Source organism: Miscanthus floridulus, chromosome 10 (genome assembly GCF_019320115.1).
Source record: "Miscanthus floridulus cultivar M001 chromosome 10, ASM1932011v1, whole genome shotgun sequence".
Classification (NCBI taxonomy): domain Eukaryota; kingdom Viridiplantae; phylum Streptophyta; class Magnoliopsida; order Poales; family Poaceae; genus Miscanthus; species Miscanthus floridulus.
The window spans coordinates 24,059,367-24,131,455 of NC_089589.1; the positions used below are offsets into that span (position 1 = coordinate 24,059,367).

The 72,089-nt window shown below is 45.0% G+C and overlaps 1 protein-coding gene and 2 pseudogenes across 1 annotated transcript in view; all 3 read left to right on the forward strand.

Moving 5' to 3' along the window:
- The first annotated feature begins 7,248 nt into the window (after positions 1-7,248).
- LOC136488221 (wall-associated receptor kinase 2-like) lies at positions 7,249-32,941 on the forward strand (annotated as a pseudogene).
- Positions 32,942-66,770: 33,829 nt separating this feature from the next.
- On the forward strand, positions 66,771-67,590 carry LOC136488223 (citrate-binding protein-like; annotated as a pseudogene).
- A 2,084-nt stretch (positions 67,591-69,674) lies between these two features.
- The window catches only part of LOC136488224 (classical arabinogalactan protein 9-like), a 2,459-nt gene continuing 44 nt past the window's right edge, over positions 69,675-72,089 (forward strand). The window contains exons 1-2 of the mRNA XM_066485226.1: positions 69,675-69,739; positions 71,458-72,089. The exon at positions 71,458-72,089 is cut by the window's right edge and continues 44 nt beyond it. Coding sequence (XP_066341323.1) covers positions 69,675-69,739; positions 71,458-72,089 — 697 coding nt within the window. The remainder of the gene's footprint in view (positions 69,740-71,457) is intronic.

Below are 72,089 nucleotides of genomic sequence, written 5' to 3' on the forward strand. Positions count from 1 at the left end.
GGGCTCGGATCGTGGAGAGGTCGGGGACAGCGGTCGAGTCGATTGTGCCATCGGCAATCCACATGCGGCCATGCTTCTTCCCTCCTCCCAACCTCATGACGACCTCCGTATCAATCTCCTGCGTGCACGGGTCGAAGTCTGGCCCATGGACTGACCTTGCCACCGACGTGTACTCGCTGATGCGGGTGTGGACGCTCGGGTTCGTGTACTCCTGGAGCCCGTCCTCCAAGCTGAAGGAGACGTCGGACGTCGCCTTTCCCTTGTGGGACATGCACCATGCCTGGAAGTCCGAGCACTCCTGGCCTTGATGTGCCGCCCTCTACGAGAAAGACATCAAGAAGATTAGAAATCAGTCATAATTGAGCATCAGAATAGATAAATGAATTCGTGTACCCATGCGTCTCTGTATCCGGCGAGGTTGCGGCTGCCTTGATGGTGTGCTGGTCCTTGCATCTCCAAACGCTGTTCCCTTGCAGCGTTGTGTGTCGAGGCATACCCCTCCGTAAACCAGTTGTCCACGATCTTCTCCCACGCCTTGGGATACGATCCGCACCACCAGGGAATCATCTGCATGTCATCCGGTAATTGACATATAAGATGATCGAATTAAACCTACTTATTCTCAAAACGAATCAATCTGGATGTTCTCATGTACCTCAATGTACTGCTCCCGGGTCAGGTCCATGGTTCTGGCGTCGGCCTTTTTGACGCTCTGTCCAAGCTTCGACCCGTAGTAGGTGACAACGGCCTAGATCTTCGCCTCGTGAATCATGTCGATGATGAGCTTTTTGCAGGCTTTGGTCGCCACCTGATCCTTCCTGCCCTCAAATCCCTCCTCGCATTTGAAATAAGCCTGCAGACAAACACGATATTTGTATGGATATTTTTTAAAGAAAAAGTTCAATGAAAGAAGCAATGCTATGCGAGGAAACTTACCCAGAACTCCCCAATGACCCGTGCTGCCTAGTTGGGGTACGGCTCCATATCAGCGGCGATGGCGTAGTGGTCAAACGAACAGGCCGCCAACGTGTTGTTCTTGTACGTGACGACGCCGGGGTAGTGTTGCCTGCACAGAAGACCCAGGATGCCACTGGGGGTGCGTGCACCAGCACCGGACACAACCACCTAGTTCCTGCACATGTGATTAAGAAAAATTAGTAGTTCATCTTTGTTTGAACTTATCATATGAAGTAGGGGCAAATAAAATGTCAAGTTTACTTACTTTTGCCCTTCAGGACGAATCACTGGGCGGCGGTGAGGAAGCGGAAAAGCAGAGAGGCTCACGGGACCTCGCAGGTACACCCTCGGAGCAGAGGAAGAGGAACCCGCGCCTCCCGCCAACGCCTCCTGCTCGTCGAAGGGCGCCTCCTCCTCATCGCCCTCGGGGGGCGTCTGCGAAACCTCCTCCTCCTCCTGCTCCTCCTCCTCGTGCGCCCTCTCCACGAGCGTCACTGGCTCCGCCTCCTCCGACACCTGGAGACGTGCCGGGGGCCTCCTGCTCCTCGGGTTCCTCCTCCTCCTCACGTCCGACCCCTCGGCCTCCTCCCCCGCTTGGTAAAGCGACCTGACGGGCCTGTGACGCCCACCCGCCATCTTTGTTGAATCACTTGAAAAAAAAGAAAAGTATTATTTGTATTAGAAATAATATTCATGCTTACAAAACACTTAATTAGAAATAGATGCAAAATGATAATCAACTTTAGTATTACATTTATTAGAAATAATCGTCATTATTTGGATTAGCTGGATCATAGGTCTCATCATCGCTATCAACATTGTCCAAATCATCAACACTAATTGAAGGAGGAATGTTGTCTTCATTGTCATTGCCTAAACGTAATCGCTCAAGCATTTGTAGTTCATCCACATTTTGGACCTCATCTCCAGCATCCTCATCATCAACCCTTTCATTGTCTACTTCCATTTCTATCGCTTCGGTTAAGTCTATCACAAAGCTTCCTTGTAGCCCCTCTTCTTGAAAGAACTCTCCCTCATATGTGCTTGGATTGAAGTTGTAATCTTCATCGTTTGGGGCAGGTAGTTTACCATGTGGTGATACCTTGTGCACAATAGCCCAACCCTTAAGCTCTTCGGCTTGGCACGCGTATGGCATATAATACAGCTGGTAGGCCTGTTGAGCCACAATATAGATATCTTTTCCTGGGTAGACGGAATCTGGTTGAATCTCCACTAGCCCAAGATTAGGTGTCCGTCTCATTGCTCCAGGATCAAACCAGTGGCATTTGAATAAGACAGGATTAAGAGCTTTGGAACCATGAAATGAAAGTTCATAGATTTCCTCAATTCTTCCATAATATTGGACCTCATCAGTGCCTGGTGTTAAAACTCCGCTATTTGTGGTCTTTCCATTGGGCCGACTCTGCTCGTAGCATGTTGTTTAAAAGCAATATTCATTCATGTCGTAGCCGTTAAATGACTTGACCCTAATGGCACAGCCATTTGCAACATGTCTTAACTCGTCACTTATAGTAACATCAGTTTGGGCCTTCCGTTTGAACCCAGAAATGAAATCGGGCCTCCCTGGTCCCGTACCCTTTGAAAGAAGGGTATCAGTTTCCTGCGGGGTTGGATCCCTTCGTCCTTGCCAGGTTTGACGAGTGAATTCCATGTACCAAAGAGAAATAAGGGGTTTGGATGCGAAATAGTGTGACGGCGTATCGAAACAAGGGGGTTGAGAACTTACCCAATGAACAGCTGCACCTCGACAAGGTTGGTCAACACATACAGCATGATACTGCGCCACTCTTCATTTTTCAATTGCTTAGTGGTCGATGCACTTGCGCTTCCGAGCTGCCCTTGGAAAAGGCTGAGCTTCGATTCATTTTCGCCAGCATTATAACGAGGGGGTGGATTATGCACGCTAGGAAGGAGGTTCGGTTTGTAGTATTTCTGTGTGAAGGTTCCCACCTCCTCCCTAACGGTTTCCTCTGCAATGGAAGCCTCAATTTTGGCCTTATTTCTACATTTTGTTCGAACAGTCTTCAAACATCTCTCGATTGGATAGCATCACTGGGCCTGCACGGCCCCCCATACGTGCCTCATAGGGGAGGTGCACAATCAAATGCTACATCGGCAAGAAGAAGCCCGGTGGAAAGATCTTCTCCAACTTACAGACCAACACAAGAGCCGCTTTTTCCAAGTCACGAACGACGGACCGGTCAAGCTCCTTTGCACAAAGCTGGCAAAAGAAATAGCTCAACTCTGCAAGCACTTGCCATATATGATCAGGGACATAGCCTTGAACCATCGCTGGAAGAAGCCGCTCAATCCAGATGTGGAAGTCATGACTCTTCATCCCGTTGACTCGCAGAGTGCCTAAGTTGACTCCCCTCCTCAGATTCGTTGCATACCCATCAGGGAACATTAGCGTTTGGATCCATTGAAGTACTTCCCTCCTCTGATCCCTGGTCAAGATGAAATCGACCTTAGGCCGCCTCCATGTCTTGTTGCCTCTAGGAGGCTGCATCTCTTGCTTTGGTCTATTACATAACGTTGCCAGGTCCACTCTAGCCTTAGTGTTGTCCTTAGACTTTTCAGTGTCCATGAGTGTTCCCCAAAGTGCCTTGGCGACATTCTTCTCGGTGTGTGTTACATCGATGTTATGTGGCAGAAGAAGGTCATCGAAATAGGGGAGCCTCGTCAAGCCTAACTTATGTGTCCACATATGTTGCTCACCATATCCCACAAACCCACCATCTAGAGCGGACACGAGGGCATCTATCTGCGCATGAACCTCGGCACCAGTCATCATCTACGGTGGAGGGTCTGTCACTACGACACCTTTCGTGAAGTTCTTGATGTCTTGTCTGAATGGATGCTCAGGAGGGAGGAATTGCCGATGTGCGTCGAACGATGAATACTTGCCACCCTTCCGTAACCAGATGAACCTCAAAGCTTCATTGCATACTGGGCATGGGAACTTCCCGTGAACACACCAACCGCTGAATAACCCATACGCTAGGAAGTCATGCATGGAGTACTGGTACCAAACGTGCATTTTGAAGCTTGTCTCTGTAGCTCTGTTGTATGTCCATACCCCTACCTCCCAAGCATGGATCAATTCATCAATCACCGGCTCCATGAACACACCCATATTACTCTCCGGGTGTCCAGGAATTATCAACGACAAGAATATGTTATGTCGTTCAAAGGAGACACCGGGGGGGAGATTGAGGGGGATAACGAACACGGGCCAACATGTGTATGGGGCAGCCATCATTCCATAAGGATTGAACCCGTCTGTTGCCAACGCAACACGTACATTATGAGCCTCTCTAGCTTTTTCATGATATATGTCATCGAAGTGTTTCCATGCTTCACCATCGGCTGGATGCACCATCTTCTGTGGACTATACCGTTTTCCATTTTTGTGCCATGTCATCTGTTTCGCGGATTCCTCGTTCATGAATAGCCGTTGGATCCTCGATAGGAACGGAAGACGTCGTACAATCTTCACTAGGACTGTCGTCTGACTCTTCTGACCATCACCAAGTACCTAGACGATTCACACTTTGGATAGTACTTTGCGTCCACATGTTCTTTCTAGAATAGGACGCACCCCTTCGGACAAGCATGTATCTGCTCATACGGCATCTTAAGTGCCCGAAGGAGCTTCTGTGAATCGTACATGCTCTTTGGCAGAATGTGGCCCTCTGGAAGCAGGGTGCCAATCACGATCAACATCTTATCGAAGCCGTCTCGACTGATGTTTAACTCGAACTTCAACGCCATCAAGCGTCCAATGGCATCAAGTTCAGATACCGAGGACCGATCATAAAGGGGCTTCTGAGCAGAGTTCATCATCTCATAGAAAGCCATTGTGGCTGCCTCCATCTCCTCCTTCTCGCGTTCGTCAACGCCAAGTGCTTGGTGAATATCATCTAATAAGTCTGGTACACCGGCATCATCATCAAAAGCTTCGACGCGTGGTCTCACCACCTCCTCTCTCGTACGATGGGCTTCACCATGGTAGATCCACCGGGTGTAGCCCGGCATATATCCATTCTTCACAAGATGTTTACCCATGTCGACCCTGTTTATCCTTCTCCTGTTTGCACATTTGGAGCAGGGACACGGCTCTAGCAGATGTGATGACGAAGCCTTGCCAAATGCCTTGTTCAAAAAAGCCTCAGTCTTGCGAAACCATTCATCTGTGTACTCCATGTGACTTTTCTAGCCCATGTACATCCACTGACGGTCATCCATCCTCTAAAATGCCAGCGAGTAATGCAACCATCAACTACATCTACACGACTTTCATACTGTCTAATAGGTGAGGATAGGTCCTAATCCCACCCGCGGATGCGTAGATGAGGTTAGTTACCATGGTCTGCTCCTATCCCAGACATAATTTCAGCAGCACCTCCCCGCTGTTCTTCCGATACACGTCCTGGCAGGGAGAGTGTGTATCCGGAGAACAACGGGGAGGTAATGCCGAAACCCTGTCTCGGATCGGAGCGGACCATGGAAACTAAACTCATCTACGCATCCGCAGGCTGTCCAAATAACATGGACAATCTGAAAAAGATACGACCGTAGATATGCATACCACCAACCGTATCTCTTTTGGACTGGAGACGCATAACTTGGTTACGCGATCTACGACCAAGGTACGCAAAAGAGGGGTTATACCTAGGGTGTCGGTGGAGTCAGGCTAGCGGGGCGGTGGCGAGTCGGTGCAGTGGTGAGGCGACGCGGTGCAGGCAGACCCGTAATGCCGAGGAAGACGATCGGTGTAGCCAAGGTGCTCCGGCTCCGCTCAGACAGTTCCTTCACCTGCATGAAAAACAAATAGATTTGGGTCGATTCTAAATTTTGGCAGCACCCCCCTACACGGGGAGGTTTCCAAAACCTGCAAAAAACAACGGCACGAAGGCCGACAATCACAACGGCTCGAAGGCCGACAATCACAATGGCTCGAAGGCCGATAATCACAACGGCTCGAAGGACGACAATCACAACGGCTCAAAGGCCGACAATCACAATGGCACATCATTATACCTTGGCGGCAGAGGCGTCGACGAGACGGGAACACGGGGAAGATGGCGCCGGGAACAGAACGGGAAGGCAACCTCCTTCCTCTCCCCCTTCTTCCTCCTGCACCGGTCGTTCGGTGGGGCGTGGCGGGGCGGGGAGCGGCCGGCAGGGCCGGGTGCGGCGCTCTTCGTCGGTCGCGGCGGCGGGAAACAGGGTCGGACGTGGCGCGGCGCAAATCGGTGGTGGGGAGGGTCGGGGCGGGGCTTGATGCTAGCGTCGGGGCAGCGCGCGCTGGCGGCGGGGCGGCGCACGCGGGTGCCGGGGCAGCGCGCGCGGGCACGGCGGCGGCGCGGGCGCGGGCAGCGGCGCGGGTGCGGCGGCGGCGGCGGGGAGCGGTTGTGTGGAGGGTTTGGCCGGGGTAGGCCGGCCGGGGCCCATTTTGATGTTAGGTCCTTTGCCGAGTGCCACGAGCCGGCACTCGGCAAAGGTTTTTTTATTTTTTGTTTATTTTCTTTGCCGAGTGCCCTGTTTCTGGCACTCGGCAAAGACCCCCTTTGCCGAGTGCCAGGTCTGGCACTCGGTAAATAAATTTTTTTTTCTCCCAGATTTTTTCTTTAGGAGTGCCAGAAAAAATCTGGGAGCAAAAAAAAATTTATTTGCCGAGTGCCAGACCTGGCACTCGACAAAGAAATTAAACAAAAAATAAAAAAAATTTAAGTTTTTTTTTGCCGAGTGTCTGACGGCGACCACTCGGCAAAGCCTAACGGTGGGTGGCCGCCGTCACCTCGGTTAGACTTTGCTGAGTGTTTAGCTTTGCCGAGAGCCCGACACTTGGCAAAGGGAGGCGTTGCCGAGTGCTATCCTTTGCCGAGAGCCGGCCACTCGGCAAAGAAGGGTTTGCCGAGTGTTTGGCTTTGCCGAGTGCGGCACTCGGCAAAGTGTATCTTTGCCGAGTGCCCGACATTTAGCACTCAGCAAATCAGGAAACACTCGGCAAAGCCCCTGTTTCCCGTAGTGACTGTCAGTCGGATCGTGACCTCTCTGGACGGAAGTAGATCCTGACAAGTAAAATGTTCAGACACGAGACAACTGGTGGTGTGAAACTGTGAATTTGGCAAAGACCTGCCTTGAGGTCGTCGTAGTTAGTGTCTCTATATTATTCCTCTTGACAGCATTGATATGGACAGAAGCTCCCAGTCCCAGTACTCCATCACAAGCTCGATCAAGAAAACTAGCTAGTTAGTGTCGCTCATGACGACATCCCACTCATCAGTATTGGCAGGACTAGTGTGGCTGCTCAGTGCGGCGGTCGTGGTGCCATGGCTCGCCGCCGGCGAGAGTAGTATTGCCGACTGCGAAAGATCATGTGGCGGCATGGACATCCCTTTCCCGTTCGGCATGTTAGATACTTTGGATCATCTAGTGTAGATCCAGAGGATGATTTCTTTACCAATTGAATCATATAGACCTAGAGTTTGCTTCGGGAGTAGGAGACAGAGAGAGAGGGGGAGATGTAGGAGCATCTGACCGTCGGAGGGGTTGGAGGAGCTCCCTGCCTTTGCTGGTTTGCCAGTAATGATCTGCGCTAGGCAGCGACGGTCGGAGTAGCGGTGGAGACCGATGGTGGTGGTATAGGCAGTGGCGCTTCCCGCCACTGGCAGTGCCACCCTCTGGATCGGATTAGGGTTAGGATAGTGGGGCTGTGGCGGTGGTGAACCTCGTGACTAGAGCCGTTTGCCCCACCTTCTCTTTATAGGCACTGTGCGACGGGGCCCACCAGCCACTAGATGGCTGGACGTCCCCGATCAGGACGCAGTCAAGGGGTCCGTCTCGACCGTTGGGTCAAGACAGATGAGATCAATTCTAACATTCTCCCCCTTGATCTCAACTCATACTTTAACTTTAATTTTTGACTTTAATCCCTTTCACTTTTATTTGTTCCATCACAAATTAGTGCATAGAGCATGTTTCATCGTCACGGTCAATCGCCGATAGACTTAACAGCTACAAAACACATCTCTGTTCTGAAACAGATTCTTTAACTTTGGGCCCTTTATTGTTCGGAAATCATAGGCTATACCATAAACCCATGTCGACTGTGTGTTCTCTAAACACACTGGGTGGTAAGCCTTTTGTACGCGGATCCGCAAGCACTAGCTTGTTACTTTAATACTTTTAGTATGATTCTGGACTTTCTCCTTCACAACGTATAACTTTAACGTCAATGTGTTTGGCAGCACATTTGACCCGTTATTATAGGAGCGAACTACTTAAATGGTTATTGCTGTTGTATACCATTATCAATTCCGGGTGTAAGTTCTTTTAACCATTTCGCCTGTCCTTAAGCCTCATAACAAGCTATACTGTGGGTATGCATCTTTGATGACACCACAACTGTTTCTTTGGAGCTTTTCCACAATAAAACTCCAACTGCGAGTGTTAGCTACTATGTGGGTTTCACTAAACATCTCGCCAAAATTTAACATTTGTACCCACAACTATTTGAGAGTACTTATTCTTTCTTACTCACCATGAGGCCTATAAATCTTTGCACAATTGCAAAACATTCTCAACTCCATTCCAGTGATCTATATCTGGATTGGACTTCTGCCAAAACATCCCGGATACATGAACTATGTTAGGGTAGGTTCTTACTTATAAGCATTCATTAAGCTTCCAACAGCTGAAGCATATAGGATGTCCTTTTGATCGATCTCACATTGGTTCTTGGAACACTGAAAGTTCCGAAAACTATTACCCTTCACTATAGGAACAGGCGCAGGTTTATTCACATATATAATTTATTTCTTTAGAATCTTCTCTAAGTATACACTTGAGATAGTTCTAATACCCCTTTTCCATTTGTCTCGGTAAATTCCAATTCCTTGAACGAATGACGTTTTACCAAGATCATTCTCATTGAAACTTGAGGACAAGAACTGTTTCTTCTCCAACAGTAGACTAACACCACTACTAGCGAGCGAGGTGCTACCCACATGCAGGATTAGGAAAACAAATTTTCCATGTTTAAACTTTGTATAAATACAATTGTCCTCTACATTCTCTTTAAAACCTAAACTTTCTTATTGTAATGTCAAACTTCAAGTACCAATGTCTTGAAGCTTGCTTTAATCCATAATGGATTTCTTCAGGCAATATCCCTTATGTTCTTTTCCTTCCACGACAAAACCTTTTGAGTTATGCCATGTAAACTTTTCCATACAAATCTCCGTTGAGGAATATGTCTTTACATCTTTCTGATGTAACTGTAAATCGTAATGTGCCACTAACACCATTATGATTCTAAAAGAATCCTTGCATGCTTATTATAATCTATTCCTTCTCTTTGTGTAAATCATTTCGCCACAAGTGGCGCTTTATAACTTTCCATATTTCCTTTGGAGTCATATTTGTCTTGTAGACCCATTACAGCCTACTGTTTTGGCTCCATTGGAAATTTCTTTTAAGTCCCAAACATCGTTGGTATTTATCGATTTCATTTCATCTTCCTTTGCTTCTTGCCATTTAGACGATTGAACGCCTCTCATGGGTTTTTCAAATGAGGTGGAATTATCCTCTATTTGAATTTCTTTCTTAACATTGACTTCTTAGTCACCAGAAATATCTGATTTTCTTATTCTTTGAGACCTTCTGGGGCCTCGTGGCACTTCTTTCATATGGGGCTATTGTTACTCTTCATTGCCAAAAGGCAATTGTTCTATAGCCTCCTGTATCACAAGATCCTTATTTACTTATTCATCTTCTTTAAGAGCTAACATCAGGTGTTGTATATGTCATACAACATCAACATGTATTAAGCAATTTGTTGCTCTAAAACACTGTAGTGGATATGTAATCCCACTTCTATTCAAGATTTAGGTATCTACATACCATGCTCCCCCAGATTACTCTATCTTTTGTAAAGATGGTGTATCTTCAAATTTCTTATTTTGGGTTTAATCTGCTAAAAACTCATATGGCGCGTTTCGCACCGCCTTGATAACTCTGAACTCGTCCAGTATAAATACTAGCCGACTATGCTATCTTCCTATCGGAACTATAAAGATCCAGGAATTTAGCTATTTCTTTACTTTAGGGGTATCGTTATTATGACCGTCTTACTCCCTCAACGATCACATTCATCTTTTATAGATCACTTTTACCTTCAATGCATAGTATGCATTTCATTATCTGAAGTATGAGGAAGTATCTTTCTTAATTGTCTTTCTTAATTAATCTTACATTTCTCCCCCTCGAAATGTGGTATGAACTTTTCTACCACAATTTCGAAACATTCTGAACTATTGTGAATGAGGAAACTTTGATTACTTACTTCATCGAAATGATTACATCATGCAAACAAATTCGTATGGGAGTACATTTTCCTCATTTCACTTCAAAACTCAACATAGTCTATTATTTTCAATACTTCTGCAAGTCACGCTTGCATATCATTCTTATCTTTTGGTTCACATGCTACTTTCTTTTGTTCTTAAATTCATTGAGTACTTAATGACCATGACACAATCAGAGTGTACGGTCAATTCTATGATAGCATAAGAGCTACCCCAAACTTCTCTCCATGTGCGGAATACACTTAGAGCACATGAGTCATCATATCCTTCTCCCGCCATGCGGGATAAGTACTATGCCAAACTCTCCTGCCATGCGGGATTGGTTAACATATGTACTATGCCAACTTTACCCCGTCATGCGGGTATTTTCTCAAACTTTTCCCGCCATGCGGGTACTATCACAAACTTTTCCCGCCATGCGAGATAATTCCCTTGAACGAACATAATTACCAGGATTGGCTCGTGTTCAATCATCAAATTCAGAAATAAATCCGAATATTCTTTTAATACACATGCTTAATCCGACATTGGTCAAATTAAACATGCATGTGACTTTTATAACTCTCATAAGTGAAACTGAAAATAAATTCTTCTTCACAGAGAGTACATAAAAGATATTTCTCAATGAAGACTCTCATTGATCTATCTCTTTTCTTGGATCAATATCCTAGAATTGTTTTTTTTGAAGCCATTCTATCAAGAGAACACAGTCCCTTAAGCAATGGCATTCTTTCATACATAACTTGCCCTTAGGCATTTCATCATCTGAGTCACAAGTACCCAGCTCATTTCTTTCGCTGCCTTCAAGAATGAAAGCATGCAAGTCTTTTATCTGAAAAAATATTCAACAGTAATGTTCATTAAACTTTGAAATCTTTATGTTCTATTTTATATCACCGTTGGGCAGAAATAGAATAAAACATCATTCTTCTACATTAATTCCACATCACCGTTGGACAGAAATGGAATTAACATATAGAAATTCAATAATCTTGAAAACATAGAACTGCTCCTCAAAATTAAATTCTCCTGTTGGTTCAAATGTAATTAGAAGACAATCAACTTCATTGCAGCAGAAACATGAAAATACATTTCTCTAGTTTAAGAGCATTCCTTGATCTTTATCTATTCTCTGGAAATTGGTCACTTTCATACAAAATTCATCAGAGATTTAAACTTTAATCATCAAACTCAAAAAATTATAATATTGTTATCATCAACGTTGGTCAGAAAATAACAATACCATAATTTAACTTTAACTATCAACTCATAAACTTATAATATTGTTATCATCAACGTTGGTCAGAAAATAACAATATTATAATTTATCTTAACTATCAACCGACTATTCCTCCAATTAAAAAAAATTCCAGTTGGTTCCAATTTTAACTGGAGGATCAACTTTTCATCTTTTATTGAATAACTATAACTGCTCTTCAAATTAAATTCTCCCGTTGGTTCGAATTTAATAAGAAGACAATAAACTTTAACTTTGCAGAGGAAACATGTAAATCTTAAACTAGTGAATTTTGCCCACAGGAAAATTCTCTTTTTTTAATTTTTCTTGAGTCATTAATCATTTTCCAGGAAGAGGAAAAAAGAAAAATGGACTCATTTGTTCACTGTCTTCTCGGCCCAGCAGCAAAACTGGTCCGGCGGCCCATCTTGCACGCGCGCCGGCCCGCGGCCCAGCGCGTGCTGCCACGCTCGCCGCGCCCAGGCCGCAACCTGGGCCTAGGCTGGCATTTCTCCATCCCGCCTGGGCCGTATCTGGCCCGGTGAGCGATGACCTTCGGATCGGATCGGACGGTCGTCCGCCCTTCTCGGCTGAACAAAATGCCGGCCGATGCTCTCCCCCCGTAACCCTAGCTCATTCACTTCTCCCTTTCCTCTCTCTCCACCGAATGGAGCGGCTGCGGCGGAGGAAAAAAAAAAGGTGGCGGTGGCCGCCGGCAACTGCGAGGAGGTGGCGCCTCCGCTGCGAGTCTCCAGCCTGCCAGCCGATCTATCTCCCTCCCCTTCGCCTCTGTTCTAGCTCAGCATCGAGCAAGAGGTAGCCGCCCATGGCGACTGGAGGAGAGATGGCGGCGCCGCCGTGGGGCCCCTCGCCGGTGCGCGCGCTCGCCCAAGGCTGAGCGCGCCGCCGTCGAGCGGCTTTGTGGTGGCGCCCTTTGCCCTGAGCCCAAAGAGGGGCCGTGGTGACTTCCCGCACGCCGGCGAAGCAGCGGTGCGGTCAATCTTCCCGCGCGGTCCATTTCTTTTCCCTTCTGTTAGGGTTAGGGTTATGGGTACCCCTCCCCTTTCTCTCTATTCTTTGCTGGGATTTGGGGATTCTAGGGTTAGGGTTTGGTGAAGATTTCGAATCGATTTGAATCACCTTCTTCTCTCTTTTTCTTTCTATTTCTTTTCCCGAGATCTGGTCGCGGGTTTAGGGTTCGGATCAAGCGATCTTGAAGCCGAGCCCCTTCCGTCTGCACCCAGTTAGGGTTAGAGACTGTTCTTCTTCCCCACGCGGTTCTTCGTAGGGTTAGGGTTCGGCTGACCCCTTCTCTGTCTAGATTCGAACGGATCTAGTCTATCTTTTCTTTTCTAATCGGTTTCTTGCCCCTGACAAGATCCACACACTAGATCGGTGGCTCTGATACCATTGCTAGATACTTTGGATCATCTAGCTGTAGATCCAGAGGGTGATTTCTTTACCAATTGAATCATATAGACCTAGAGTTTGCTTCGGGAGTAGGAGACAGAGAGAGAGGGAGATGTAGGAGCATCTAACCGTCGGAGGGGTTGGAGGAGCTCTCTACCTTTGCTGGTTCGCCAGTGATGATCTGCGCTAGGCAGCGACGGTCGGAGTAGCGGTGGAGACCGGTGGTGGTGGTATAGGCAGTGGCGCTTCCCGCCGCTGGCAGTGCCACCCTCTGGATCGGATTAGGGTTAGGACAGTGGGGCTGTGACGGCGGTGAACCTCGTGACTAGAGCCGTTTGTCCCACCTCCTCTTTATAGGCACTGTACGACGGGGGCCCACTAGCCATTAGATGGCTAGACGTCCTCGATCAGGACGTAGTCAAGGGGTCCGTCTCGACCGTTGGGTCAAGACGGATGAGATCAATTCTAACAACCTGATCACTGCATGCTGAAGCCGGACTTCAGAATCACGTGCCAAGACATCGGGTCCGGCGTCCGTAAGGCGTTCTTGACAAATCGTCAAGCGGAGGTCCTCAACATCTCTCTGAAGCAAGGTCAAGCCCAGGTGCAGAACCCCATCTCTTCTTACTGCTACAACGCTAAGCCCCGCGAGTGGGAATGGGACTTGAATAACACGGCGTACAGTTTCTCCAACACGGCCAACAAGTTCACGGTGGTAGGGTGCCGGGCGACCGCGTACATCGGCGACACCAGAGGGAACAACGCTTCTGCTATGTACCAGACCGGGTGCGTGTCCATGTGTGCTTCCAAGGCAATATGGACCTTAGCCCTTGCTCCGGGATGGGATGCTGCCAGACGGCCATCCCGCAGGGTCTGCAGTACTACCATGTGTGGTTCGACCCGAGCTTGAACTGTTAGATTGATCTCCTGACCAGTAGGCCCAACGGCCTATTGGGCCTTGGTCTCGCGCCCTGATCGGGGGCGCCCAACCCTACATGGTTGGTGGGCCCCCGTCGCACTGCGCTATATAGAGAGGTGGGGGCCGGCGGCTCAAAGTACGAGGTTCGCCGTGAGCCGCAAACCCACCGACAAAACCCTAGACCGATCTACGAGGGCGCGCAGCCAGCGACGGGAAGCTCCGCTGATCCTCGCCGTCGTCACTGCTACGCCCGACTGCACTGCATCGACGTCCGTGCAACCTCTACTTCACCCGTCGCTGCCCGTGTGCTGCCTCCATCACCGAACCCGCAATGGCTAGCACAACCGCGACATCATCTGGAGGCTCAGGTTCATCACCAGTCCTCTCTCCCCTATCTCCCTCTCGGTGTAGTGTTTTAGGTCTAAAAGTGCATGTGTTTCATGGTTCTATGAGTGCGCCGGCCTAGATCTACTCTAGTTGATCCACTGAAAATAAACAATGGTACCAGAGCCATACTAGCTTGTGGATCTAGAACGGGTACCGATTAGAAAAGTTGATTAGATCCAGTGTGGATCTAAGCAGAAAAGGGGTCACCCGACTTTCGGTTGAACCCTAACTCGATCCGTCGGATCCGAGAAAAGAAGAAGGGCTCGGTTTTTCTTACAAAGAACGAACCCTAAAACCCGAAGGTGATTCGGGGAAAAGAAAACAGTGCCGTCTCCACCCTAACCCTAACCCTAATCGTCAAATCGGGCAAAAATCCGAACAAATGAATCAAAGAAAGGGGAAGAGGGTGGCTCGGTCACCTCGCCGTCGAGCAGGCCGGCGAGCGGGGGAAAAGAAAAGGAACCGATTTCAAATCGGAAAAACCAAACCCTAACCCTAAAAGGAACCCTAACCCTAAAGAAGCCTACCTGGGCTCTTACCCACCGCCGGCGGCATCGCCACCGCGCGGATAGAAGACCGCGGCGTCGCTCCCGAACGGCGCGCGGGACAGGGCCGAGATCCGCGCTGCTCCCCGCCAAGCGGTCCCGGCAACAGGGCACCACCATGCGGCCCCTCGACGGCGGCGTGCTCAGCCTCGGGCGAGCACGCACGCCGGCGAGAGGGCGCTGGACGGTGCCGTCCTTCTTCTCCCTCGGCCCACGGTGGACGGCCGCTGCTGCGGGTTTTTTCTCCGAACTGCGCTGTTGAATGAGAGAGAAGGGGAGGCAGAGAAAATGAGGCTAGGGTTTCTCGGGTAGGCGCCGACCGACGGGGTTTTTTATCCCTGCGAAATCGACGGACGACCGTCGGATCGCGACGTACGGTGGCGATCAATCGGGCCCGGCTCTAGGCCCAGGCGGGAATGGATGCGCGGCCGAATTCCCGGCCCAGGCCCAGGTTGCGGCCTGGGCGGCGGGGGAGCGCTGGGGCGCGCGGCTGGGCCGCAATAGGCGGGGGAGCGCTGGGGGCGCGCGGCTGGGCCGCAAGCCGCCGGGCCGGGAGTGCTGGCTGGCGCGCGCGCGCGAGAAAAAAGGCCATGGGCCGAAGAAAAGGTGGGCCGCGCGTGTGCTGGCTGGGCCGAAATGGCCAAGTGAACAGTAAAGTAACAGTTTTGTTTTTCTTATTTTCCAGAAAACAGTTTGATCGATTTGAATTGATTTTTATGACAATTTTCTGTACAAAATTTATCCAACGATATTTTTTGTTCAGTAAACAGTAAATTTTGCTTCTGGAAAATAGGAAAAAGATTATAAAATGCTAAAGTTTCCGCTGCGTATTTAAAGATGTAATTTTCATTATTAAATTCGAACCAACGGGAGAATTTAATTTTGAAAAAGGATATGTTTTAAATTGATTATAATGTTGTTGTTATTCTGACCAACGTTGATTAATGACAATATTATAATGTTTTTTGTTATACATTAATTCTATTTCTGCCCAACGGTGATGTAGAATTAGTGTAGAAAATAATTGTATGTTTTAATTTTGACCAACGTTAAACTAAGGCATGCAATTATTGTTGTTATTTTTGTTCTCACCCTATTTGAATTATGTTTTCAGGAGGATACAACTTAATGAGTTGTATCAAAGAGATCCCCACTCTAAAAGGTGATAACTATAATGAGTGGAAGAAAAAGATAGACCTGGCCTTTATCCTCGCTGAGGTGGACTGGGTTGTCACCACACCGTGCCCTAAAGAACCTGAGGCACCGGTGAGGGAAACAGATGAGACTGATACTGCATGGCAGAACAGAGAGAGGGATTTTGCTCCCGTAAAGATGTCCTATGACCTTGAGCATAGGAAATGGGTCACTGCCAACAAGAAGTGTCTGGCAGTGATAAAGAACACGATTGAGCCTGCTATTGTGGGCTCAATTCCAGACTGTGACACGGTCACAGAGTACCTAGACAGAATAAAGAGTCAGTTCACTGGCTCTTCAAAGACATATGCAACCCAGCTGATCAAGCAGCTGGTCACAGAAAGGTACTCTGGTGGCGGCAGTGGCATTAGAGAGCACATACTGAGAATGAGCAATCTGGCATCTAAGCTCAAACCAATGGATTTGGCACTCAAGGATGAGTTTCTTATTCATTTGATTTTTGCTTCTTTGCCCAAAGAATTTGACACATTTGTTGTTAATTACAACATACAGCCTGAAAAATGGGATTTGGAAAAGCTCATTGCCATGTGTGTTCAGGAGGAGGAAAGAATAAAAGTTTCACAAGGTGGTTCTGTCAACTACCTAAAAGATAAGAAAAAGAACTATAATAACAGTTCTTCCTCCAAATCATCTGGAAAAGGTCCCATGCAACAGTCTCAGAACCAGCAATTCCCAGTGGCTAAAGACCAGTGTCTCCACTGCAAGAAGACAGGACATTATAAAAAGAATTGTCCTGATTTCTTAAAGATGATTATGAAGAATAAAGGTGAGAACATTATTACGTTCGTAAATGAATCCTTGTATGTAAAGTTTTCAAAATCTACTTGGTGGATTGATTCAGGTGCAACTATTCATGTTGCTAATTCATTACAGGGATTCCGTTCGATGAGAACTTTGCAAAGAAGCGAAAGTTTCATTAAAGTCGCAAATGGAGAACAAGCAGATGTTGAGGCCGTTGGTGATCTTCCGTTAGAGCTTGCTGATGGCTTCATACTTATTCTTAGAGATGTTCTTTATGTACCTTCTTTGCAAAGAAATTTGATTAGTGTATCAAAGTTGGACCACGATGGTTATGATTGTCATTTTGGAAATGGCAAATGTCAGATATTGTTTAATAATAAATGTATTGGTCTTGCCTTCCGACAAGACGAGCTTTATTTGTTATCACTTCGTGAAAATGTGAATTCCGTATGTGATGTGAATGAAAATGTATCCTCATCGAACAATGGAAACAGAAAACGAAAGAGAGCTCACGATGCGTTGTCGAAATTATGGCACTGTCGTTTAGGCCATATTTCGAGGGGGAGAATAGAAAGACTAGTTAAGAATGATATTCTTCCTCCATTAGAGCTCTCAGAGTTAGAACAATGTAGAGATTGCATTAAAGGAAAGTATGTAAAGAAAATTAAGAAAGATGCCAAACGAAGCGCAGGAATTCTACAGATTATTCACACAGACATATGTGGTCCTTTTCCTGTGAAAAGTGTGGACGGTTATGATTCATTCATAACGTTCACAGACGATTACTCTCGGTTTGGCTACATTTATCCAATTAAAGAAAGAACAGAAGCGTTGGATAAATTTAAAATATTTAAAGTAGAAGTTGAAAATCAGCATGATTTAAAGATTAAGATAGTCAGGTCTGACCGTGGAGGAGAGTACTACGGTCGGCATACCCCATATGGACAAGTTCCTGGACCTTTTGCAAGGTTCTTACAGGAGAATGGTATAGTCGCCCAGTATTCAACACCGGGCGAACCTCAGCAGAATGGAGTAGCTGAAAGGCGTAACCGTACCCTGATGGATATGGTGCGTAGTATGATAAGTTACTCCACTTTACCCACGAGTCTGTGGATGGAGGCGTTAAAAACCGCCATTCATATTCTCAATAGAGTGCCAAGTAAGTCGGTGCCCAAAACACCGTATGAGTTGTGGACAGGAAGAGTACCCTCGCTTAACCACTTACGTGTGTGGGGGAGCCCTGCTGAGGCTAAAGTTTTTAACCCAAACATTGGGAAGCTAGATCCCAAAACAGTGAGTTGCCATTTCATTGGCTACCCAGAAAAGTCAAAAGGTTTTCGTTTCTACTGTCCTAACAGACATACAAAGTTTGTGGAAACGAGACACGCTGTCTTCCTAGAGGATGAAATGATAAGGGGGAGCATGGTAGCTCGAGAAATTGACCTTGAAGAGAAGCGGGTGTTTGCACCCACTCCGATCATTCATGAGCCATTTTTCTCACTACCTGCTGTTGCTGCACCAACAGGACAAGACACTGTGGTGCCAGCACCTGTTGTTATCCCGCCTGTGGCAACAATGAATGATGATGAGGAACCTGTGGCTCAGGATCCTATAGAACCTATTGCCACACATGAGGGGGAGCAACAACAGCCTCAAACAGAAAATGTGCCAATTGAGGAGGCCCCTAGAAGGTCTCAAAGAGTTAGAAAATCAGCTATTCCTGCTGATTATGAAGTGTACAACACTGAAGAATTTCAAATGGAGGATGATCCCACCTCATTTGAAGAAGCCATGAAAAGTGACCATTCATCAAAGTGGCTTGAGGCCATGGAAGATGAGATGAGATCAATGAATGCAAATAAAGTTTGGGTTTTGGAGATAATTCCTAAAGGAGCCAAAACAGTAGGCTGTAAATGGGTCTACAAAACAAAACTTGACTCTCAAGGGAATATAGAGAGATATAAAGCCCGACTTGTGGCAAAAGGCTTTACACAAAGAGAAGGGATTGATTACAATGAGACCTTTTCTCCAGTCTCATGTAAGGATTCCTTCAGAATCATAATGGCATTAGTGGCACATTACGATTTGGAATTACATCAGATGGATGTAAAGACGGCATTTCTCAACGGAGACTTAGAGGAAAATGTTTACATGGCACAACCGAAAGGTTTTGTCATGGAAGGAAAAGAACGTTTGGGATGCCGCCTAAAGAAATCTATTTATGGATTAAAACAAGCTTCAAGACAGTGGTACTTGAAGTTTGATCAGACAATAAAGAATTTTGGGTTTAAAGATAATGTTGAGGACAATTGTGTCTACGCAAAGTTTAAGAATGGGAAGTTTATCTTCCTTGTCCTGTATGTGGATGATATCTTACTTGCTAGTAGTGATGTCAGTCTACTACTGGAAACAAAGAAGTTTTTGTCCTCAAAATTTGATATGAAAGATCTTGGTGAAGCTTCGTTCGTTCTAGGGATCGAGATTCACCGAGATAGAAGTAAAGGGGTATTAGGACTGTCACAAAAGGCATACATAGAAAAAGTCTTAAAGAAATTCAGTATGCACAAATGTAGTCCCTCACCTGCTCCTATAGTCAAGGGCGACAGATATGGGGATTTTCAATGCCCCAGGAACCAATATGAAATCGATCAAATGAAAGTGGTTCCATATGCTTCAGCTGTCGGAAGCTTGCAATATGCTCAAGTGTGTACGCGCCCTGACTTGGCATTTGTTACCGGGTTACTTGGCAGATTCCAGAGCAATCCTGGAATAGAACATTGGAAATTGGTAAAGAAAGTCTTGCGTTATTTGCAAGGAACGAAAGGCCTCATGATGACGTATAGAAGATCTGATTCACTCCATATAGTGGGATATTCAGATTCTGATTATGCGGGAGATAATAGAAAATCCACGTCTGGATATGTGTTTACTCTCGCAGGGGGAGCTATTTCATGGAAAAGCTCAAAGCAAACCGTCACTACATCGTCCACAATGTATGCCGAGTTTGTAGCATGTTATGAGGCAACGGGGCAGGTGAACTGGCTAAAGAAGTTCATACCCGGTTTAAAGGTGGTTGACGACATCAATAGACCACTGAAATTATACTGCGATAATAATCCAGCAGTACAGTATGCTCACAACAATAGGTCAAGTGGTGCTGCCAAACACATTGACATAAAGTATTATGTTGTGAAGGATAAAGTCCGGGATCAAATGATAAGTCTTGAGCATATAAGTACCGAAAAGATGCTCGCGGATCCGCTTACAAAAGGCTTACCACCCAACGTGTTCAGAGAACATATAGCCGGCATGGGTTTAAGGGAAAGCCTATGATTCCTGGACTATAAAGGGCCCAAAAGTTAAAGTAACTGTTTCAGATCAGAGACGTGCATTGTAGCTGTCAAATCTATCGGCGATTGACCGAGACGATGAAACATGCTCTATGCATCATCTGTGAAGAAATGAGTAAGGTTTAAAGGATTGAAGTTTAAAGTTTAAAGATAAAAGTAATAGTGAGATCAAGGGGGAGAATGTTAGATTGATCTCCTGACCAGTAGGCCCAACGGCCTATTGGGCCTTGGTCTCGCGCCCTGATCGGGGGCGCCCAACCCTACATGGTTGGTGGGCCCCCGTCGCACTGCGCTATATAGAGAGGTGGGGGCCGGCGGCTCAAAGTACGAGGTTCGCCGTGAGCCGCAAACCCACCGACAAAACCCTAGACCGATCTACGAGGGCGCGCAGCCAGCGACGGGAAGCTCCGCTGATCCTCGCCGTCGTCACTGCTACGCCCGACTGCACTGCATCGACGTCCGTGCAACCTCTACTTCACCCGTCGCTGCCCGTGTGCTGCCTCCATCACCGAACCCGCAATGGCTAGCACAACCGCGACATCATCTGGAGGCTCAGGTTCATCACCAGTCCTCTCTCCCCTATCTCCCTCTCGGTGTAGTGTTTTAGGTCTAAAAGTGCATGTGTTTCATGGTTCTATGAGTGCGCCGGCCTAGATCTACTCTAGTTGATCCACTGAAAATAAACATGAACATGTCAGGGATCGATGGCGGCGCGGGCTTATTTGGTCCCTGCAGCTTCGCGGTGCTCATGATGGACTTGTACGACTTCAATTTTTCGACCAGCGATATGGGTTGGTCGTCGTCCAACTTCAGCAACATCTCAATGGGATTCAACACCTCCCTTGGTGGACAGGCGCCGGTGGTCCTTGACTGGTCCATCGGACACGACGGCTGCGAGATGGCAGTCAGAGGCCCTGGATACGCCTGCGTTAGCGGCAACAGTGAGTGCTACGACGCAGCCAGCGGACGAGGCTACATCTGTAACTGCACTCAAGGTTTCGAGGGTAACCCTTACCTTCGTAACGACGACAGCTGCCAAGGTGAATCTACCAACCCATCCCTTTCTATCCTCTTGTTGTACCATCTCGCAGCCCTTATGATTTTTGGTTAAAGTTTACTTCCATATTTAAGTAGCAAAAAACAAACGTCAGGCACGTACTATGCGTGGAAAACTTGCATGGCCGATGTGTTATAGTAACATAATTATCGTAAATATGTATTCACTTTATCTAAATTAAGTATAAAAATTATCGTAAATGGAGGTGGCTATAAAATAACCTATTCTATAGCTAGCTACTGAATATACTCTTACTATATAGAACTACTACTCTGCAGCTAGAACTACTACCCTGTAGCTGGCTATAAAATAACTTATTCTGTAGCCACTTTAATTTATGATAATTACTATATTAATTTACGAGATTATAGTAACTCCTTACTAAGTGGTTTACTATAACGTTATGGTAAATATTCCCGTGTGTAACAGTAACTCAACTATCGTAAATATGTATTGACATTATCGTCAATTAGTATATAAAATTATCGTAAATGGAGGTGGCTACAGAATAACTTATTTTGTAGCTGGCTACTGAATATACTCTCTCTATATATATTCTATAGCCAGGTCTTCTGACTATATATATAGGGAGAGTATATTCAGTAGCCATGCTACAAAATAAGTTATTCTGTAGCTACCTCCATTTACGATAATTTTATATACTAATTGACGATAATGTCAATACATATTTACGATAGTTGAGTTACTGTAACACACGTGGATATTTACCATAACGTTATAGTAAACCACTTAGTAAGGAGTTACTATAATCTTGTAAATTAACATAGTAATTATCGTAAATCAAAGTGGCTACAGAATAAGTTATTTTGTAGCCAGCTACATGGTAGTTGTTCTATATATATATATATATATATATATATATATATATATATATATATATATATCAGTTTAATAATTTAGAATCCTTATTACTCCCTAGTTGCAGGTTTTACCGGTTACTGTTAGGCTTAATCATAATTCGGATCGAGATTAGCCTAACCACAAGAGCACCTAATCCACTGTTAACACTTTTTTTTTGAGACGACGCCTTTCGACGCGTATTTCATTAAGTAGAAAGAGAGTTTTAAGCGAAACAACAAACTCGGTAATACTCTGATTACCAAGGCCAACACAGACGCACCCACCGGACAACACATGGTACTACATGATTGAACCAAATTTAAGAACTCCACGGGACTGCGCTCAGCGTCCAGACAGAAGGATGCCGAGCTGCCTGTACCCAGCCATTCGCCAGTCCTCCGCGACGAGGCAAATGTCCACGGCGAGCTCCCTCGCTGTACGTGTACTGCCATCGAAGGTCCTCGCGTTCCTTTGTTTCCAGAGCATCCAACCGATCAAGAACACGATGGAGTCAAACCCACGCCTGAAGTGCTTGTCGACGCGCTTCCTATTGGACAGCCACCACTCCATGAACAGCCGCGGGCGAACATCCACATTAGGCAAGTGAAGCCAGTCCATCCAGGTCGCCCAGACCTCGCGGCTGTACGCACAGCCCAGCAAGATGTGATCAATTGTCTCTGGCTGGTCGCAGGTGATGCAAGCGTCCGTTGGTTGAAGGCCATGGCGGTGACGACGCTCGCCGGTCCAGCATCTCTCCTGCAAAGCCAGCCAATAGAAGAAGCGGACACGGGGCGGCGCAGCCGTCTTCCACAACTGTGCAGCGCCTCTGACCGGCGAAGAGCCAAGGAACATGGCTCCATAAGCAGATGCGGCCGAGTAGTTCCCGGTCTCAGTTAGGTACCAAGAAAGGACGTCCGGATCGGATGAGAGCTGAACATTCTCTAGCAAATCACATAGCCTCCCAAACTGAAGAAGCATCGTCATGAAAACTGCGCCACACAGATGACATACACAAGCGTTACCGTTTAGAGCCTCGGACACCGACGCCCTCCTCTTCCTGGGGCGAACTGCCGCAAAAACGGCGGGGGCAAGCTGCACGATGCTTGATCCATCGAGCCACCGGTCTGTCCAGCACTTACTTAATTGGTACTAACCTGGAGACGAAGATGCCTTGAGGGCCGCTCACAGTATCGTGCCTGCTCAAAGATGTTGGATATGTCGGCATTGTAGCTGGCTGGCGGCTGGCTCAGATTCAGAGCCTCTCCTGAGCCACCTAGATGAGTAGGTATTAAAGTTTTCCTGAGATTGTGTCGTTCTCTTTTATTGGCTCAGGAGTCAGGATGGCCTGAGATAGGCTGAGCTTATTAGCCAGAATCGGCCAGCTAGAAAACAGTATTTTTCTCTCACAACAAATCAGCCATACAAATCAGCCGGAGCCAAAATAAGTCCAACCGAACAGAGCTCCGTCAGTGGGTTTAACGTGCCCCGAATCAAGGCATGATTATGGGAAGTTAGCCTCCTAAGCCTTGGTCTTTTCACTGAGCCTGAGATCATGCTAACAGTTTCCTCTACGCGTGCCATATTTTAGGGTACATATATGCCAGCCTCTACTATGATCGTTTGGGTTATCTCTGAACCATGGAACCTTTCTGCCCTGCTATGTGATTAATACTATGACCCTTTGTATCTTCAAAATAAAGCAATAGTATATGGTATGTTTTTCTAAGGTACCTGTTAGAGCAAGGTTAATAATATAAGCCCACAAAAAGTTCCTTGGTTTCTATGCATCATGTGGCTGTAAATTTACAACCCACTTCTCTTCTCTTTTTTTTCCCCTCTCTTTCCTGCACCTCAGCCAAAAAAAAAAGTTACGACCCTTTACTGTACTTGGTGAAATGTTTAACTCGATGTTTCATTGTAGATATTGACGAGTGCCTTCATCCTGATAACTATCATTGCTTCGGAGAGTGCCACAATAAAATTGGTTCGTTCGATTGTCCTTGTCCTCCGGGTACCCGAGGAAATTCATCTTTTCCAGGAGGCTGTCAGAAAGATGCTTTCCCGCGTGGAGCACGGATCGCCGCTGGTACGAGCATACTTTTATTGCAACAGTTTGATTTTCATTTATGGTACCTTGCAGTTTCACACGTTGATCAACACTCAAGTTTGTTTGGATCTTGCTGATAGAGTTTAATTTGGGATAGCAAATTTGTTTACCAATACTTCAAAGGTCAAAAGCACATTCGAGCCTTCATATTTACTCCCCCCTGTCCCTAAAACTTTGTTTTAGAATTCAAATTTTATTCTAAAAACCTTGATGTTTTAGCTTTTGAAACTAAAGTTAGGACCATATCTATTTAAGATTGTGATATGCATGTCTTCATGCATTCCTTTTAACTAGTGACTTATTAGTATTTCTTAATTGGCATGAATCACCTTCAACAAATAGGGGTACATGAGTAATTTTAACGGGCCACTAATCTGTCCTAAAAATCCTAAAATAGTAAGATTTTTTTTTGGATGGAGAAAGTACATGCATATCACAATCTTACCCTTGCTTCTACTTGGCCTGCTTGCTTCACTCCCACGGGACGGATCGGACAGCCACGATGTGAGAGCTGCCACCACTCCTTCACTTCTCCCCTTTATCTTGCTGCCACTAGACTACTAGAGTGAGCGCACCACCAGAGGCCTGTGCGGGTGCTAGGAAGTTTGCGACGGGTCCATAGATCTAGACGGCAGGCTTGCGATGGCCAGACTCTCGAGGGGGTTATCAACGGTGACAACGCGACGTGGACGGCGACTGGAGGCACCCTGGTGGACTTCCATGCTACGACAATGATTCTGAGAGGCGCGGATGGCGGAGCTCTCGGACACGTCGATGGCAGTGGTGGGGCCTGTGGGTCTCGACGACCGCGTGGGAGTGTGGATGGCACGAAGGCTGAGTGTAGGATGCATGGTGGTAGTGACGGTGGTGCAAATAAAGGCCGCGAGTGGGCTACATTGCAATAGCGGTGGGGAGGCCATGCATGGGGTGATGACACGGAGGCTGCAAGTGGGTTGCGCGGAGACGACAGCGAGGAGGCCATGCATGGGTTACGTGGTGGCAACATGGAGGCTCCAATTGGTTGTGGGTGGTGACGACATCAATGAAGCCACACATGGGGCTACTTGCCTAGCCTATTTCACCTCAAAGCAAGCCTCCTAAACAATTTTAGTAGCAAGGGAAACTTTTACAACTAAACCACACAAGCTACTCTAAGCTAAGAGTACAACTAATCGAGCTAGACAAATAAGCACTATCTGAATTACTTTTACTCGGCTTGAGAGCTACAACTACAACTACACAAGCACAAGTATAAGAATGTAAATGAAAGTGTAGAGTGAAACAAACAAACAATGGCAAATGACACAAGATTTTTCTCTGAGGTTCGGTTGCTTACTGGAAACTTAATCCCAGTTGCGGTAAGTCCTATTAGACCACCAATTCACAAGCCTCGCGAGCACACAAGCTCAGCTCTCAACATGGGCGCTCGTGTAGAAGTTGGTGAATCACCAAGGCACTGTCCAAACCTCTTGATTTTACTAGGGTTACTCTTCGCAAACTGTGGCGGGGATGAGCACAAAACCCATCACAAACCCTTCAATCAGAGTCACCGCACAATCACCAAGCAGTACTCAACAAGCTCCAAGCTATCTAGGTGGCAAGAACCACCAAGAGTAACAAGAAAACCGCAGCAACAATGAATCACTAGTGCCACTAGATGCAAACTCTCTTTGCAAATGCACTAGGTCAACACCCAATCTCAGTCTATAACAATCTCAAGTCAAGCAAGTGAGTGGAGTGAGTTTCTTGAGCACTATGTGTGTGCCGGCGGTATCCACAAAGGGTGCCAAGACATCCAAAATGGCCGGCCAAACTTGTATTTATAGCCCACTCCAAGAAACTATCCAAAGAAACAGCTTCTGCGGGGTCACTTGAAAAGTCTGGTAACCACCAGAGAAGACGCCATGAGAGAAAGGATCATGAAGATTCAATGGTCCAAATCATATTTGCACTAGCCATCGTTGGCCTCTTTCTTCGGTGCTCTGGTGGATTCACCACCAGAGAAATCTAGCGGCCTCACTGGCCTCTAACAACTGCGTAGGTGACCGTTATACACCAATGGTCGGATCACCTAACCGCTGGTGCCTCTCCGGTGTAGGGCACTAGATAAACCTGGTGCACCCAGAATGGTACTATAGAACCGAACAGAGAGCTCCTGGGGCCATCGAGAAAGTACGGTGCTACTATGGTCCCTTAACAGAGAAAGCACCAAGTCGGTTTGAATTTTCTGCGCCTTCACCACGTGCTGCCACATCACCACTTGGAGCTGCATGCTCCGGTGCTCCGCGCTGGGCACCACCGAAGAATTCCGGTTGCCCACACAGCTGAGCCACTATGTTTGGAATCGGGACTGGGGGCACTAAAGTGCATTCTCTGGTGCCCCCAAGGGTTAGTCACCAAAGTTATTTAGTGACGTAGAAATCCCTCCAAACAGCACTCTCTCAATGCAAGTTTTCAAAAGCGCCAACTTCAAACTATGTTCCAACGAACACCAACACTTTGAGCACTTGAGTTAGCATTTTCAAAACTTTTTCACTTGCTTATTCACCACTTCACTAGGTCTCATGCATCACTACCGGAGACCGGCTCTTTGCCGAGTGTCAAGTGGTTTGCCGAGTGTTGTTTTTCGGGCACTCGGCAAAGACGTCTTTGCCGAATGTTTTTTTTTTGACACTCGGCAAAGAAGCTCTTTGCCGAGTGTTTTTTTGACACTCGGCAAAGAAGCTTCTTTGCCAAGTGTTTTTTTTGACACTCGGCAAAGAAAATTTCAAAGCATATTTTAAAGCAGTAAATTAATTCAAATGAAAAAGTTTTCAACTACAAAGTTGTACAACTCATCAAGATGTACAATGTTTGTTTTGATCTTTTCTTCATATAACAAAGTGAAAGTAAATTTGTTCACAAATCTAACATATCTCTCTTGTAGTTTATGAAACTACAAGAGATATATATAAGATTTGTGAACAATGTTAGAACGACCATGTCGGATGAACAGATGACCAAACAACCAAAATAAACTTTGTAGATCTCAAAAAGTTATGAAACATTGTAGTTGGCAACTTTTTGATTTGAAAACATCTTGTCATGCAAAACTGCGTTTGAATTTCCAAATTTTAAAATTCAAATTTTGTAAACGACCTCGGATGGAAAAACTTCCTAAACTAAAAGTGTAGATCTCGAAAAGTTATGAAACTTTGTAGTTTACAACTTTTTTATTTGAATTCGTTTAGGGCCTCAAACAAGCAATTTACACTCGGCAAAAAAAGCTTCTTTGCCGAGTGTTTTTTTGTGACACTCGGCAAAGAGCTTCTTTGCCGAGTGTGTTTTTTACACTCGGCAAAGAAAATTTCAAAGCACATTTTAAAGCAGTAAATTAATTCTATTGAAAAAGTTTTCAACTACAAAGTTGTATAACTCATCAAGATGTACAATGTTTGTTTTGGTCTTTTCTTCATATGACAAAGTGAAAATAAATTTGTTCACAAATCTAACATATCTCTCTTGTAGTTTATGAAACTACAAGAGACGTATATATGATTTGTGAACAATGTTAGAACGACAATGTCCGATGAACAGATGACCAAACAACCAAAATAAACTTTATAGATCTCGAAAAGTTATCAAACTTTGTAATTGACAACTTTTTGATTTGAAATCATCTTGTCATGCAAAACTGTGTTTGAATTTCAAAATTTTAAAATTTGAACTTTTCAAACAACCTCGGATGGAAAAACAACCAAAATAAACTCTGTAGATCTCGAAAAGTTATGAAACATTGTAGTTGGCAACTTTTTGATTTGAAAACATCTTGTCATGCAAAACTGCGTTTGAATTTCCAAATTTTAAAATTCAAATTTTGTAAACGACCTCGGATGGAAAAACTTCCTAAACTAAAAGTGTAGATCTCAAAAAGTTGTGAAACTTTATAGTTTACAACTTTTTTATTTGAATTTGTTTAGGGCCTCAAACAAACAATTTACACTCGGTTTAGTATAATGTATTGGGAACTAAAACGGAATCCAGACATAAGTGACAGTGTGGTGTAGTGGTAGAGGAGGTTCGTGCGCAGCGGGAGGTCTCGGGTTTGAATCCCGTCGGCCACGTAGCCATGAAATTTACGCGAAAAATGCCGGAGATGGGTGGGCGCTGACCGGTGGGGGCCTCCACCAATTAAAAAAAATTCCATTTTTTCGGTAAAAATTCCCATTTTTTGGGTTTTTTCGGTTCCAACTTTGCCGAGTGTCGGGCACTCGGCAAAGGCTTTGCCGAGTGCCCGACAAAAGACACTTAGCAAGGACGCCTTTCCCGACGCACTTTTTGCCGAGCGTTGTTTGCCGAGTGCAGCACTCGGCAGAGCCTTTGCCGAGTGCAAATTGGGCTTTATCGAGTGCCCCTGGCACTCGGCAAAGCCAGTGACTCCAGTAGTGCATATTCTAGGAATGTCATCACCTAGTGGCACTAGATAACTTCATCACCTAGTGGCACTAGCATAAGTTTAACCAAAATTCAATCCCTCAACTTGAGTGTATCCTTGAGCCACTAGCCTTTTCTTGTTCCTTACTATAGCACACCGCCCTCATTTTGCTTATTCTGGAATCCCATTTAGTTTCAATGACGTTGTGCTCTTTGGGTCTCTCCACTAGTTGCCACACTTGATTTCTTGTGAAGTGATTGAGTTCTTCATGCATTGCATTACCCAATCTAGATCTCTCAAAGACTCATCAATCTTGGATGGTTTATTAGATGATACAAAGGAATAGTTATCACAAAAGGATGCTGCCTCGATCTTGTATGAACTCCTCTTCTCAAATCACCAACTATTTGATCCAAATTAAGGATGATCTCTTGCAATAGCTTGATTCAATGTTGGAGGATCAATTGAGCTTGATTGTTGAACACTTGGTTAGATGCTTGGACTAGGAATTGGACTTGCACTTGTCACTTGATTGTCATGAGAGCCACTAGTACTTGGTTGATCTTGATTTTGCACAATAGTTGGAGGCAGAACTCTAGCTAACAGAATCATCATCCTGTTCTTGCACATATATAGGCCCTATATTACCAATTGCCATGTACTTTATTGCTTTATCTAGCTTGGCAACTCTCACAGCATCCAAACTTTCATCCTCAACTTGTGACCTATTGGTTTCAACAAATTCCACATCATGAACTTCTTCATCTATACAATGAGTCTTGTTACATACTTTATATGCCTTGATATTGGAGGAGTATCCAAGTAAGAATCCTTCATCACACTTCCTCTCAAATTTGCTAAATCTTGTGTCCTTCTTCAATATATAGCATTTGCCGCCAAAGACAGAAGTATGAAATGTTTGGCTTCCTTCCAATCTAGAACTCATATAATGTCTTCAAGAGCCAGTGACAATATAGCCTATTGCTTTGCATGACAAGCAGTGTTGTTTGCTTTTGCCCAAAATGCATCACTCACACCAAATTCACTAAACATCGACGTTGACATATCCACTAGAGTCCTATTGTTCCTCTCAACAAGGTCATTTGATTATGGAGTGCATTTGGCCGAAAACTTTTATTTGATTCCCAATTCATCACACGTCATCCACTCTTGTATTCTTGAATTCACTTCCATTGTCACTTCTAACTTTCTTGATTTTCAATTCAAACTTATTTTCAACTCTCTTGATGAAGCTCTTGAATATGTTGAACACTTTTGCCATTGGAAAAGGACTCCCATGTCAATCTAGAGTAGAGAAGTCGTCAACTATTACAAATCCATACTTGTTGCCTCCAATGCTTATATATATTTTAGGTCCAAATAAGTCCATATGCAACAATACCAATGGGGGCCCATCATGAAGTCGCTTCGCCTCAACGCAAGTTCTCAACAACGCCATGTGTGGCCCTGAGATTCTCTCTAGGTTTTGAGGTCCGAACCTAAAAACCACTCTTCTCGTAGTTATGAGGCTGAAACCGCCAAACCCTCCAGAGCCACATATCTGGTAAGCAACCCCTACAATGTTGACTTGTGTCATCCATGTCCTTGACCCAATGGTCCACCAAAAGTGCTCGGCACACCTTGGCTTGACTTATTCCAACCCTGGCCTTGACTTAGGGTTAAAACCATGTTTTCATCGCCATCTCCATGTGCTCTTGCTTGTTTCCATGCCAAGTGCTATCCATTGATTATTTGACCTCCACCTAGCTTCTTGGTTCTTTGGTTTAAGCCTTGGTGTTCATTTTCACTACCCAAGGTCCATCGACCCCAACCCTCGCTTGACATTCTCTGTTGCCACCAACCATCTTGATACACTTAATAATTGAACATTTACATACTATTGATATATATGTTGCACAAACACACATGATCTCAACACCTAGGTTAGTCCAAATCACACTAGAACTAGCTCAACCAAAACTCAAACATCTCGCCTTGACAATCACTCATCATCCATGACATAGGTACATCACCATGTCATCTAAGTTAGTTGTCAGCGGTGGGCCCTAGTGATGAGTAAGGTAGCTCGAGGCCTTATAGATCTATTGTAATGTTTAGTCCCACGTCGGAATTTGATGATGGGGGAGCACAACATATATGACCGGGGCAGCCCTCACGTGTCACACTAGTCTTTTGGGTTGAGTTAGACCCAAGGCCTTGGTATGATGTGGGCTCTAGTGGACCTGGGCCTAAGGGGCATTGGCTTGTGCATATAGCGAGCTAGGTCGTATCCGTTGGGCACTCTAACAAGTGGTAGCAAAGCCCATGGTTGGAAAAACCTTGTAAATATCAGGGGTCACATGGTAAAAGGGGAGCCCGTTAACATCTCGGAGGTCACACGGGTAGTGTGTGACATGGAGCATTGAACTCGGGACATGGAAAACATCTTTCAGAGATCATACAGGGTTGTGTGATGTGAATAGTTCAATCCGATGTGTGACGGGGTAGATTGTTAGGTTTAGTCCCACATCGGAATTTGATGGTGGGGAAGCACAACATATAAGGCGGTGACAATCCTTATCTATCAGACTAGTCTTTTGGGTAGAGTGAGGCCCAAGACCTTGGTATGACGTGGGCTCCAGTGGACCTGGGCCTGAGGGACGTCGTTTCGTGCGTATAGCGAGCTGGGTCGTATCCGCTGCGCACTCTAACATCTATGGAGGATTCTAAGTATTAATTAAGGTTTATCCAAATCATCCAAACTACCTCTATGAGTTTATTTTTGGAAAAAATGTAGGGGCCGTATCCGCTGCGCACTCTAACATCTACGGAGGATTCTAAGTATTAATTAAGGTTTATCTAAATCATCCAAACTACCTCTATGAGTTGTTTTTTTGAAAAATTGTAGGTTATTTATGTTTTCTGGTAGCCAATCGAGGTGGATGGTGGAATGGTCTCTAATAGATATATACTGTATTAGTTGTGATAGATGGTTTTCGTTGGGGCTTAGGAAAAAAAACAAATAAAAATTAGGTCAAATTTACACAGAGTAGTACTGTTTTTCCTCGGACATCTAGACTTCAAATACATAATTTGTTATTACCATCTCTGCAGGAATTTTGGTCGGTCTTTTTGGTGCCCTCATTGCTTTTCTTGCAACCGAAGTTTTCCTCAACAAGGAGAGCAAGAAAAGACAAGGGTACTTTGAGCAGCATGGAGGCCAGATGCTGTTGCGAATTCTCCAAACAGAAGATAACAACATCGCCTTCACCTTATACGACAGAAAGGACCTAGTGAAGGCCACACGTGGCTTCCACGCGGACTACATCGTCGGGGAAGGAGCACATGGCACCGTCTACAAGGCCATCCTCGGCACTGCCACAGTCGCGGTGAAGCGATGCAAGCAGATCGACAAGAGCAGGACGGATGAGTTCGTCCAGGAGCTGGTCGTGCTCTGCCGCGTCAACCATCCAAACATCGTCAGGCTCCTCGGCTGCTGCCTCCATTTCGAGGCGCCCATGCTCGTGTACGAGTTCGTGCCCAACGGGACCCTGAGCGATCTGCTGCACGGCAGGCCTCGGCGCCGGGTGACGCTACCAACCCGGCTGAGGATCGCCGCAGAGACCGCGGAGGCCCTGGCGCACCTGCACTCGCCGCCGTACCCGACCCTCCACGGTGACATCAAGCCGCAGAACATTCTGCTCGGCGACGGATGGGTCGCCAAGGTGTCCGACTTTGGGTGCTCAACTATCAATGACAACATCCAGGTGGTGCCCAAGGGCACGCTGGCCTACCTTGACCCTGAGTTTCTCAAGGACTTCCAGATAACAGAGAAAACCGACGTCTACAGCTTCGGGGTCGTCCTGATAGAGCTGTTGACTGGTAAGAACCCACAGGCCAGAGGATGGAAGAACCTGACCACAATGTTTCAGAATAGCATGGGAAATGGCACCCTTGGTGATCTTCTAGACGCTGACATAGTCGAGGAAGCAAGCATGGGACTGATCTATGCAGCTGCGAAGCTAGTGAACCGATGCATCGCTGCTCCGGGTAAGGCAAGGCCGGCCATGGGACAGGTCGCTGAGGAGCTCCGGCGATTTTCAGATGAAATGCCGGAAAGCTCTGAGGCGCGAGTGGCTCTCGAGTTTGAGGATAGCAGGTATAGCTACACTGCCACTGAGGGCAAAACTACGGGATTTTCTAATCTTGCCGCACTGAGCACAGAACTCGCGAGATGATATGAAATCATGCGGTTTTAAATAACGGGTTATAGCGGTGCTATAGCGCCTAGCTACTAGAGAGAAACCACACTAAGCTATTACTATTTTTACTGCTATGTCAGTTAAGACCACTATATTGTACTTTAGCGCTGCTAAATTGCATAGTTCTAGCTTTGAAATAGTGCGCTACTTCAGTTTTAGCTATAATAGTGACAATCTAGGTATACTTTCGTATCTGTTTGTAACTTTTAGTCACTTTTAGACTATATACTTATATTTTGTTTCAAAAGTTGGTTTTTTTAGAAACTTGATCAATTGAATTTCATGAAATATATTGTAATATCATATTTAGTAAAGTTTCCTAGACTCCTAAAACCTTTGAAACATATTTGTGTCCAACAAACTTTATGATTGTCATGTTTCTGTGAATCAAGTACTTAAAATTTTCATGGTTTTCTTATAGAACGCTATATGTTATAATGTCGTTAAAGAGATGATGTTGCTATGTTCTATATATAGCCAGCAATTTTAAACCTGGTATGAAATGGAGGGTTTGCTAAAGACTACGTTAATTGTGTTATTTCGCAACAGTGGCGTGCTCTTATCTGTGTATTTTTCTATGTTTAGTTGTTTATTACAGTTTGAATGCTTGGTGCACCGTCCACCGTCCATCTAACAAAAAAGGTGGAAACGGCGACCGAATATTTAATAATCTGCACATGGCCTGCGGCAGTTATGGATGACGACGACTTCCCATCAATGAGAGCTTCATTGTACAGTGATAGAATATACCAGTGATCTCTTATACGAGGGCATCTTTGTCCTTCGTAATGATATTTTTGTGAGTCATTTACTGATCACACGGTCCTTCTGCACATGGCCTGATGCAAGCGATGCTCATGCCGGCATGCTTTGATGCCTAGTAACGTGCTTGAACCACAATCTCGGCTTGCATTGCCACCACGAGCTAACACAGCCCGTTTCACACAAAGCCCGTTAAGACCCACTCAATGAAAAACCATAATTATAAAAGCAAAATTGGCCCGCCCCCTCCTAGCCTCCACACTTCTGCATCTGCCTAGCTGCCCTCCCAAGTCCACATCCTCGCGACCTTGAGGCTGCTCACCCACAGCGGGCCTCTTTCCTCCCCCGCTGCCCCATCTCCACACTCCATCTGTGGCTTTCTCCTCTCATCTCTCGATTTGCATCTGGATAGCTACGACGTGCCTCCCCTAGGGTGTAGCTGCAGCTCACCACCGTCACGTCATAGCTGCAGCCCGCCACCCCTTGCTGTCACGCCGTCGTAGCTGCCTGTTATACAGTTGGGGTGATGTCATAGTGACACTGTGCAGCACTGCCCAGTGCACATTGTCGTCGGTTATGGAGGAGGAGATGGAGACTAGTGGCGGCGAGCAGGTGAGCAACGCTGGTGCTAGGCACGAGGATAGCCATGGGCGAGTTGCTAGTGCTCTGAGCGAGCTTGAAGCTGAGGGAGTCGGCGTTGGCCATGTCCAAAGTATGTCTCATCATAGTCGTGTGTTGTTTTTATGATGTATTATCACATATAATCATATATTATACATTATAACGGATTTGTTCTTCAAATTTATAGGTTCGTTAGATCTTGAATAGTTGGTTCTTGGATTCTTGTTCAGTTGGTGTAGGCTGAATTAGCGAGTTGTAATAAGGCGTTTTTTTCGCGAACACGACTTCACGCGTTTTTCATTAAGAGGATAATTGTAATGAGGTGTTATGGGCTGCTAAATCAATCTTCAAATTTACTATATATTTATGTGTATCTAGGTGGTACTACTAAAAATATGTTGTGCGTGTGCGAATTCCTCCTCTTTTATACTACTAGCAAAAATATCCGTGCATAGCAACAGGACTATAATTTAGTATACTATCGGCGATGACAGTGGTAGCATGACTAAGCTGTGTGTGGGCATAGCGGCCACCGCAAGGCCGCTTAAACCAGCGGCATGGCGGCCATGGCAGCGCGCGCTTGCGGTGTCACCCGTCACGGCCAAGCAGTCTGTGTCGGTGGCGTGGCGGCCACCATGCAGACCTGGGCCGGCACCTGCACTGCGACAAGGTGGGCAGCACAGTGCCATTGTGTACATGGCTCCTAAGATGACGCAGGACGGTGGCCCGATGGCCGCGGTTGAGCTAACACGGAACCTTGACAGTGCCTTAGCGGTCAAGAAGAGTGGTGGGCGTAGAGAAAACATGATTGTGCTATCGATGCTAGCGACGGCACAGTGGTTGGTAGAGATCAGCCTGACAAGAAGTAGCTATATTTCGTGTGAGTTTGTTGATTGCTCTACTATGGTTTTTACCAACACCATGTGTAGGCTCTCACAATTTTGTTACATTTGATGTATCCTCAGTCTTGTCTCGTCATTGCTATTCTTCTATACCCTCTCGAAAGCTCAAGAAGTATTCCAAACAGATGAAATCTTAAACAAAGAAAATAATAAACCACGGAAAGAAAACTCGTAAGAGATGGAAACTTGGAAAAAAATAAAAAAAATCGTGGAAAGAAAACATGTGGACCAAACCAGAAAAAAGAACAAAGAAAAAACGGACGGAAGAAAAAGACGACTGAAAGACGAACTGCCGAAACACAAAACGGAGTCACGGACGGGAAAGAAAGCGAACAGGAATAAAAAAAAGGAATTAAACAATAGAAACCAGAGTCACGGTAGGAAAAAAAGCAAACCAGGACAAAAAATTAAAAAAAATAGAGACCAAGATAAGATGAGATATGTATACAAATTTGTACTCCTATGTTTACTATTTTATTAGAATTCCTATTCGTATCGATCAGAGAATTTATTTGGATTAAAATTAGGATTCCTAGTTATCCAGAATTAAGAGTGGGTCGGACCCAGTTTTGGTAGTGTTTGGTTTGGGTTTATGTGGGTTGGGTTGCATTGGTTCCCATGGGAATATGCCTGCTAGATGCGGGTTTAGCTCATTCCACCAAATCGAGCAGACCGGGCGGACCCAGATGGTGCGGAGGGAGCAGCCGGCGCGCACGGGAAGAGCAGCACGCCAACGCGGAGCTGGTGGAGCTGGCTATGACTGAGCAGAGGGAGCCGCTAGCCATGGAGGCACGGGGCGAGCAGAGGGCGGGCACCGGACGGGGTCGCGCCAGCACGGGGCAGCACGGGTGTTAGGCGGCGCGGCCCTCCTCCATTGGGGCTGGGGTAGCTGCCACTACTATAGATCTAACATCCACTGCCGGCCTCATGATAGTGCTTCCTAGCACATCACTGCCGGTTTTTTACTAAAACCGGTAATGATAGGTCCAACCGACACTGATATTCAGATCTTTACTGTCGGTTCATATCACTATCGGTTTTAGCCAAGAACCGGCAGTGATATTGGGTCATCACTATCGGTTTTTGGCTAAAACCGACACTGATATGAACCGGCAGAGATATGCTGCAAAAAAAAACTTTATAATTTTCTCATATGATGTCCAATGAAGACGAACTTTATATCGAATTTGTAGTCCTCGACGAGATCTACAACGTTGTAGTTAAAACATTTTTTATTGGAGGTCGTTTTTGTGTCCAAATATACACTACAAGTTTTTATAGAGTTAATACCAAATGAGTCCACGTGCTCCATGGTCATGAGTGATTGCGCAGTGGTAGTTAAGAATCTCGGATGGAGAAGCGCCCAAAACAAAAGTTGTAGATCTCAAGAAGTTATACAACTTTGTAGTTCACAACTTTTTTGTTTCAAGTCGTCATGATGTCTCTCTTTTTGATTTGCAAGATTTCATAGAAGTTCACCAACTAAGGCCATATGTTCTATAGTCATAAGTGAGTGTGTAGTGATATTTAAGGATCTCTGATGGAGAAGCGACCAAAATAGAAGTTGTAGATCTTCAAAAGTTATGCAACTTTATAGTTGACAATATTTTCATTTGAAATCATCTATCTAACAAATTTACGTTTGGTTCCTCAAATTTAAAAATTTGAATTTTTCAAATGACCTCGGATGGAGAAATGACCAAAACAAAAATTGTAGATCTTGAAAAATTATGCAACTTTATAGTTGACAACTTTTTCATTAGAAATCATCTATGTAAGGAAATTATGGTTGAATTTTCTCACATTTGAAATTCAAATTCTTCAAATGACCTAGGATGGAGAAATCACCAAGACCAAAGTTGTAGATCTCGAAAAGTTATAAAACTTTGTAGTTGACAACTTTTTCATTTGAATTCGTTTTGGATTCCAAATATTCATTTCAAAACCAGACTGACATAAAACGACGAGAACAAGTATCCCAAATGGACACAAACGTCTTACAGGTGGAGTGGTTAGGTGGTGACACGCGAAACATGAGGTCCAGGGTTCGAGCACCATTAGTCGTGAAGGCATGTTTTTGCGCGAAAAATCCATGACTTGTGACTTGGGACGTGCGACCGTGTGGCTATCCAGTTGGGAGTCCCTCCCAATATTAAAAAAAACTCCTAGTTTTTCGACCCATTTTTTGGATTTTCTGGAAACCACATCAGTGTCGGTTTTTTAGAACCAGCAGTGATGAGGAGGGCTCATCACTGCCGGTATGGTTGTGCCAGTTCAAAAACCGACACTAATGACCTTTTTGAACCAGCAGTGATTTGGAGATCTGTAGTAGTGTGCGGGGTAGCGCCAGCGCGAGGGCAGATAGGAACGGGAGCGAGTAGGCGGGGCAGCGGCACGTGGGGTGACGCGGGGCAGCGGGGCAGCGCTGGGCACGACCACGGCGGCGCTGGGGACAACCACGACAACACTGGGCGCGGCGGCTCTAGGCATCAGGGCGGGTGGGGACTCTGCTCGTCGGGACTCGAGAGGTAGAAGATGATGATTGAGTCACTGACGGGACCCACTTGTCAGTCTGAACCCACATCCGATTTGTCTCCAACCAAACAGAAAACGTGGGATATCCCCGTCCCCCTAACCAAACGCGAGATTGGTTCAACCCAACCCAAAAAAAAAACTAGATTGGATCCAACCTATCCCTAGTTGTCCCATAAGCAAACACCCGCTAAAAGAAGCCCCACATATATAAAATAAAACTATTGTAGATAGAAGAATAGATACAATTTCCATATTCAAGGAGTTAGTTAAGGGAGGTGGACCAAAAAAATAAGCAGAAATTTTGACTCTTTAATATTAGGTATATATTAATTATGTGTCTGCCATTCGTCCCCACGAAAATTTTGGTTGAGCTCCACCATTGTGCCAGGTGACATGGGTTGGTGGCACCGGCAAACACCAACCAACGAGCAAAATCCATGGCATGTCTTTTTTTTATTGATGATTTAATTATAGCTTTGCGATGGATATGCGAACATATAAATGGTCTATAATCTTGTGATTTTTGTCAAACCCTTTTAATTTTTCATAGAAAAATGTCTTGCCAGGTTGGCATGGCCCATCAGGCCTGCCAAACTCACTGGGCCAACAGCCCTGACCTCATCTAGTGTCATCCCTAGGCCTCAGGTTGAAAATAGACCCTTGGGGGGCTCGCTACACCACCCGTGCCAACAGAGCCCATGCCTAAAATGAGCTGTGCCGTGCCTAAATACACATTTGGCGTGCCGTGACAGCGAAACGGACGACATAGTACCTAGCACACGTCTCCTTTAGGCACGAACCACTACGTAAAAAATGGTTTATAGCAACGGAGTAAAGTTTTTATAGGGGCGGCTGGTGATGGATTCGCCCCTACAGTGATATGCTCGGGAGCCCAGAGATCAGCTGCCCCTATAAATGGAACAGCAGGGACGGCTGGTCATACGAGCCGCCCCTACAACTGGGTCGGATTTGTAGGAGCGGCTCACTCATCAGCCACCCCTGTTATTGCTATTTGTAGGGGCGGCTGGTGATTGAGACGCCCCTACAAATGCCCGCGTATAAATACCTCTGATTTATAGGGGCGGCTCCATCACCAGCCGCCCCTACAAATAACCTACATATAAAGCAAACTGCAGCACCTTCTTTCTCCTCGGGTCACTCACTCCAACCCGTGAAAGAAAGATGGGGACGCCTTGGGCACCTCCCAAAAATTGCTCTATTGAGAGGGGAAGGTTTTGGTCTTAAATCATTTGGTGGAGAGGTTGTAGACGGTAAGAAAATGCTATTCCACATTTTTTTGTAGTTTTAATGGTTGGTTAGTGAGAAATTAGAGTTTTGTTTTTCTCTCTCTTCTATGGTGCTTGAGCTACTTATGAAGCAAATTAGACCAAAGTTTTAAATGTACTAGGGTAAATTAGGGAGGGGAACAAGATCATACCCTTATTTGGTCCATGTTTCTTGATTTTAGTGAACAATTAGTTAGTTTTATGGATGTTTCATGTGCATGTAGATCAAGATCTAGGGTTTGTTTTTTTATTAATTTTGGTTTTGTAAATTTGTGTTTGATGAAATCGGACTAGGGTTTGCATGAAAGATATTGGGTAAAATATAATTGTTGCTAATTGTTGTATTTGAAATTATTTATTGTAATCAACAAATATGTACTTTAATTATTTATGGATAAATAGGCCATTAATAATTTTTCTTCTACCATGGTGTGTTTGTATGTTTCATGTAATTATATTTGATTTATATTCATATATATCTGAAGTACATACAATTATTCTCAAGTAATTATTAATTTGATTCATTTTTATATATATCTGAATAAGTAGTCCTTTAATGTTTGTTTTGTTGTTGTTGTAAAAGATGGAGTACAGGAACTCTTGGATGTATGATTTATTAAGGTTTAAGGCAGGTTTCCGTGAAGAGGTGGATAAATTTATTGAAGCCGCAAAGAAGCATGCAACGACATTGACAGAGAATAAGGATACAATTATTTGTCCCTGTAAAGATTGCAAGAGCCGTATGGCATGGACATATGTGACTATTATCAGATCACATTTGATTATGCGAGGATTTGTTGAGGACTACACAGTGTGGATTCATCATGGTGAAATGGTTATTGTTAACGACAAGGATGATGAGGAATACGACGACAAAACCCTAGAATCCATGTCCCAATATTCAGCAGAGCTTGATGCATGAATGGATTCGGAGTTTGACAATGAACAAGGTGGTGATGCTGGTGGTTGGGATGGTAACGACGAAGGTGGTGCCGATAATAATGGTGGAGCATGTATCGGGGATGAAGATGATTTGGAGGACATGATTCGAGCCCTTGGACCAGACATTTTACTAAATAACTCAAAAGGTCTAGAAAATTTAGAAAGGGTGATAAAAGCATCGAATGAGACTATGCATGGTGTTGAAAAGGGCTATCCGACACATTGGACATTGCTACGTTTTGTGCTTGAGCTACTCATCCTGAAGGCTAAGTACGGCTGGTCAGACTGTAGTTCCAATGATCTATTGCATCTCCTGTCATGGGTGCTGCCACAACCAAACTCAGTTCCCGCCAACACATACCAAGCGAAGAAGGTCATAAGTCCATTGACAATGGGGGTTGAAAAATCCATACATGCCCCAACCACTGTATACTATTTCATGGCGAAACATTCAAGTCACTGGATAAATATCACCGGTGTGGGGCCAGCCCGTACAAGAACAATGACCTTTACGGTGGGGATGAAGCCTCCACGGAGAAAAAGAGGAATAAAAAGGGTACAAAAAAGGTGGTACAAGAATCTCAGCCCCTAGAGGACACTCCATTAGGCAACGATGCAAAGCAGAGAAGAATTCCTACCTTGGTAATGTGGTAACAGCAAGTGACCGACAGCATGAGACGTATCTTCCTAAACCCTAAAAAAGCCACACTCATGACATGGTGGGATGAGCGCAAGGTGGATGATGAAAAGATTGCACACCCGACTGATTGTAGTTAGTGGCAAAGGTTCAATGAGAAGCACAAAGAATTCAACGATGACCCAAGGAATGTACGTTTTGGCTTGAGCACCGATGGAATGAATCCCTTCAATGAGAAGATGAGTGACCATAGCACTTGGCCAGTGATCTTGACCATATACAACATCCCAACATGGTTGTGTCAGAAGAGAAAGTACCTTCTCCTCACTATTCTTATTTCTGGCCCTAAATAACCAGGCATTGATATAGAAGTGTTCCTCGAGCCTTTGATGCAAGAAATGGAGAGGTTATGGAGGCATGGGGAGCCAATGTATGATGCGTTCTGAAAGGAGGACTTCATATGTAGAGCAATAATATTTGTTACTACCAATGATTATCCCGCGCTGTTTGCTTTGTCTGGACAGATCAAAGGGAAGACAGGATGCTTGGTTTGCTTGGATGGTACTACATGGGTGTACCTGGATGCATCCAAGAGGATAGTTTACCTAAGGAACCAACGCTTCTTAAAGACAAGTCACAAGTACCGCAGCAAATTATTCTTTAGACTTTATGACAACACCTCGAAGATTGAACCCCCTCCGGAGAGACGTCATAACGGAGAACACATGTATAGAATGGTGAAAAACATATGTGTCATCTATGGAAAGAAGAATCCAGATGGGACGAATAGAGATAGAAGCACACCTCCTGTTGAAGGCGTACCTTTCAAGAAACAATCGATCTTTTTTTAGTATCTGCCTTATTGGCCAGACTTGGAGGTCCCCCATGCCATTGATGCTATGCACATGCAGAAAAATGTCTTTGAAAGTCTCATTGCTACCTTGATGGACACAGGCAAGTTAAAGGATGGTCTGAAAGCACGGAAAGACATGGTGCAGCTAAACGTGATGCCACAGCTTCACCCGGTAATTGAGGCTAATGGAAAATACACTCTGCCCACGGTGTGCTTCAACCTAACACCAGACAAGAAGAGAGCTATGTGCACTTTCCTGAGGGGGGTCAAAGTCCTGACTGGGTTTTCAGCAAATATAAAGAAGTTGGTGTTGATGAAGGACTTGTCAATAACACACTGCAAGGCTCACGATTGTCATGTGATGCTGACAGTGTTTCTACCTAATGCAATCAGGGCTATAAAGCCAGAGTTCTTGAAAATGGCCATCACCAGCATGTGCTACTTCTTTTCAAAGATATCACAGAAGACGATTGGCAAGCAAGAGCTGAGTGACCTACATGAATTTGTGGTGGAGACACAAAACCAACTAGAGATGTGTTTACCTCCTGCTTTTTTTAATATAATGCCACATCTCATGATTCACATGGTTCATCAGATACAGGCACTAGACCCTTGCTACTTGCATGAAATGTGGTCCTACGAGCGATTCATGTCGGTTCTAAGTTGATATGTGCATAATCGAGCATACCTAGAGGGCTCCATAATAGAGGGTTACAATACTGAAGAAGTCGTCGAGTGCTGTCAAGAGTACCTAAAAGTACAGAAAGGGATTGGTAAACCCAATTCTTGTCATAAGGGTAGGCTAGTTGGGAAGGGCACTAGTGGTAGAAAAGTGTTCATCAACTATGATTACAAAGAGATGAGTCAGGCGCATTATAGTGTCTTGCATAGTACACAACTGATGCAACCGTACATTAATGAACACTTGGCTATCATTATGGCAGAGAGAAATGGCTGTTCAGATGATTGGGTCATGAAACAACACAAACAACGACTAACTACATGGTTGAAGGACCAAAACATATAGCCTGGAGAAACCATAGACTCTATTACCATCAGTAGGTTGGTGGAGGGGCCATCGAGACAAGTGACATCTTGGAATGCTTATGACATCAATGGGTATACGTACTATACCCACGCAAAGGATAGTAAATATGTGAACCAAAACAACGACGTTTGAATAGAGGCTCTCGATGGATTGGGGCGAAAGATCCAATACTTTGGCATCATTGAAGAGATATTGGAACTTGACTATGGAAGGGATATAACGGTGGCCCTATTTCGATACCGCTGGATCAAACAACACCAACTGAACGAGATCGGATTGAGAGTCCTGGACCTCGAGAATCTAGGCTACCAAGATGACCCTTGGGTGCTCTCTTCACGTGTCGCACAAGTTTTCTATATGTCTGACCCACAAAGTAACCTACCCCCGAAGAAGTCGACAAAACACGTGGTTGCCTCCAGGAAACAGGACATTATTGGAGTTGATGGTGTGGACGATGTTGAAGCTTACAATAACTACGATAAGATGCTGCTATTCATAGACTTTTCTAAGAAGATCAGTGTTGTAGAAAAGAACCTACCCAAAGACATATTGCCATGGGAACGAAAATGTGTCAAGGGGAAAGTCGTTATAGCGGGCTAGCTAGTTGTTGAACGTGGAGTGTTTGTGTTAGTGTGTGTTTGTAAGACTTTATTTATTCATGCGTGTGAGACTATATATTTATGTATCTGTGTAAGACTACATATTTTTGTATATGTGTGAGACTATATTTATGCATGTGTGTGAGACTATCCTTTGCAATATCTAGATGAATCTATTTCAACATTCACTCTATTACTACTAAAACTTTATGAAATCACTTAACACTGTTCAAATTTTGTCAAATATAAAGATGACCAAAATAAAAGTTGTAGATAGTGATGTGTTCAACAACTTTTATATTCATTACCTTTACTGCTGAAATCATTTATTAGTTAAAAATCAGGTTTGAAGCTGTTATTTTCTGAAATTCAAAATTTGAATTGTTCAAAATTAGTGACAAAGATAGATGACTAGACTAAAATGATAGAGCATGATTTTAGAAAATTTTAGAAAAAAAACCATCACATTTGGAGATAGTATGAGGGAGAAAAACTAGTTACAAGTTTCAGCCACAGATTAAAAAGAGAAATCACACTTGTTCATCATTGATCATCATGAACAGTTGTGATTTTTCTTTTTAATCTCTGGGTAAAATTTGTAACTAGTCTTTCTCCCTCATACTAACTCCAAATGTGATGGTTTTTTTTCCTAAAATCATGCCATATCAAGTTACTGTGTTGATTTAGTCATTCTTTTCATTTGACAAAGTTTGAGCACTTCAAATTTTTAAATTTAAAAAAATGATAAGTTCGAACGAGATTTTCAACCATTAAATAATTTCAGCTGAAAAAGTGATAAATATCAAAGTTGTATAACTTATCAGGATCTGCAACTTTTATTTTGGTCATTTCTTCATCTAACAAAGTGATAGTACACATTGTTCACAAATCAACATGTCTCTTGTATAGTTCATGAAACTATGAGTCATGTGTGAATTTGTGAACAATGTTTACTAATACTTTGTCATATGAATGAGTGACCAAAATAAAAGTTATATATAGTGATGAGTTCAATAACTTTTATGTTCACGACTTTTATAGTTGAAAGCATTTAAGGTTTTAAAATCTTGTCTGAAGTTGTCATTTATTGAAATTCAAAAATTCAACTGTTCAAATTTGGTCAAATGAAAAGATGACCAAAATAAAAGTTGTAGATAGTGATGTGTTCAACAACTTCTATGTTCATGACTTTCTTATTTTAAACCATTTAAGGTTTCAAAATCTTATTTGAAGTTGACATTTATTGAAAATCAAAATTTGAACTGTTCCAATTTGATCAAATGAAAATATGACCAAAATATAAGTTGTACATCTTGATGAGTTCTACAACTTTGATGTTTACAAAATTTTTATTTGTGGTCATTTAGTGTCCTAAAATTCTCTTTGTTGTTTTGAAATTCAAATTTTAAATTTTTAAAATATTATTTTTTAAAGAAGAAAATATAAAATTATATCTGTATATATATATATCATGAAATTTTTTATATTTATATTTATTTATACATATATAGAATAATCAAAAAAGTTTTATATAAATTTACATTGTTTTCTTTATATATAAATTACAAAATTATTAATTAAAATAAATTAAAAATTATTTGTAGGGGCGGCTTACTCAGCAACCGCCCCTACAAATTGTAGGGGCGGCTGGATCAGGAACCGTCCCTAGAAATGACCTGCGATATATAAGAAAAAGCTCGTGGGAGGCCGAAATGACCTGGGCGCTTTCTTCCTCACGGACGTCGGCAGGCTGCTGATTTTTTTCTCCACTGCCACATTGCCGCCGCCGCTGTCTCCGTGGCCTACAACCGCCTTCTCTGACCTCCTCCATCCTCCGCCTACAACCGCCGCCATCTCCGTTCCCCAACCGCCGCCTTTCCGCAGGCTGCCGGCGCTAGGGTTTGAGCTCCGCCGCCGGCTCGGCCACGTGCTCTAGCTGGTGTCCCCGCCACCGGCGCTCCCTCTCCAACCTCGACCACCGAACTCGCTGACGTCGGCGGCGGTGCCCTTCTGGCGGGCGGCGGGGATGACCTACATCGGCTACTCCAACATCTGCGATGCGCTGGTCTGGAACTTCCTCAAGGAGCCCTTCAAGTCCGAGGTCGCGTCCCACGAGAAGGTCCATTTCTCCATCTCCAAGTGGGCGGACGGCAAGCAGGAGAAGCCCAGTGAGTGATCTGCCCTCTCCTTCACCCGATGCGTTCTTGTTTGCCGTCCTTGATTAGATTCGACGCGATCTGCCTGGATGTTATGTGGTATGGTGGGATCCTAGGGTTTGTGATTTAGTTCTTAATAAAGCTGAGCATGGATATAGGTCTAGGTTGATCTAGTGGTTCACTGATGGGGTCCTGACTTCTGACGGTGGTTTGTCTCATTTTGGTTCGCGTGCTGGTGGCGTTTGCGTTTCACGGCCAAACGTAGTTGCTGATGGTGTAAATCTGATCTGGTGTGGTGATTGATGGAGTTGGTCAAAATGTGATGGGTAGAAGGTAAATAATTAATTGGCGCATAGGATGCCACTGCAGTCAACAGTCAGTACTCAAGAATCACATTTTGAGGTTGTGGAAGTGTCAAACTGGGTAAATCGTTTATCAAATCTTCTAGTTGTTTGTGAAGTGGTTTGTATTTCTGTTCTGTTTGAAACTTTGAATTGCATGATCCAAGATGAAAACATTGTAACAAATGCCAGCATTCTGTAAAACCCAACCACCTAGAAATCCCTAATGGATAGTAAGTTGATGATTGTAGCGCTTAACAATGTAGCACCAAAATGTGGATTATTTGTCAAACCTGAATGCATCCCATGATGAATCATATATATGTGCATCTTTGGATCTCAACTTTAGAGAATATGAAGTATAAAGAGACTTTCCCACATTCAATTGTGAAATATGGATTTGAAGATGGAACACAGAGTGTGTCGTCGTAAGGAATTAAGGATGAAGTGTGATGTTAGAACTTACTGAAACTGTCATGACATGTTTCAGTATCATTACTGTTACGTTTAGAATCGGGAAGCACTTCCTTGAAGAAAATGTGTTCCTACAGAAATTAACCTACTGATGATAACTTATAGGAAATCATTGCACATGTAATATGTATATATTGTTTAATTGTGCCAGAAATCCTTCTGAAGGATGGCGATTGATTGTGTTTCCTAATTCGTGTGATCATGTTCCTTCCCTGACCACATTGTTATTCTGTTTCTGTTCTGTAATGTAACAAACTAACAAGTAACAACCATTTAATCAGTTAAACCTTTCATTGCTCATACATACAAGCATGCGTGCTCGCCCCACACAAATGTTTGCAAAAGAAAACCATAAACCATGCACAATATGAGGGAAAATGCATCCTTGTATAATAGGCAATCAATTATTCTATGAAATTTGATGCTTTGTGTTTAAGGTAGTTCCATGAAATTCAATGATTTGCGTTTAAGGTAATTCCATGATTTTTTCTTATGTTTCTAGTAGTGATAACCTTACATAATGATTGGAGAATGCTTGTCCTCACTGTTTCAGTGCTTAATGCTTATGTGAATCCCTTGATTTTTTTTTTTTGTCTTTGTAATGTAGAACAATAAAAAACAATAATCTCATATCATTTTCGTCTGTTGCACACACTAGAAAACAGTAGTACATGTGTTTTAAATATGTACTAACTCATGTAGAAGCAATGTTTTAAATATCCATATGTCAAGCTGAGTGGTCGGTTCAGTTTCGTGCTTTCTGTCCTGTCACCCTGTGCTCTCTAGATGAAGCTTGTTCGTCATTCAACTAGCTGTGCTCTGAATCAACCATCACCTTCATTTGCCTTACACTTTGGCAAGGCTGCTACACTAGCTGCTTAGAACGAACGGCAGCCGTAATTATTTAATTGTTATATACCCAGTGTCATGTTAGGTTTAGTTCACACTGTAACTTCTCTTGTAAGCTACATCCAAAACTATGGTGAGACTGCATAAGAAATCACGTCCATTTAACTTTTAATTTTCAGTCCTAAATATTTTTTTTTGTTAATTTGTTTCAGTAATGTTACGTGTGAATTATTGTTTCAATTTTCAGAGTCTGATATTTACACCATGTTTTAGTTTTTGAATTTTTAGTTTTTAATATTTTTTGTGAGTAATATCTTGTTATTTTAGTTTTTCAGTATGCTACTCTACTGATTCCTGTTAATTGTTTGTTGTCTTCTCTTGAATTTGGAATGTTACTCTACCGATTCCTGTTATCCTTGAGCTGATTGTAGTAGCAGGCTGCTGGTTTCTTTTTTCCCTTGCTGTGACTAAGCACGGCTCTTGGTCTGAACCTCTGCTTAGTAGTCTATTTGTGTTCTGTATTGCAGTATTAGTTAATTAATTAGTTAATCCGAGGGGGTATTTTAATTAGGTTCCTCAAGGAGCTACCTAGGCCTTGACATGTTTACTTTAATATCTTTCTACTAGGATTAGCAGGGATACTCATTTTTCTTTTGCTGTGGCCACTGCCCTCACCTTCAGCAGGGTCATTAGGGAGGTGACTGATGAGGTGTTCATTTGTTTGTTTTATTGTTGCTAACTTGCTACCCTCCTCGGCTCCTTCCCTGTGCTACCCTCCTCTCCTCTATTTTTGCCACCTTTCCTATCCTCTATATTTAGGAAGCAGCAGCTGCTTTTTTTTACACATTTTCCTCTCTATGTTTGTTAAGCAGCTGTTGTTTTTTTGCCAAATCTCTCCTCTCCTCTCCTCTTCTTTGTTTTGCCGATGATGAAATTGTCCAAGTCCATATATTATATGGAATATGAGCTGATGATCAAGAACTTGTGAGGAACTTGGCATCATTAGCAGCCGCCCCTACATTACCTTCTCCTCTCTTCTCTGTTATGATGCCTTGATGCTCTAAGTTAAAGATCAGATGATGAACGACAAGTTTCTGAGGCCTCTACTACTGCTACTACTCGTTTTTTTAATATATTGTTGTTTTATAGGACTACTTTGGTTTATAGACCTTTTTTATTTCTTATACCTTCTCGCATACCTAAAGCATACTTTCTTGCATCTATTAGAACAAAGCGCGAAATAATGTCGCGGACACCAGACAGTACAGCCCGATGCCCCGAGCATGATGAGCAGCCAACCTATGAGGAGCAAGCACTAGAGGACCAGCTTACTTAGGAACAGTTATATAACGAGGTAGAAAAGGATCTAGAAGCACTACGCCAGATTCGCGCAGTAGGAACGGGGGTATTTTTACTATAGGGACGGCTGGGGTTGGGGACGCCTCTACAGTGGGCGTCCTTGGGCCCCAGCAGCCCAGCCGCCCCTACAGATGGCACTGTAGGGGCGGCTAGTAACCTGAGTCGCCCCTATAGTTGGGGCTGATCTATAGGGGCGGCTCAATCACCAGCCGCCCCTGTAGTGACCATTTTGTAGGGGCGGCTGCCACCAGCCGCCTCTGCTGTTCTACTGTAGGGGCGGCTGAATCACCAGCCGCCCCTACTGATGACGCACGAATAAATAGCAGCAGCCACCCCTTCTTCCACCTCGGGACATACTCTTCTACCGAAAAAAAGGTTGGGAGGCCTTTGGCTTCTCCTAAAAATTGCTCTACTAAAGGGGGAAGGTTTTGATCTCAAATCCTTTGATGAAGAGGCTCTAAAAGGTAAGAAAATGCTTCTACAACTCTTTATTTGAAGTTTAATTCATTGGTTAATGAGTAATTTGATTTTTGGTTTTCTCTTTCTTCCATGGAGCTTGAGCTAGTTATGAGTGAAATTGAACTCTAATTTTCAGTATACTAGGGTAATTAGGTAGGGAAGTAAGATTGTACCCTTTGTTAGTACATCTTTGTTGATTTTAGTGTAGTATTAGTGAAGTTTGATGCATATGTCATGAAACCCTATATCTAGATCTAGATCTAGGATTTTGTTTCTTTATTCTTTTTCAATTTTTTCTTTATGTGACTAGGCTTTGCATGTAGGTGAATGTGTAAGATTTTAATTGTTGCTAATGTGTAAAATATCCTCTACTATGGCTACTAATTATCATTTAATATTTATTTTGATTCCTTTCTATAATGTGTGTTTTTAATTAGTTATGGATAAATATGTCATTAATTAATTATCCTCTACCATGAAATTGGAATGGAGTTTGCATGAAAGGTAGTGGATGAAATATTAAATATTGTTAATTGTTTTCTTTGAAATTGTTTATTTGAACCTATCAATTTATATTTTAAAATATTTATGCATTAATAGTCAATTAATTAACTATCCTCTACTACCATGGTGCGTGTCTCAGGTATATACAATTATTCTCGAGTAATATTCTTTTTTTGGTTGTTTTGTTTCTATAAGATGGACTACAGGAACTCTTGGATGTATGGTTCGTTAAGACACGACGCCCTTTTCCGTGATGAGGTGGATAAATTCATCAAAGCCGTAGAGAAGCATGTAGCGACGTTGAAAGAGAATAGTGACTCGATTATTTGTCCCTACAAAGATTGCAAGAACCTTATTGCATTTCGAGATGTGAGTACCATCAAAGAACATCTGATTAGGAGAGGATTTGTTCTGAACTACACAGTGTTGATTCATCACGGTGAAACAGTGGTTGTTGATGACAGTGACGATGATCTAGCCGATGAAGCTAAAACCCAAGCATACTTGTCCCAATTCACAGACGATCTTGAGCAACAAATGGATCGTGACTATGGTAATCAACAAGGTGGTGGCTTTGGCAATGAACAAGGTGGTGATGATGCTGGTGGTGTCAGCAATGATGGCGAAGCACGTGAGGGGGATGCAGATGACGATGGCAACTTGGATGAAATGCTTGGGGCCTTTGGACCAGAAATAGTAGAAAAGAGCAAGAGAGGTCTAGAAAATCTTGTGAGGGTGACAAAAGCATCGAAGAAGATTGTGTATGATGCTGAGAAGGGTTGTCTGACATACTTCACACTGCTACATTTTGTGCTTGAGCTACTCATCCTGAAGGCTAAGTACGGCTGGTCGGACTGTAGTTTCAATGATCTGTTGTGCCTCATGTCATGGTTGCTTCCACAGCCGAACACAGTTCCTACCAACACATACCAAGCGAAGAAGGTTATAAGTCCACTCACATTGGGGGTTGAAAAAATCCATGCATGCCCCAACCACTGTATCCTTTTTCGGCGTGGCACATCGTTCAAGACTTTAGATACATGTCCTAGGTGTGGGGCTAGTCAGTACAAGAACAATGACCTTCAAAGTGGGGTGGAAGCCTCCACAGGAAAGAGGAAGAAGGGTGGGAAGAAGGTGCTGCAAGAATCTCAGCCCCCAGAGGAAACTCCATTAGGCAACGATGCAAATAAGAGAAGAATTCCTGCCCTGGTTATGTGGTACTTGCCAGTGACCGACCGCTTGAGGCATATGCTCCTAAACCCTAAGGAAGCCACACTGATGACATGGTGGGATGATGAGCGCAAGGTGGATGATGATACATCGCACACCTGGCCAATTGTAGCTAGTGGCAATCGTTCGATGCCAAGTACAAAGCAGAATTCAGTGATGACCCACGGAATGTACGGTTTGGCTTGAGCACCGATGGAATGAATCCCTTCAATGAGAGGATGATCGACCACAGCACATGCCCAGTCATCTTGACCATGTACAACCTCCCAACGTATTTGTGTCAGAAGAGGAAGTACCTTCTCCTCACCATTCTTATCTCTGGCCCCAAACAACCAGGCATTGATATAGACGTGTTCTTGGAGCCTCTGATGCAAGAAATGGAGAGGCTATGGAGGTATGGGGAGCCGATGCACGATGCGTTCCGGCGAGATGACTTTATATGCAAAGCAATAATATTTGTTACTACCAATGATTACCCCGCACTGTTTGCCCTGTCTGGACAGTTCAAAGGCAAGACTGGATGCTTAGTCTGTTTGGATGGTACTAAATGGGTGTTCCTAGATGGATCCAGGAAGATAGTTTACATAAGGAACCGGCGCTTCTTAAAGACAGGTCACAAGTACCGTGGCAAATTGTACCTAAGATACTATGGCAACATCCCAGAGGATGAACCCCCTCCAGAGAGACGTCGTAATGGAGAACATGTGTTCAGAATGGTCCAAAACATACACGTCGTCTATGGAAAGAAGAATCCAAATGGAACGATTAGAGATAGAAGCACACCTCCCATCGAAGGCGTACCATTCAAGAAGCAATCGATCTTCTTTTAGTACCTGCCTTATTGGCTAGGCTTGGAGGTCCCCCATGCCATTGATACGATGCACGTGCAGAAGAATGTCTTTGAGAGTCTCATGGCTACCTTGATGGACACGGGCAAGTCAAAGGATGGTCTCAGATCACGGAAAGACATGGTGCAACTGAACGTGATGCGGGAGCTTTGGCTGGTACAGCAAGATAATGGCAAGTACAGTCTTCCTGCAGCTAGCTTCAACCTAACCCTAGAGGAGAGGAGAGCTATATGCAATTTCCTTAGGGGGGTCAAAGTGCCGACTGGGTTTTCGGTGACCCCGAAGAAGCTAGTGTCGATGAAGGACCTATCATTAACATACTGCAAGGCTCACGATTGTCATGTGATGCTGACAGTGTTCCTACCAATTGCAATCAGGGCTATAAAGCCAGAGTTCCTAAAGATGGCCATTACCCGCATGTGCTACTTCTTTTCAAAGATCTCACAGAAGACGATTCGCAGGCAAGAGCTGAGTGACCTACATGAATTCATGGTGGAGACCCAGAACCAGCTAGAGATGTGTTTACCTCCCGCTTTTTTTGATATAATGGTACATCTCATGATTCACCTGGTTCATCAGATCGAGGCGCTGGGCCCTAGCTTCTTGCATGAAATGTGGTCCTACGAGCGGTTCATGTTGGTTCTAAGCCGATACGTGCATAACCGAACACACCCAGAGGGCTCCATGATAGAGGGTTACAATTCTGAAGAAGTCGTCGAGTGCTGCCAAGAGTGGCTAAAAGTACAGAGAGGGATTGGTAATCTCGATTCTCGTCACGAGGGAAGGCTAGCTGGGAAGGGCATAAGTGGTAGGAAAGTGTTCATCGACAATGATTACAGAGAGGCGAGTCGCCCGCATTATAGTGTCTTGCAGAGTATGGTAGTGATGCAACCGTACATTAATGAACACATGGCTATCATTATGGCCGAGAGGAATGGCCGTTCAGATGATTGGGTCATGAAACAACATAAGCGACGCCTAACATCATGGTTGAAGGACCAGAACATACAGCCTGGAGAAACCATAGATTCTATTACCATCAGTTGGTTGGCGGCCGGGCCATCGAAACAGGTGACGTCTTGGAATGCTTATGACATCAATGGGTACACATACTATACTGACACAAAGGACAGGAAATCTGTGAATCAGAACAGCGGCGTCCGAATAGAGGTTCTCGACGGAGTGGGGCGAAAGGTGTTGTACTTTGGCATAATTGAAGATATATGGGAACTTGACTATGGAAGGGATATAAAGGTGGCCCTGTTTCGATGCTGCTGGATCAAGCAACATCAATTAAATGAGATCGGACAGAGAGTCGTCGACCTCCAGAATGTAGGCTACCAGGATGACCCTTGGGTGCTCGCTGAAAGAGTCGCGCAAGTCTTCTATATGCCCGACCCGCAAAGTAACCTCCTCCCAAAGAAGAAGACAAAGCACGTGGTGGCCTCTAGAAAACAACATATCATCAGAGTTGATGGCGTGGACGATGTTGAAGCTTACAATAAGTGTGATGAGATGCCGCTATTCATAGACTTTTGTAAGAAGATCGAGGCTGTGGAAAAGAACCTGCCCAAAGATGTATTGCCATGGGAACGAAAAGATGTCAAGGGAAAAGTTGTCATGGTGGGCTAGCTAGTTTATGTAAGTGTGTCAGTGTTCGTAAGACTACATTCATGTATGTGTGTGTGACACTACATTTATGTATGTGTGTGAGACTACATTCATGTATGTGTGTGAGACTACATTCATGTATGTTTGTGTGAACAATGTGTACTAAGAATTTAATAAATTATGATATTACCAAAATAAAAGTTGTAGATCTCCATGAGTTATTCAACTTTGGTATTCATTACTTTTTCAGTTGAAATGATTTGGGGGTCCAAATTTTGGTTCGAACTTGTCATTTTTTCAAATTTCAAATTTGAAAGGTTCAAATTTTGTCAAATGACAAGATGACTAAAATAAAAGTTGTAGATAATAATGAGTTGAACAACTTTGGTATTCATCACTTTTTATATTGAAATCAATTTGGGTCTCAAATTTTGGTTCGAACTTGTCATTTTTTAAAATTTCAAATTTGAAAGGTTTAAATTTTGTCAAATGACAAGATAACCAAAATAAAAGTTGTAGATCTTGATGAGTTGAACAACTTTTATATTCATCACTTTTACATCTGAAATCATTTAGGGTTTGAAAATTTAGTTTGAACTTGTCAAATTTCAAATCTTAAAATGTGTAAAACATTATCACATCTAAGTTTGATCAAACTTAAATGCTAAAGCATGATTTTAGAAATTTTTAGGAAAAGAAACCATCACATTTGGAGTTAGTATGAGGGAGAACAACTAGTTACAAAGTTTACCCACAGATTAAAAAGAGAAATCACACTGTTCTAGATGATCCTTACATGATCATAGTGAATAGTGTGATTTCTTTTTTAAATCTGTGGGTCAACTTTGTAACTAGTTTTTCTTCCTCATACTAACTCCAAATCTGATGATTTTTTTCCTAAAATTTTCTAAAATAATTCTCTATCAATTTATTTTGTTGGTTTTGTCAATATATACATATGAAAAGTTTGAGCAATTTAAATTTTGAATTTAAAAAAAAATACAACTTCAGACAAGATTTTGGTACCCCAAATGATTTCAGCTGAAAAAGTGATAAATATCAAAGTTGAATAACTCATCAAGATCTACAACTTTTGTATTGGTCATTTCTTCATATGATAAAGTGGCAATGACATTGTTCACAAATGGGACACATCTCTCATAAGGTTTTATAAACTATATGAGACATGTGTAAGATTAGTGAACAATGTGGGCTAAGAATTTGTCAAATGAAAAAATGACCAAAATAAAAGTTGTAGATATTCATGAGTTGAACAACTTTGGTATTCATCACTTTTTATGTTGAAATCAATTTGGGTCTCAAATTTTTGTTTGAACTTATCGTTTTTCAAAATTTCAAATTTGAAAGGTTCAAATTTTGTCAAATGACAAGATGACTAAAATAAAAGTTGTACATATTAATTAGTTGAACAACTTTGGTATTCATCACTTTTTATGTTGAAATTATTTTGGGTCTCAAATTTTGGTTCGAACTTGTCATTTTTTCAAATTTCAAATTTGAAAGGTTCAAATTTTGTCAAATGACAAGATGACCAAAATAAAAGTTGTAGATCTTCATGACCTCTACAACTTTGATTTTCATTTGAGATCATTTGGTGTCTCAAAATTATTTTAGTAGTTTTGATTTTAATTTTTTAAAATTTAATTTTTTTTCCCATTTTGATTTAGATTTTTGAAAAAAAATTCAACTGTAGGGGCGGTTTATAACCTCAGCCGCCCCTACAGTTTCTCTGTAGGGGCGGCTTATAACCTCAGTCGCCCCTACAGTGCTCTGAGGTATATCAGTGACCGTCGTTGTGGCCACCCGTTGAGTGTTGGGCGAAATCTCCTGTGGACGCCGTCAGGCTGCCTAATTCCTCGGCGGCTAGGGTTCCCGCGGCACGAAGGAACTGAGGAAGGAAGGGGAGGACCGCAGGCACAGGAGCGCGAGGACCGAGGAGGCTAGGGTTCCCGCTGCACCGAGGAGGCGAGGACCGCAGGCTCCCGACGCGTCTCCGGCGGCCGGCCCCCTCCCTCTCCCTCTCCGCTCGCCCAGATCCGGAGCGTCGTCAACACCGTCTCCGGCAATCCGGCGGGACCGAGGGCGCCGGCGATCTCCCCGCCCTCATCGTACCGCTACCGCCCAGAGGAGGACCTTCTAGCCCACTGCCGACGCCTTCTCCACGTGAGTATCCTCGCCCACCACCGACGCCTTCTACATGTGTCTTCATAGAGGCTTGTCCTTCTGTTTGATAAATTGGTTTCTTCATTTTTTCAATCCTTCCTTACTTGGCAGTGCTTCGTAGTAGTGGTCTAATACTATTTGTTCCATTCTTTTCATCTGGTTTGATGTGGTAATGTCAGTCACTTTGGTGGTTAGTTAATGTTCATATGGTTAGCATCTGTGCCAACACAGAAACGAAACAGGCTTATGGTGCTATGCTATGCTGGAATTGTTGAGAGATTGTGAGGTGATGTTATTGACATCACCATTTTTTTTAGTCCAAAGATTAGTGAATGTATATAGTCTGATCACAAAAGAGACTACACTTCATCATTGATCACTCAACATTAGCTTATGTTGGCTTAGTCCGTAGCAATGCTGCTTGTTTCTTGCATCCTGTCTTTGCGTGTTTAGACTTTGTGTTTCAAATGAACACATCAAATGCATGCTTTGCCACTGATATTGTTGTCTGTAACTCAATACTGGGGGAAAAATGCAAATGGATAGAAATAACTGACATAGTTAATTTCTTTGTCAATGAACTAGTTTGGGTAAACAAACTATTTAAATTTGATGGTATCTTTGATATGCGTCCTATTCTTGTACACAGACTATAGTTTTTTTTCAAAAGGTATAGAGTCACAGAGTGCTTGGTGAAAGAAACAACTGACATAGTCACTTCCTTTGTCAATGAAATAATTTGGGTGAACGGAACCTTACTTGGTCCCATATTTAAACTTGATCGTATCTTTGATATATGTTCCAGATGTTAGTTGCAGATGTTAGTGAAATTAGTAGATCATATTTAAACTTGTTCTAAGAGATGTTAGTTGTTCTAACATCTGGTCCCATAGTAGATCATATTTAAACTTGTTCTAAGAGATTAGTGAAATTAGTAGTACTAGTAGTACAGTACAGGGCATGGCTTATTGGCTTTTTCAAGAACCCCAGCAGATTGCAGCAGCTAAGCAAGGACCCCATCTGTGCAAGTGTTAACACTAAAATAATGATAAATAGGAGGAAAGATGGAAAATTAATTGGTTTCTTTGAAGTATATATAAAAATGATCTGTAACAAAACATATCAAGTGAATGTTGGCTCTCGATTTCCCTGCACAGGTAAGCAGCTAGCTTACCCACACAATCACACACACACTCACTCGGCTGAAGGTTGAAGAAGAGGTGAGAACAGCACACACACACAAAAAAGAAAATGCAATTATAAGAAATAGCAATGGCAATAAATAGGTGATCAGGCAAATTACCTTCTCTGCAGTCCATAAGGTTGATGGTTTAGACCTCAAAATGGGCTGGAAGGAAAACGCAGAATCTTCATGTGAGTGATCTTCAGACTTCTCGGGGACGGACGGCATTGTTGATTTAAAATTATTAGGCATCAGGAATGGCAATTTACCAGTGGTAGGAGAAGGTTGCGACTGCAGAGATATAAACAGTTACGGAATGTTCAGACAATAAAGATTGGTTCACCTTTTTTTCTTCTTCGAAAATTCCACCTTCGCAATAAGACATTGGAAAGTGGTAAAAAAACAACCAATTAGATTATCAGGTTAGAATATAGTTCAAAGCTACTGGCCAGCCTATCCTTCACAGTATCACCCAGACAAAAATCAGATAATGAATACAGACACTTACAATGGCATTTGGAAGGAAAACCGGTGACACAAGAAGTTCCCTTGGGCTCACACCAGGAGGAATTGTCACAGGAGACCGGATTGGAATATGCTAGACTGATATTGCTTTAAAAACATAATGACTTAGGATTGCTTTAACAAAATCCTATGTTCCCAGCTGCTACCTGCGAGCCATGATATGCTTGAATCATGTTGCCAGCAAAGGAAATCAGGACACTACATTTTGCACGCTAAAAGAAATAGCTGGGGCCTCTATGCAGGGATCCTGATTCAAGGTCTCATGTTACCGCACAACAGTTATGCATGCATTAACACCTCCAAATTTTCTCTAATCATGACTAAAGATGAGATTCCTAGCAATTCCAATTTTGTCGAATCCATAGCTAGAGTTTTATTTTCAACTGGATGCTTTCTACCTTTTCAGACCTCCTAAGTCATTTGTGGCTGGTTGAAAAAATAATATTACCCATTTTATCATTATCTTTTTTACACATTTCATTAGTTTCAAGCACCAAAACTATTTGAAACATGGAAACGACTTCCAAGTACAGTTTCTGCATTTCATAGATATATATTGACATTCCTCTTGTCGTCCAAGTGCCGCTTCATAGTCATCTGAATACACGCTTAGGGGGGTTCTAAATTATAATATGGTTACTAGCAATACTATCAGACAATGTACGGAGATGTTGACATTTCTTTTTCCACCTTGAGATGTTGACTACTACTACTACAAGTACTACTACTACTACTACTACTACTACTACTACTACTACTACTACTACTACTACTACTACTACTACTACAAGTACTACTACTACCAGTACTACTACAAGTACTACTACTAGTAGTACTAGTACTACTACTTGTACTACTAGTACTACTACTTCTACCACTAGTACTACTTCTACTACTTATACTACTTTTTTCTTGCATATCTTAGAACAAGGCACGAAATGTCGCGAACATCAAAGAGTGCATCCTAATGCCCCGTGAATGATGAGCAGCCATCCCATGGAGAGCAAGAACTAGATGACCAGCTTACTCAAGAGCAGTTCGATAACGAGTTAGAAAAGGGTCGAGAAGTGATGCTTACTCAGGAGGACCTTGTCGATGATGATGATCCAGTGGGGGGAGCCCAAGGAAGAGAAGGCGGAGAGGATGCCCAAGGTGAAGAAGGAGATGATGATGACGACACCTCATTAGGGGGATATGTAAGTCTCGAGGATCCTTTCTCACAAGAACCCAGACGGAGGCCAACGGAGGACGAGTTGGACAAGGATTTTGATCCGAACGACGAGGTACGGATAAAGCCTTAGTAGCTTGTAAATTTGGCTAATGCTATGGCTTTATGTTACCTCTGCTAACACTTTTGACCTGTCGGATACACAGGTCGTCCCTACTCAACCTCTAAAAAGACGACGTCGGCCTCCGGCTCGTCTTGCCGGACAATACGTAGCGGGGCAAAGGAGATCAGAGGAAGGAGCCATAGGTACTCACAATGAGGCCTCCGCTCCACAACCTCAGGACACAACCACGACTGAGACTGCCCAGCCAAAGAGGAAATGAGGGGGGATTAGAAAGCCAAACCAATATCACGACAAGGCATGCTATGTGATAACGGAGGTCAGACCAGACCGGCAGATCCTTGAGCCATATACATATAGGGCAAAATTCTGTAATCACATCAGGTTTGTAGTTAGAGATAAGTTGAACCCAGCTATCTGTAGCTGGAATCTTGTACCTATGAGCCAAAAGGTAGACCTATGGGAGAAGCTGAAGCAGAACTTCAGGTTTCCAGAGGGAACGCACGAGTTGGTACAACAAAATGCTTTTAAGATAATGGGGCAGAGCTTCTGACGTTGGCGGTTAGATCTAAACAAGAACTTTATCCAACAGAAGTTAACTCCTTTCCACGAGTATGGCAACATAACTCCTAGTCAATGGGAGGAGCTCGTGGCTGAGAAGACTTCAGAGGCATCATTGTCCCTTAGTGCCCGTAACAGCGAGCAGGCAAAGAAGAACCAACACTACCCTCGTCTAGGCCCCGGTGGCTACGCTGGCAAGCAAGAGGTCTTTAGGAAGATAGACGCAGAGGGCGAAGCTATCGGGAATACGGAAGTGCCAAAGTTGAAGCCACGCCTTAAATAGTGGATATACACGAGGAGTGTCGATTCATCCGGTAGTAGCCTCAAGTTTGCTAAGCCGGAGACCAGAGAGGTAGTATCAAAAATACTGAAACTTGCTGAAGACAAGGAGAAGGGCGCATTCAACCCTTTCAGAGAGAGGGACGAGCTTACCGTTGCCTTGGGAAACCCCGAGCACACAGGACGCACCAGGGGGCTAGGGAAGAGGATGTCCTGGAAGCACAGATTCGTAGAGGAGAGGCACATGTACAAGAAACATGGCAGAGACCGAGAGTCTAATCTTGAGCGCCAAGTGAAGGCTCTAGTTGAAAAGATGTTGGTGGAGAAAGGACTATCTACGATGGAGCCATAGACACCAATGGGGCTACCTAGAGAACTGGTGGTAGTTGGCAGCCCTCCGGATGTTCCCAGCAGTCAAGGTTCCAATGCAACCAGAACCCCCGTCGATCGCATACGGGCGCCAACCAGTTGTAAATTGGTGGTTCCGATGGGCAGGCAAAACGTGATCATTGAGGTGGCAACGGGCATGGCACATCCTCCGGACGGCACGTGGCACAATAGGGACATCCCGCAGGACTACACTCAGGTCGAGGTGCATACTGTGAAGCCCGAGTTCATGACTTGGAAGATAGAACACCATACTCCTGAGGGGCTCATGTTACTCGGAGACGTCATGAATCAGTTCATCCTCTGGCATAGATGGGACATTGTATTGACCGAGTCTTCGCCAACTCTGACTGAAGTTCATCCTCGGGAGCGACCCGTCGAGGACGGGGAGGTATACTCACCGGCCCATGACCATGACCACCACACGCTAGAGACTTCTCCACCTCGTACCGAGCAAGGGCATGATGACATGCCACATCCTTCTCCACCTCGTATCGAGCATGGGCATGATGACATGCCATGTCCTTCTCCAGCTCGTACCGAGCAAAGGCATGATGAGATGCAACATTCTTATCAACAAGCGCAGCCGATACATGAACAACAAGTGTCTCATGAATAACAATTGCCTCGTGAACAGTCGATATGTGAAGAACAAGTGGCCCCTGAAGCAGGTGATGCACAAGTTGACAAGGACATGCCCGAATGGGAAGCTCGAAACAAAATCCCAATCAAGATAAGGCCATCGTATGTGGGCATTAATGACGTCTCATCGGTGCACAAGTGGATGGCTCATGACCAGTTCAAGCCTAAGAACCAAGTAAAAGAATTCAGAGCACCAGCTTCTGAGGAGGGCACCACTGAGGAGGGCACCACTAGCAAACTGCACAAAGGGTTTAACAAGTATCCAGCTGTTGATAACCTCAAATGGTCAGATGATTGCCGGATAAATATGAAAAAGGTAAGAACTTCCTACTAAACCGAGTCATACAGTGCTTGCCACGTGGAATGAGAAAGTTCCACGATTGGTACTTGTGTGCTCAGATAACAGAACTAGAAATTTTACAAGCATGGATCCCTGCCGGCACATTTGGAGCCCTAGGTGGGCAAATTGCCGTTGAGTTTAAGGATATCCAGGCATGCTTCCACCTCGGACGAATGGAAATGAATCTGATTCGCATATGGTGTCTGTAAGTCCTTGCCCTCTCGATATGATATGAATGTAATCTTTTAATTTTGTTGTAACTAACCCGCGCTGTAATTTGTAGAATGCAAGCGGACTTTGTGAAAAAGAGGCCAGCTCTGAAACACGGGTATATAGACCCTTCACCTATAGCATCAACAAATTTTAATTACCCTAAAGAGTGGAAACTAGATTACAAAGAACTAGGAGCTAGAAAGACACTTAAGAAGAAAGAGGACATCAGGAACAAGAAAATATTGGAAGAGTCCCTCAAGGTTGCGGCATACATTGCCCTATGTTTTAAAAATCTCCAACAACACGATAATATATGGATACCATATCACTTCAAGTAAGTTCGACCGTATACTTAGCTTTGTTCAAATTACTTTGTTCGATGCAAAAGAGCTTATGTGTTCCTTCTATGACTAAATTCATGCAGCGATCACTGGATTTGCATAGGCGTCTGGCTCTCACATAACATGGCATGGGTCTTTGATTTAGCGGATTTCCCAGTCGAGACATACAAAGACTTCATAATGATTGTCAAGACGTATACATATTGACAATCCTCATTTTAGCTACTATATTTGTATACATACTTGTAAGGTTCAATGTGGGATACTAACAAGTTGCATTTGCTAAAACCGTTGGAACAGGGCATTTAGGCACTATGTCCAGGAACATAAGGGGAGGCATCATCCAAATAGGAAGGAAAAGTTGTATGTCAAAACTCTATGTGCGGTAAGTGTCATTTACTTTGGTACTCCATATATTATGTGTCTGTCAATAGCATTACTTAACATCTCCATATGCAAAACACACAGTGCCTCAAGCAGAAGCCTAGGAGTCTACATTGTGGATACTACACATGTATTATGATGAGTACCATCGGTGGCTACAACAGAAACCCCAATCTGGTAAGTTTGAACCTCTTCGCTCGTAGTATGAAAAGTTCGCATATGTTGTGATATAGTAAACCTAAACTTGTTCTCTTGTAGTTGGAGAAAGATAAAGACACGAGAAGGAACCCATACAAGGATGACAAGCTCTTAGAGATGGTCGGCGACCTTTGCAACTTTATAATGGACCAGATTATGTATCATAAAGGCACTTACCATCATCTTCTTTCCGACTTAGGTAGTAATCCTCTGTACCAACACCTTCGGGAGACTAATAGGTTAGCCCTAGGCCGTTGATGACAATGTGGACTTGTGGTATGATTTGGATCAGACTTTGGAATGGTTTGGACTTTGTTTTGCATGTGGACTTGTGGATATCTTAATGGACTATGTTATAATGATGGACTTCATAATGGACTATGTTGTAATGATGGACTTTTGTGAATTATGATTTGTGATGATGGTCTTGTGTTTGTGGATGTATATATGTATATTTGTGGCGGTCAAATTCGAATTTAAATTATATATATGTGGTCAGATTTGAATTTAAATTATTTATTTATTTTGCTGGAAAATCCACTGTAGGGGCGGTTCTTGATTGAACCATCCTTATAAATACACACAGTAGGGGCAGCAGGTGATACAGCCGTCCTTACAGAAGTCCACTACAGGGGCGGCTGATATTACCAGCCGCCCTTACAGAGGGAACTGTAGGGGCGGCTGAAAACACTAGCCGCCCCTACAGAGGGAACTGCAGGGGCGGTTAGGAAACTGCCCCTACAGAGGCACCCTCTGTAGGAACACCCTGGGAAGGGCGGCTGGTGTAGCCGCCCCTATAGAGGCTCTAGAGCCACCCCTATAGTAACATTCTATAGTAGTGAAGTGATGCTTACTCAGGAGCATTATGATGAGGAGGAAGGGGGAGCAGCAGAGGCTGCTGAAGGCGAAGAAGTTGATGATGATGAAGATGAGGTAAGTTCTGAGGATCCTTTCCCACATGAAGCCAGAAGGAGGCTAACGGAGGAAGATTTGGACAAGGATTTTGACCCGAACGAGGATCGAGGAGGTAGGGAAAAAGCCTTAGTTTGTAAATTTTGCTAAAGCTTTGGCTGTGTTACCTCTGCTAACACTTTGACCTATCGTATATACAGGTCCCTCCTGAAACTCGGAAAAGACGACGTCGATGTCCGCGACATCTCGCTGGACAAGACGGAGTAGAGGAAAGGAGAGCAGAGGCAACAGCCACAGAGATGGATTACAATGCCTCTGCTCCACAACCTCAAGACACAACCACGACTACCAAGCCTAAGAGGAAACAAGGGGATAGAAAAGGAAATCTATATCCAGATAATACATGCTATGTGATAACAGAGGTCGGGCTAGCAGAGGAGATCCTTGAGCCGAAGGAATTAAGAGGACGATTCTGTAATGCGATCAGGACCCTAGTAAGAGATAAATTGAACCCAGCAATCCCTAACTAGAAAGAGGTACCAGAGAACAAATAGAATGAAATATGGGATAGGCAACTGAAGCTTAATTTTAGATTTTCGGAGGGTAAGCACGAACTAGTAAAAAATGCTTTCAGGATGATAGGAGAGTCATTTCGACGTTGGAGGTCGAAGCTCAACACGAAGTATATCCAAAAGGGGTTAACTCCCTTTAACGAGTTTGGCAAAATAACTCCTAGTCAATGGGAGGAGCTCGTGGCTCAAAAGACTTCACCAGAGGCATTGGAGCTTAGTGCCCGTAACACCGAGCTGGCGAAGAGGAACAAACACCACCATCATCTAGGCCCTGGTGGCTACTATGCCAAGGAAGAGCAGTTTAGGAAGATGGACGAAGAGGCCACAGCTGCTGGGAATATCAATGTGATGAATTTGAAGGTACGCTCAAGGAATTGGATATATGCGAGGAGTATAGAATCATCCGCCGGTAATCTTAAGTTTGATAAGCCGAAGACCCAAGAGGCAGTATCAAGGATACTGAAATATGCTGAAGACAAGGAGAAGGGCTCATTCAATCCTTCCAGAGAGAGGGACGAGCTTAGCCTTGGCTTGGGAAACAAGGAGCACATAAGCCGCACCAAGGGGCTAGGAAAAAGGACGACCTGGAAGCAAGGATTCCAAGAGGACAGGCACATATACAAGAAACATGGCAGAGACCGGAAGACTAAACTTACGAAGGCGTTGGAGGAGTAAGGACTGTCTACGGAGCCACGGATATTAATGACGCCGCCGGGAGAACTGGCATTAGTTGGCAGCCCTCCAAAAGTTTCTAGCAGCCAAGGTTCCACTGTAGTCACAACCCCCGTCGATCACATATGAGAACCAACTAGTTGCACCTTGGTGTTTCTCAGCGGTCGATAGAACACTGTGATGGAGGCGGCAACAGGTGTTGCACATCCTCCTAGTGGCTTACACCACAATAATAAGATACCGTCGGACTACACTAGGGTCGAGGTGCATACCGTGAAGCCCGAGTTCATATAGTGGAGGATAGACTATGCAACTCCCGAGGGGCTAGTGTTACTCGGAGACGTTATGGGGCAGTTCATCCTTTGGCACAAACAGGACATTATATTGACTGCTTCTTCGCCGCATCCCCCTCTCCCAAATTTAGAGTGAGTTGTTGAGGTCGGAGAGATATTTTCACTATCTCGTGACCACCACATTGCTGAGATGCCACAATCTTCCCCGCCTCCTAGCGAGCATGTGCCTGATGAGATGTCACAACCTTCTCCAGCTCGTACCGAGCAAGTGCATGATGAGATGCCACAGTCTTCTCAACAAGCACAGCCGATACATGAACAACGAGTACCTCCTGAAGAAGGTGATGCACAAGAAGATGAGGACGTGCCTGAATGGGAACTTTGAAAGAAACATCCAATCACCATAAGGCCAGTTTATGTTATGATGAAAGACGTCTCGTCGATGTCCAAGTGGTATTCCCATGACCTGTTCAAGCCTGAGAACCAAGTTAAAAAAGTTACATCACGGGGTTCTGAGAAGGCCATCACTAGCAAACTCCACCAAATTGCAAAGCAGTATCCAAATGTTGATGTCATCAAATGGTCAAAGGATTGCCCGAAAACATATGATAGAGGCAAGCTCTTTCTATCAAACCGGGACATCCAGCGCCTACCACTTGGAATGAGAAGGTTCCATGATTGGTACTTGCGTGTTCTCCCAACGAGCATAGACCTCATACAAGCATGCTTCCCCACCGGCACATTTGGAAGCCCAGTCGGGAAAATTGTCTTTGACTTCAATGACATGCAGACATGCTTTCACCTGGGAGCAATGGAGATGAATCTAATTCGCACATGGTGCCTGTAAGTCCTTGTCCTCCCGATATAATATGAATGTAATCTTTGAATTTTGTTGTAACTAACCCACGCCGTGATTTGTAGAATGCAAGTGCACATTGTCAAACAAATGCCAAGTGTGAAAGTCGAGTATTTAGACCCTCAAGCTATAGCCTAAACAAATTTTAATTACCCTCAATAGTGAAAACTGGATGCCAAAGAGCTAGCTGCTGCAAAGACTCTTCGGGAGAAAGAGCCCATCCGTACGGCGAAACTAAGGGAAGAGTCCCTTAAGGTTGCGGCATACATTGCCCTGACTTTCAAAATTCTCCAACAGCACTCTACTATATTGCTACCATACAACTTCGAGTAAGTTCAACTCTATACTTAAAGCTTTGTTCGATATATTTTATTCGATGCAAAAGAGCTTATCTAGTTCTATGATTAAATCCATGCAGCAACCACTGGATTTGTATAGCTGTCGATGTCGAGAGGAGTATGGCATGGGTCTTTGATTCAATAGATAGGGACCCGGTGACATACAAAGACTTCATATCGATTCTCAAGACGTATACATATCGACAATCCTCATTACCTTATATGTTTGTATACATACTAGTAATGTTCACTTTTGAATACTAACAAGTTGTATTTGCTAAAATAATTTGAAACAGGGCATATAGGTTTTATGTCACTAACCATCACGGAAGGCATGATCCAGCAAGAAAGGAAAAGTTGGCTATAAAAACACAATGTGCGGTAAGTGTAACTTACTTCTTCAGTACTCCATTACATGGCTGTTAAAAGCATTACTTAATATTTTCATATGCAAAACACACAGTGCCCCAAGCAGAAGCCTGGGAGTGTACATTGTGGATACTATATATGTTCTATGATGAGTAACACCGGTGCCTACAGGAGACACCCCTTAAGGGTAAGTTTGAACCCCTTCACCCATAGTATAAAAACTTCGTACATGGTATGAAATACTAAACTAAAACTTGTTCTTTTGTAGTGGAAAGAAAAGAAAGGAATGAAAAGAGACCCATACAAGGATGACTAACTATTAGAGCTCGCCGACGACTTTTGCAACTTCATATTGGATCAGATTGTACACGTCAAAGGCGCCTACCATGACCGAGAGTCTGACTTAGGTAGAAATCTTCAGTACCAACACCTTCGTGAGACTGAAAGGCTAGCTCTAGGACGTTGATAACAATGTGTATGGAATTTGTATATTTAATGATGGATTATATATATTCCTGTGAATTGGACTTGTAATTGTAGTTTATATTATACTCTTGTGCTTGTAGTCTAAAGGGTTCGGAACGTTGGTCGTGGGGCGTTCGGCAACGCGAACACGGTTCGGAACGCTGGTCGCGGGGCTTTCGGCAACGCGAAGTTGCCGAACGCTGGATGAAATACGCGGAAACAAACATTGTTCTGGTCGAATTTGAATTGTAAATTTTAATTTTTTTACGGAAAAACGTATTGTAGAAGCGGTTTAGATTGAACCGCCCCTACAAACAGGTATTATAGAGGCGGCTGGTACTACAGCCGCCCCTACGAGCCGCACCTACAAATCTATTTGTAGGGGCCTCTACAAATCGATTTGTAGGGGCGGCCAGAGAACCGCTCCTGTAAATATATGATTTGTAGAGACGGTTCAACAGGGGCAGGTACGAGCCGCCTAAAAAATGTTTGTGTAGCAGTGAACTCCGATCCTACCGTCACATTTGGCCCTCGTCGTCTGGGGCTGTATGTGTAGCGTGGCTGGGACCGCAGGAACGCAAGCAGTGACAAACACATGTCGCGCGGATTCAGGGATCATCCACCGCAACCAGCGGCATACCAACTCCGACGGCCCGGCGGAAGCTCCGGTTTAACAACACTGTTCGCCGGGCCGGCAACTTTTGTCGCTTGCAACCACCCTTGCAGTCGAAAACAGATGTAGCGTGCGTGTCGACAGGAGAGATGGACATCTCGTGATCTATCTATATATACATATACACAATTCATTCAGCATAGCCAGAGCGTCATCAGAGCCACTGAAACAAAGGGTGTGCGTGCGTGAGAGAGAAGCGAAGGTTCAGTGCAGCAGTTTTCATGGCTAGCTCGTGGCGTGGGCGCTCCACTGCCGTTCCTGGCCTCGCCAACATTGCTCATGTTGCAAGTACTGCTTCTGCTGTCTTTGTCGTGCGCCCTGTTGCGCTCAGCTCACGGCGAGGACCTCCTCACCAAGGGCTTCACCGCCGTGGAGCTCGCCGAGGCGCAGTTCAAGGTGCAGAAGCCCTACGACGTGCCGCTGTCCGAGCGCTACGAGTTCGTCGACGGCGTGCGGCGGATGTGGGTCTACGCCACCGACCATCCAATCACCACCGCCCACCCCGGTGGCCCCCGCTCAGAGACCAAGATCGAGGTAACAGTAACGCTAGCTAGGCCAAGATTCGTTCTCGGTCCTTCCCCGATCACGGCCATCATCGTCGGTCGCACGCGAGCAGCCGATCTACAGCTCCGGGGTGTGGTAGTTCGAGGGCTATGGCTACATATCCCGCGCGGCACAACGGGCGCATCGGTGATGCAGATCTTCGGCGCGGCGGAGCACGCGACGACACTGATGCTGCACGTCTACGACGGCCGGCTCACCTACTACCACGACGACACGAGGGTCGTCGACCCCGCCATCTACGACAGGTGGTTCAAGCTCAACGTGATCCACGACGTTGCGGCGTCGAACGTGACGGTGTTCGTGGACGGCGAGCACCGGTTGACGGTGCCTGGCCACGGCGGGGACTCGCACTACTTCAAGTTCGGCGTGTACGGACAGCGTAATAACGGCATGTCGTGCCGCATGGAGTCGCTGTGGAGGGACGTCAAGGTCTTCACCAGGGATGGGTGGGGGTGTACAACTTCATCATCATCATGATTATAGTGATCCAAATGATGTTCAAACAAATAGCATAACTAATTTGCAATTTTTAACATCAAAATTCAACTTTCAGTAATGATAAAGTTGATTTTGGTCAAAACATAAGCAAACTTGTAGGGGGGCAAGGGCAATAACACTCACCATTTGTAGCAAAATAATAAGGACGCCATTGATCCATATTTAGCATGTTTCCTTCCTTTCTTAGCGTACGCGCATGGTGCATGCTGCACATGCCGTAGCCTTCATCAGCGGCCTCCTTCCTATTCTGTTGGATAGCTGTTTCCATAAGTCCACAGATACGGAATAGAGGCAGTTGTATATATGTACACGAGGGAAATACATGAGCGGTCCTTCAAGTTAGCAAGAGATTTCATATAGGTCCCTCTACTAATAAAATGATATATTTAGGTCCATAAACTTGGCTTCTGGTGCCATCTACCTCCAAACGGGTCCTAACCCACTTGGTATGTTGACGTGGCAAGCTGACTCTGCACTGACCCCCTTAATGTGGGACCCACATGTTAGGTAGAATATATAATTTTATTTTATTTTTTTCTTGTCATTTTTTTCTCCCTCACCGATTCCATACCAGATGGAGAGATTGCATCGCTCCACATCGCGACGGAGCTCGGCATCACAGCCTCCGTCTCCATGGCCCACTCACTACCGGATACAGGACGTTTGCCGAGTGCCAGGGGCACTCACCGAAGTCCCAAAAACACTCGGCAAAGGGTTTGCCGAGTGTTACACTCGGCAAAGGGTTTGCCGAGTGTTACACTCGGCAAACTTGTTAACGGCAAACGCTAGTTTGCCGAGTGTTTTCTGTCGGGCACTCGGCAAAGAAGTTGCCGAGTGCCAAAAAAACACTCGGCAAACTTTTTTTCAAAAATAAAATAAAAAAGGCACCACGCCGAGGAAGAAGGGAGGGCCCCACCACACCGCACCACCACCGCACCACCAGCAAAGCCGCCTCCTCGAGCTGCTCTCCACAGCGACGTCGTCATCCGCGACCATCGCGGGCTCCTACTCCGCCACGCCGCTGAGCTGCGACGCCCTCCCCCGCGGCCACCTCTGCTCGCCATCACCAGGAAGTCGCGCTGTCAAGCCTCCACCGCCGTGCCATCCACCTCGACGAGCCTCGCCTGAGCCCATCCTTGCTAGCGTCGCGCGTCGCCCGTTCCTTCCTCGTGGAGCTGCGAACGCCGACGAGCACGCCACCAGATCCGCCGCTCCTCCCTCCGCCACCGCCACCACGCCCGTCGGAGGGCCGGGAGGGGGCGGCGCCGCCGGATCTGGAGAGGCAGGGCCGGGAGGGGGGGCGCAGCCGGATCCGGGAGAGAGAGGGCGGGCCGCGCCGGCGAGGGAGGAGGGTAGGGCGGGCCGCACCGACGAGGGAGGAGGGGAGGGCGGGCCGCGCCAGCGAGGAGGAGGGGAGGGCAGGCCGCGCCGGCGCCGGAGAGGGAGGAGGGGAGGGCGGGGCCGCTCCGGCGCCGAGAGGGAGGAGGGGGCGGCACGTGCGCATGCGCGGGGAGGGGGCGGTGCGTGCGCGTGCGCGGAGAAGGGGAGGGGCGTGCGGACGTGGCGCGGGGAGAAGGGGAGGGGGCCGTGAGGGGAGAAGGGGAGGGCGCGTCCTAGGGCCGGTTAAAAAAATTCCTTTGCCGAATGTCCTAGATCTGGACAGTCGGCAAAGTTTTTTTTTTCATTTTTTTTCTTCTCCTTTTTTTCTAAAAAAAATATTTTTTTCCTTTGCCGAGTATCATAGATCTGGGCACTCGGCAAAGTTTTTTCTCATTTTTTTTCTTCTCCTTCTCCGTCCTCGCGTACACAGCAGCAGGCTCAAGCGCCTTTGCAGCGCCAGCAGCAGATGATATTGTTTGGCGCGCCGACTCAGTACCAGGCGCAGTTGTTGCTGCCGGCCGGAGGGCGCGCAGCAGGATCTAGTACGGCGGGCAGGCCGCGGGCGTGGTGCCTTCGCTGTACCAGCTCCTGCTGCGGGCTCCGCGTCTGCCGCCTCAGAAGCTGTACCGCGGAACCGCACGCGACTCTGGCTCGGCACGTTCGACTCCGCCGAGGACGCCGCCATGGCATACGACCGCGAGGCCTTCAAGCTCCGCAGCGAGAACACGCGGCTCAACTTCCCAGACCGGTTGTCCGATTCTTCGAGAAGGGCTACGCCGGGGGAAGCGGCCACACCAGCGCGGCATCCGCAACCGCGCCGACAACTGCCGCCACGTTGAGCTCCACGTCGGCGTCGTCACCTCCTCAGGCTCCACAGACTCACTACCGGAAAAACGTCCTTTGCCCAGAGCCGCGATTTTTGCCAAGAGCAAAAACGCGGGATCTCGGCAAAGAAACCGTTTGTCGAGCGCGGCTCTCGGCAAACACGGGCCGTCGGGAACTCACAAGATTGTCGTGGGCCTGCATCTCGGCAAACAACAACTCTCGGCGAAGTGGGCCATTTTGCCGAGAGCCCCGCTCAGCAAAAAATGACCTTCGGCAAAATGGGCCTTTGTCGTGGGCCGCACTCTCGGCAAAATCAGGCTCTCGGCAAAACATTGCCGTGGGCCCATCGCCGTGACTTGCCCTGACGGCGTCACCACTTTGCCGAGAGCCCCAACGTTATGGCTCTCGGCAAAACTGTTTGCCGAGAGCTGCTCTCGGCGAATATTTGCCGAGAGCCCCTCCCAGGCTCTCGGCAAACGTGGTTTCTATATTTCATGTGCATGTGTTTCTCTTCTCCTAACTCTCTCCAATTAAATTGTTTTTTCTTTCATATGCTCCAAACTTTTTTTCTCTATACACATACTACAGGTTGTACTCAATATTAAAATTTTGTGTATTTTTGTAATTATTTGCTATATATAATTAATTAATTGCATTTCAAGGAGTTTTTTTAATCGATTAAAATTTGAACAGCGATTGATTTAAACACGGGAACAAATTAAGTAGAAAATGATATTCATGCTATTTATGCATTATTGGGGGCAAATAACATCTTGTTGACAGTTTTTTTCACCTTTTATTTTACGAATCGAAGACCACGAACATATGTCGCCGAACGATTTAAAAATTCTTAATAAAAGGAAACGAATTCGGAAAATTGTGATATTTGCAATGAAGTCATGGTATCACACTTGGAGGCTGTGGTAAAAAATTGAAAATGTTTCGCGCAAGTGGTTGTGTATGATTCTTATAATCTGAGACATCTCCGAATAAGTTTCATAAAGTTGAGAAGGATCCACTAGGATTTTCAAACAATGTCACGGTCGAATTAGTTTTGGAGTTCCAAACTTTTTGTACAGCCATTAGAGAGCATAAGTTGCAACACGGCAAAATTTCGTATTTTTCCGGAGCCGTTTGCTATTTATTAATTTTTTTTTGGATATCCTTTGCCGAGAGCTTCAGGGGATTGCTCTCGGCAAAGCTTCTTTGCCGAGAGCAACTGGGCCCGCTCTCGGCGCAGATTTCTTTTTTTTTACCTAGCCTGGATCAATGGTTTGCCGAGAGCTGGCTCTCGGCGAACAGGTTTGCCGAGAGCTGCTCTCGGCAAATATTTAATTTTTTTTGAGAAATATCATTTTTTGTTCAGTTTGTTAGACGAATAAAAAATATTTAAAAAAAACTTTTCTTTGCCGAGAGTAGCTCTCGGCAAACAATAATTTTTTTTTAAATATTTTTTTGTGCAGTTAGCTAGTTAAAAATTTCGAACGAAATTTGAAAAAAAAAACTTTGCCGAGAGCCGGATCGGGGGGTCTCGGCAAAGGTGGAAGGTTTGCCGAGAGCCTCCCAGATCTGGCTCTCGGCAAAGTGCCTTCCCACTTAACCGTTTTGGGCCTTATCTCTCTCACTCTCTCGCCGCCGCAGCCCCGCAACCCGCTCCTGCTCGCCCCAGCCCGCCACGCCCGGCCGCGCGCGCTGCCGCCGCCGCTCCGCCCGAGCCTCGCTGCTGCCACGAGCCACGCCGTTGCCCGCGAGCTACGCCGCCGCCCGAGCCACGCCGTCGCCCGAGCCACACCGCCGCCCCAGCCCGGCCGCATGCGCTGCCGCCGCCGCTCCGCCCGAGCCTCGCCGCCGCCGGCCGAGCCACGCCGCCGCCGTAGCCCGGCCAGCCCGCCCCATCTCGCCACGCCCGCCCACGCGCGCCGGCGGCGGCCGCCGACCCGCCCCAGCCCCTCCACGGCCGGCCAGGCCGTCCAAGCCCGCCCAGCCCCAGCCACGCCACGCCCCGGCGCCGGCCGCGTCCCTCCTCTCCCGCCCCGCCGCGCGCGCCCCTCCTCGTCCTCGCCCTCGGGCTCGTCCTCGCCCGCGCCCTGACTCGCCCTCGCGCGCGCCCCGATTCGCCCTCGTCCTCGCCCGCGCCCCTCCTCGTCCTCGCCCTCAGGCTCGTCCTCGCTCGTGCTCTGACTCGCCCTCGCGCGCGCCTCGACTCGCCCTCGGCCTCGGCCTCGGCCTCACCGTCGGCCTCGCCCTCGGCCTCGTCCTTGCCATTGGCCTCG